The sequence below is a fragment of the Camelus bactrianus genome, chromosome 6 (genome assembly GCF_048773025.1).
Source record: "Camelus bactrianus isolate YW-2024 breed Bactrian camel chromosome 6, ASM4877302v1, whole genome shotgun sequence".
Classification (NCBI taxonomy): Eukaryota; Metazoa; Chordata; class Mammalia; order Artiodactyla; family Camelidae; genus Camelus; species Camelus bactrianus.
The window spans coordinates 109,466,153-109,538,241 of record NC_133544.1 but is presented as its reverse complement, the minus strand read 5'-3'; positions in this window follow the sequence as shown (position 1 = coordinate 109,538,241).

Below are 72,089 nucleotides of genomic sequence, written 5' to 3'. Positions count from 1 at the left end.
ACAGATCTTTCATCCACCGTACAAGGCATATTTACACCTAGAAACATTAACTCTGAGTTTGCAGTTTTTCCTAATAGCAGTTTCAAAAATCAGGCAGTTTACTAAGGAAAAATCTTTTTGAGCGTGTCTTACGCAATAGATATGTAAATTACATAGATTATCCCGCTGTTAAATTCCGTGTTTCGCCCACGCTACATGCAGATAGGATTCAACAAAAATACACTACAGAGTTGTTTGCATGTGGATTACAGGACTTTCATCACAATACAAGGCATATTGATGCTTAGAAGCATTTTCTCTGATTTCACAGAGATTTACAAACGCCAGTTTCGAAACTGAGGCAGTTTTCACGGCAAAAACCTCTTGGAGCGTGTTCAAAACAATAGACATGTACTTTACATGGATTCGCTCACCGTGAAATTCCGTGTTCCGAACATGCTTCATGCATCTCTGTTTCAAAAATTTTCACTACAGAGTTGTTAGCAAGTGGATTACAGCACTTTCATCCGCCATACATGGCTTACTGACACTTTGAAGACTTTTCTCAGATTTCACAGATTAGTTTTAATGTCAGGTTTGAAAATGAGGCAGATTTGGCAGGAAAATGTTCTTGGGGCGAGTTCTAACCAAAAGATATGTAATTTACCTAGTTTCACTCACCGTGATATTCCGTGTTCTGAACACGTTACATGCATCACGGATTCGACAAACATTCTTTAATGAGTTGTGAACATGTGTATTACCGAACTTTCATCCACCTTACAATGCATATTTATACATAGAATGTTTTTTCTGATTTAGTAGATTTCACCTAATGTCAGTTTTTAAATCATGCAGTTTTCTCAGAAAAATCCTCTTGGAGCGAGTTCTACCCAATAGATATTCAATTTACATAGAACCTGTCATCGTGAAATTCCGTGTTCCGAAAAAGCTACATGCATCACGGATTCGACAAATATTCACTACAGAGTTGTTAGCATAAGGATTAACGAACTTTCATCCACCATACAAGCCATATTGACACTTTGAATCATTTTCTCATATTTCGAAAGTTTTTCCTAATGCCAGTTTTGAAAATGAGGCAGAATTCGCAGAAAAAGCTCTTGGAGCGTGTTCTACCCAAGTGACATGCATTTTACATAGATTCGGTCACCGTGATATTCTGTGTCCCAAACACGCTTCATGTATCTCGGATTCGACAAATATTCACTACAGAGTTGTTAGCATGCGGATTACCGAACTTTCATCCACATTACAAGGCATATTTACACCGAGAATTTATTCATCTGAGTTCGCAGTGTTTTTCTAACGACAGTTTTGAAAATCAGGCAGATTTCTCAGGAAAAATCTCTTGGAGTGATTTCTAACCAAGAGAAATGTAATTTATATAAAATCCCTGGCCATGAAATTCGGTGTTCTGAACATGCTACACGCATAATGGATTGGAAAAATATTCTCTACAGATTTGTTAGCATGTGGATTACCGAACTTTCATCACAATAGTTTGAATATTGATACTTAGAAGTATTTTCTCAGATTTTGCTGTGTTTTCCAAACGCCAGTTTAAAAAATAATGCAGTTTTCACAGAAAAATTCTCTTGGAGCGTGTTCTACCCAATAGAGAAGTAATTTACATTGTTCCAGTCACCGTGAAATTCCACGTTCCAAACACAGTATATGCATCACGGATTAGAAAAAGATTCTTTAATATGTTGTGAAATTGTGGATTACGAACTTTCTTCCAACATAAAGGAATATTTACACCTAGAAGTATTTACTCTCATTTTGAAGCATTCTCCAAATTTCAGATTCGATAATCATGCAATTTTCGCAGAAAAATTCTATTCTAGCTAGTTCTACTCAATAGAATTTTAATTTAAATCGTGTCATTACGGTGAAATTCCATTTCAAAAAGCGCTACATGAATCACGGTTTGAAAAATCATTACTACACTGTTATTAACATGTGGATTACCGGACTTTTATTCACTATTTAATGCATATTGACACTTAGAGGCATTTTCTCAGATTTCACAAGGTTCTCCTAATGGCAGTTTTGAAAATGAGGCACATTTTGCAGAAAAATCCTCTTCAAGCGAGTTCTACCCAATAGACATGTAATTTACATTGTTTCCTTCAATATGACACACTGTATTCCGTACACGTTACATGCATCACGAATTCGACAAACATTCTCTAATGAGTGTGAGCATGTGGATTACCAAAGTTTCATTCACCATAAAAGTCATATTTATCCCTAGATGTAGTTATTCTGATTTCGCAGGTTTTCCCTAACATCCACTTCAGAAAATCATGAAATTTTCGCAGAAAAATTCAATTCAAGCCAGTTCTATCCAGTAGAATTGTTATTTTCCGAGTTTCACTCACCGAGACATTCCGTGTTCAAAAAACGTTACATTAATCACGGCTTTGACAAACATTATTTAATGACCGTGACCATGTGGATTACTGATGTTTCAACCACAATACAAGGCATATTCACACCTAGAAACATTTACTTAGATTTCGCAGATTTTTCCTAAATTCAGTTACGAAAATCAGGCAGTTTTCGCAGAAAAATTCTCTTGCTGCATGTTCGATCCAATAGACACCCCATTTTCATACATACCGTCACCGTAATATCCCGTGTTCCGAAAAAGTTACATGCACCATGGATTCAACAAATATTCACTGCTGAGTTGTTAGAATGTGAATTACACATCTTTAATAAACCATTGAAGACATATTGTCCCCTTAAAATTTTGCTCAGATTTTGCAGTGTTTTCATAACACCAGTTTACAAACAGAGGTAGATTTTACACAAAAATGCTCCTGGAGCGGTTTCTCACCAATAGATATGTAATTTACATAGTTTCCATCAACGTGACATTCCGTGTACTGAACACACTACAAACATTACGGATTTGAGAAACATTTTTAATGAGTTGTGTACATGTGTATTACAGAACTTTCATCCACCATACAAGGCATATTTACACCTAGAAACATTAACTCTGAGTTTGCAGCTTTTTCCTAATAGCAGTTTCAAAATCAGGCATTTTCTTAGGAAACAACTTTTGGAGCGTGTTCTACCCAATAGATATGTAAATTACATAGATTCTCCCGCTGTGAAATTCCATGTTTCGCACACGCTACATGCAGATAGGATTCGACAAATATACACTACAGAGTTGTTTGCATGTGGATTACAGGACTTTCATCACAATACAAGGCATATTGATGCTTAGAAACATTTTCTCTGATTTCACAGAGATTTAAAAACTACAGTTTCGAAACTGAGGCAGATTTCAAGGCAAAAACCTCTTGGAGCGGGTTCAAAACAATAGACATTTAATTTACATGGATTCGCACACCATGAAATTCCGTGTTCCGAACACGCTTCATGCATCTCGGATTCAAAAATTTTCACTACAGGGTTGTTAGCAAGTGGAATACATCACTTTCATTGACCATAGATTGCTTACTGAACCTTTGAATACTTTTCTCAGATTTCACAGATTAGTTTAAATGCCAGGTTTGAAAATGAGGCAGATTTGACAGGAAAATGTTCTTGGAGCGAGTTCTAACCAAAAGATATGTAATATACCTAGTTTCACTCACCTTGATATTCCGTGTTCTGAACACGTTACATGCATCACGGGTTTGACAAACATTCTTTAATGAGTTGTGAACATGTGTATTTCCAAACTTTCATCCACCTTACAATGCATATTTATACATAGAAATTACTTTCAGATTTAGTATATTTGTCCTAGTGTCAGTTTTTAAATCATGCAGTTTTCACAGAAAAATCCTCTTGGAGCGAGTTCTACCCAATAGACATGCAATTTACGTAGAACTCGTCATCGTGAAATTCCGTGATCCAAAAAAGATACATGCATCACCGTTTCGAAAAATATTCACTTCAGACTTGTTAGCATAAAGATTACCGAACTTTCATCCACCATAAAAGCCATATTGACACTTTGAAGCATTTTCTCATATTTCAAAAGATTTTCCTAATGCCAGTTTTGAAAATGAGGCAGAATTCGCAGAAAAAGTTCTTGGAACGATTTCTACCCGAGACATCTATTTTACATAGATTCGCTTACTGTGATATTCTGTGTTCCCAACACGCTTCATGTATCTCGGATTCGACAAATATTCACTACAGAGTTGTTAGCATGCGGATTAATGATCTTTCATCCACCATACAAGGCATAAATACACCGAGAATCTATTCATCTGAGTTCGCAGTGTTTCCTAATTCCAGTTTCGAAAATCAGGCAGATTTCTCAGGAAAAATCTCTTGGAGTATTTTCTAACCAAGAGAAATTTAATTTACATAAAATCCCTGACCATGAAATTCCGTGTTCCAAACATGCTACTTGCATAATGAATTCGAAAAATATTCACTACAGATTTGTTAGCATGTGGATTACCGAACTTTCATCACAATAGATTGAAAATTGATACTTAGAAGTATTTTCTCAGATTTTGCAGTGTTTTCCAAACGCCAGTTTCAAAAATGAAGCATTTACTGCAGAAAAATTCTCTTGGAGCGAGTTCTACCCAATAGAGAAGTAATTTACATTGTTTCAGTCACCGTGAAATTCCATGTTAAAAACACGGTATATGCATCACGGATTAGAAAAAGCTTCTTTAATATGTTGTGAAAATGTGGATTACCGAACTTTCTTCCAACATAAAGGCATATTTACACCTAGAAATATTTACTCTCATTTTGAAGCATTCTCCAAATTTCAGATTCGATAATCATGCAATTTTCGCAGAAAAATTCTATTCTAGCTAGTTCTATCCAATAGAATTTTAATTTAAATTGTGTCATTACGGTGAAATTCCATTTCAAAAAGCGCTACATGAATCACGGTTTGAAAAATCATTACTACACTGTTATTAACATGTGGATTACCGGACTTTCATTCACCATTCAATGCATATTGACACTTAGAAGCATTTTCTAAGATTTCACAGTGTTCTCCTTGGCAGTTTTGAAAATGAGGCACATTTCGCAGAAAAAAACTCTTCAAGCGAGTTCTACCCAATAGACATGTAATTTACATTGTTTCCTTCAATATGACACACTGTATTCCGTACACGTTACATGCATCACGAATTCGACAAACATTCTCTAATGAGTGTGAGCATGTGGATTACCAAAGTTTCATTCACCATACAAGGCATATTTATCCCTAGATGTAGTTATTCTGATTTCGCAGGTTTTCCCTAACATCCAATTCCGAAAATCATGAAATTTTTGCAGAAAAATTCAATTCAAGCGAGTTCTATCCAGTAGAATTGTTATTTTCCGAGTTTCACTCACCGAGACATTCCGTGTTCAAAAAACGTTACACTAATCACGGCTTTGACAAACATTATTAAATGACCGTGACCATGTGGATTACCGATGTTTCAACCACAATAGAAGGCATATTGACACCTAGAAACATTTACTTAGATTTCGCAGATTTTTCCTAAATTCAGTTACGAAAATCAGGCAGTTTTCGCAGAAAAATTCTCTTGCTGCATGTTCGATCCAATAGACATCCCATTTTCATAGATACCGTCACCGTAACATCCCATGTTCCGAAATACTTACATGCACCATGGATTCAACAAATATTCACTGCTGAGTTGTTAGAATGTGAATTACACATCTTTAATAAACCATTGAAGACATATTGTCAGCTTAAAATTTTGCTCAGATTTTGCAGTGTTTTCATAACACCAGTTTCCAAACAGAGGTAGATTTTACACAAAAATGCTCCTGGAGCGGTTTCTCACCAATAGATATGTAATTTACATAGTTTCCATCAACGTGACATTCCATGTACTGAATACACTACATTCATCACGGATTTGAGAAACATTTTTAATGAGTTGTGTACATGTGTATGACAGAACTTTCATCCACCATACAAGGCATATTTACACCTAGAAACATTAACTCTGAGTTTGCAGCTTTTTCCTAATAGCAGTTTCAAAATCAGGCAGTTTCCTAAGGAAAAAACTGTTGGAGCGTGTTCTTCCTAATAGATTTGTAAATTACATAGATTTTCCCGCTGTGAAATTCCGTGTTTCGCACACGCTACATGCAGATAGGATTCGACAAAAATACACTACTGAGTTGTTTGCATGTGGATTACAGGACTTTCATCACAATACAAGGCATATTGATGCTTAGAAGCATTTTCTCTGATTTCACAGAGCTTTCCAAACGACAGTTTCGAAACTGAGGCAGATTTCAAGGCAAAAACCTCTTGGAGCGGGTTCAAAACAATAGACATTTAATTTACATGGATTCGCACACCATGAAATTCCATGTTCCCAACACGCTTCATGCATCTCGGATTCAAAAATTTTCACTACAGGGTTGTTAGCAAGTGGAATACATCACTTTCATTGACCATAGATTGCTTACTGACTCTTTGAATACTTTTCTCAGATTTCACAGATTAGTTTAAATGCCAGGTTTGAAAATGAGGCAGATTTGGCAAGAAAATGCTCTTGGAGCGAGTTCTAACCAAAAGATATGTAATATACCTAGTTTCACTCACCGTGACATTCTGTGTTCTGAACAAGTTACATGCATCATGGATTCGAAAAACATTCTTTCATGAGTTGTGAACATGTGTATTACCGAACTTTCATCCACCTTACAATGCATAATTATACATAGAATGTTTTTTCTGATTTAGTAGATTTCACCTAATGTCAGTTTTTAAATCATGCAGTTTTCTCAGAAAAATCCTCTTGGAGCGAGTTCTACCCAATAGATATTCAATTTACATAGAACCTGTCATCGTGAAATTCCGTGTTCAGAAAAAGCTACATGCATCACGGATTCGACAAATATTCACTACAGAGTTGTTAGCATGTGGATTACCGAAATTTCATCACAATAGTTTCAATATTGATACTTAGAAGTATTTTCTCAGATTTTGCTGTGTTTTCCAAACGCCAGTTTAAAAAATAATGCAGTTTTCACAGAAAAATTCTCTTGGAGCGAGTTCTACCCAATAGAGAAGTAATTTACATTGTTTCAGTCACCGGGAAATTCCACGATACAAACACGGTATATGCATCACGGATTAGAAAAAGATTCTTTAATATGTTGTGAAAATGTGGATTACAGAACTTTCTTCCACATAAAGTCATATTTACACCTAGAAATATTTACTCTCATTTTGAAGCTTTCTCCAAACTTCAGATTCGATAATCATGCAATTTTCGCAGAAAAATTCTATTCTAGCTAGTTCTACCCAATAGAATTTGAATTTAAATTGTTTCATTACGGTGAAATTCCATTTCCAAAAGCGCTAAATGAATCACGGTTTGAAAAATAATTACTACCCTGTTATTAACATGTGGATTACCGGACTTTCATTCACCATTCAAGGCATATTGACACTTAGAAGCATTTTCAAAGATTTCACAGGGTTCTCCTAATGGCAGTTTTGAAAATGAGGCACATTTCGCAGAAAAATACTCTTCAAGCGAGTTCTACCCAATAGACATGTAATTTACATTGTTTCCTTCAATATGACACTCTGTATTCCGTACACGTTTCATGCATCACGAATTCGACAAACATGTTCTAATGAGTGTGAGCATCTGGATTACCGAACTTTCATCCACCATACAAGGCATATTAACACCTAGATGTAGTTATTTAGATTTCGCAGTTTTTTCCTAACATCCAGTTTTGAAAATCATGAAATTTTCGCAAAAAATTCAATTCAAGTGAGTTCTATCCAGTAGAATTGTTATTTTCCGAGTTTCACTCACCGAGACATTCCGTGTTCCGAAAACGTTACATTAATCATGGCTTCGACAAACATTATTTAATGACTGTGAGCATGTGGATTACCGAAGTTTCAACCACAATACAAGGCATATTCACACCTAGAAATATTTACTTAGATTTCACAGATTTTTCCTTACGTCAGTTACGAAAATCAGAGAGTTTTCGCAGAAAAATTCTCTTGCAGCATGTTCAATTCAATAGACATCTCATTTCCATAGATACCGTCACCGTAACATTCCGTGTTCCGATAAATTTACATGCAGCATGGATTCAACAATTATTCACTCCTGAGTTGTTAGAATGTGAATTACACATCTTTAAAAAACCATTGAATACATATTGTCACCTTAAAGCTTTTGCTCAGGTTTTGCAGTGTTTTCATAACACCAGTTTCCAAACAGAGGTAGATTTTACAGTAAAATGCTCCTGGAGCGGTTTCTCACCAATAGTTGTGTAATTTACATATTTTCCTTCAACGTGACATTCCGTGTACCGAACACAATAAAAACATCACGGATTTGAGAAACATTTTTAATGAGTTGTGTACATGTGTATTACAGATCTTTCATCCACCATACAAGGCATATTTACACCTAGAAACATTAACTCTGAGTTTGCAGCTTTTTCCTAATAGCAGTTTCAAAAATCAGGGAGATTCCTAAGGAAAAACCTTTTTGAGCGTGTCTTACGCAATACATATATAAATTACATAGATTCTCCTGCTGTGAAATTCCGTGTTTCGCACACGCTACATGCAGATAGGATTCGACAAAAATACACTACAGAGTTGTTTGCATGTGGATGACAGGACTTTCATCACAATACAAGGCATATTGATGCAAAAAACATTTTCTCTGATTTCACAGAGCTTTCCAAACGCCAGTTTCGTAACTGAGGCAGATTTCACGGCAAAAACCTCTTGGAGCGTGTTCAAAACAATAGACATGTAATTTACATGGATTCGCTCACCGTGAAATTCCGTGTTCCGAACACGCTTCATGCATCTCGGATTCAAAAATTTTCACTACAGAGTTGTTAGCAAGGGGATTACTGCACTTTCATCCACCAGACATGGCTTACTGACACTTTGAAGACTTTTCTCAGATTTCACAGAGTAGTTTTAATGTCAGGTTTGAAAATGAGGCAGATTTGGCAGGAAAATGCTCTTGGAGCGAGTTCTAACCAAAAGATATGTAATTTACCTAGTTTCACTCACCGTGATATTCCGTGTTCTGAACACGTTACATGCATCACGGGTTCGACAAACATTCTTTAATGAGTTGTGAACATGTGTATTTCCGAACTTTCATCCACCTTACAATGCATATTTATACATAGAAATTATTTTCTGATTTAGTATATTTCTCCTAGTGTCAGTTTTTAATCATGCAGTTTTCACAGAAAAATCCTCTTGGAGCGAGTTCTACCCAATAGACATGCAATTTACGTAGAACCCGTCATCGTGAAATTCCGTGTTCCAAAAAAGATACATGCATCACGGTTTCGAAAAATATTCACTTCAGACTTGTTAGCATAAAGATTACCAAAGTTTCATCCACCATAATAGCCATATTGACACTTTGAAGCATTTTCTCATATTTCAAAAGATTTTCCTAATGCCAGTTTTGAAAATGAGGCAGAATTCGCAGAAAAAGTTCTTGGAACGAGTTCTACCCGAGAGATATATTTTACATAGATTCGCTTACTGTGATATTCTGTGTTCCCAACACGCTTCATGTATCTCGGATTCGACAAATATTCACTACAGAGTTGTTAGCATGCGGATTAACGATCTTTCATCCACCATACAAGGCATAAATACACCGAGAATCTATTCATCTGAGTTCGCAGTGTTTCCTAATTCCAGTTTCGAAAATCAGGCAGATTTCTCAGGAAAAATCTCTTGGAGTATTTTCTAACCAAGAGAAATGTAATTTACATAAACTCTCTGGCCATGAAATTCCGTGTTCCGAACATGCTACTTGCATAATGAATTCGAAAAATATTCACTACAGATTTGTTAGCATGTGGATTACCGAACTTTCATCACAATAGATTGAAAATTGATACTTAGAAGTATTTTCTCAGATTTTGCAGTGTTTTCCAAAGGCCAGTCTCAAAAATGAAGCATTTACTGCAGAAAAATTCTCTTGGAGCGAGTTCTACCCAATAGAGAAGTAATTTACATTGTTTCAGTCACCGTGAAATTCCATGTTAAAAACACGGTATTTGCATCACGGATTAGAAAAAGCTTCTTTAATATGTTGTGAAAATGTGGATTACCGAACTTTCTTCCAACATAAAGGCATATTTACACCTAGAAATATTTACTCTCATTTTGAAGCATTCTCCAAATTTCAGATTCGAGAATCATGCAATTTTCGCAGAAAAATTCTATTCTAGCTAGTTCTACCCAATAGAATTTTAATTTAAATTGTGTCATTAAGGTGAAATTCCATTTCAAAAAGCGCTACATGAATCACGGTTTGAAAAATCATTACTACACTGTTATTAACATGTGGATTACCGGACTTTCATTCACCATTCAATGCATATTGACACTTAGAAGCATTTTCAAAGATTTCACAGGGTTCTCCTAATGGCAGTTTTGAAAATGAGGCACATTTCGCAGAAAAATACTCTTCAAGCGAGTTCTACCCAATAGACATGTAATTTACATTGTTTCCTTCAATATGACACACTGTACTCCGTACACGTTACATGCATCACGAATTCGACAAACATTCTCTAATGAGTGTGAGCATGTGGATTATCAAAATTTCATTCACCATACAAGGCATATTTATCCCTAGATGTAGTTATTTTGATTTCGCAGGTTTTCCCTCACATCCGCTTCCGAAAATCATGAAATTTTCGCAGAAAAATTCAATTCAAGCGAGTTCTATCCAGTAGAATTGTTATTTTCCGAGTTTCACTCACCGAGACATTCCGTGTTCAAAAAACGTTACATTAATCACGGCTTTGACAAACATTATTTAATGACCATGACCATGTGGATTACCGATGTTTCAACCACAACACAAGGTATATTCACACCTAGAAACATTTACTTAGATTTCGCAGATTTTTCCTAAATTCAGTTACGAAAATCAGGCAGTTTTCGCAGAAAAATTCTCTTGCTGCATGTTCGATCCAATAGACACCCCATTTTCATAGATACCGTCACCGTAACATCCCGTGTTCCGAAAAAGTTACATGCACCATGGATTCAACAAATATTCACTGCTGAGCTGTTAGAATGTGAATTACACATCTTTAATAAACCATTGAAGACATATTGTCACCTTAAAATTTTGCTCAGATTTTGCAGTGTTTTCATAACACCAGTTTCCAAACAGAGGTAGATTTTACAGTAAAATGCTCCTGGAGCGGTTTCTCACCAATAGATATGTAATTTACATAGTTTCCATCAACGTGACATTCCGTGTACTGAATAAACTACATTCATCACGGATTTGAGAAACATTTTTAATGAGTTGTGTACATGTGTATTACAGAACTTTCATCCACCATACAAGGCATATTTACACCTAGAAACATTAACTCTGAGTTTGCAGCTTTTTCCTAATAGCAGTTTCAAAATCAGGCAGTTTCCTAAGGAAAAAAACTGTTGGAGCGTGTTCTACCCAATAGATATGTAAATTACATAGATTCTCCCGCTGTGAAATTCCGTGTTTCGCACACGCTACATGCAGATAGGATTCGACAAAAATACACTACATAGGTGTTTGCATGTGGATGACAGGACTTTCATCACAATACAAGGCATATTGGTGCAAAAAATATTTTCTCTGATTTCACAGAGCTTTCCAAACGCCAGTTTCGTAACTGAGGCAGTTTTCACGGCAAAAACCTCTTGGAGCGTGTTCAAAACAATAGACATGTACTTTACATGGATTCGCTCACCGTGAAATTCCGTGTTCCGAACACGCTTCATGCATCTCGGATTCAAAAATTTTCACTGCAGAGTTGTTAGCAAGTGGATTACTGCACTTTCATCCACCAGACATGGCTTACTGACACTTTGAAGACTTTTCTCAGATTTCACAGAGTAGTTTTAATGTCAGGTTTGAAAATGAGGCAGATTTGGCAGGAAAATGCTCTTGGAGCGAGTTCTAACCAAAAGATATGTAATTTACATAGTTTCACTCACCGTGACATTCCGTGTTCTGAAAACGTTACATGCATCACAGATTCGACAAACATTCTTTAATGAGTTGTGAACATGTGTATTTCCGAACTTTCATCCACCTTACAATGCATATTTATACATAGAAATTATTTTCTGATTTAGTATATTTCTCCTAGTGTCAGTTTTTAATCATGCAGTTTTCACAGAATAATCCTCTTGGAGCGAGTTCTACCCAATAGACATGCAATTTACGTGGAACTCGTCATCGTGAAATTCCGTGATCCAAAAAATATACATGCATCACGGTTTCGAAAAATATTGACTTCAGACTTGTTAGCATAAAGATTACCGAAGTTTCATCCACCATAATAGCCATATTGACACTTTGAAGCATTTTCTCATATTTCAAAAGATTTTCCTAATGCCAGTTTTGAAAATGAGGCAGAATTCGCAGAAAAAGTTCTTGGAACGAGTTCTACCCGAGAGATCTATTTTACATAGATTCGCTTACTGTGATATTCTGTGTTCCCAACACGCTTCATGTATCTCGGATTCGACAAATACTCACTACAGAGTTGTTAGCATGTGGATTAACGATCTTTCATCCACCATACAAGGCATAAATACACCGAGAATCTATTCATCTGAGTTCGAAGTGTTTCCTAATTCCAGTTTCGAAAATCAGGCAGATTTCTCAGGAAAAATCTCTTGGAGTATTTTCTAACCAAGAGAAATGTAATTTACATAAAGTGTCTGGCCATGAAATTCGGTGTTCCGAACATGCTACTTGCATAATGAATACGAAAAATATTCACTACAGATTTGTTAGCATGTGGATTACCGAACTTTCATCACAATAGATTGAAAATTGATACTTAGAAGTATTTTCTCAGATTTTGCAGTGTTTTCCAAACGCCAGTTTCAAAAATGAAGCATTTACTGCAGAAAAATTCTCTTGGAGCGAGTTCTACCCAATAGAGAAGTAATTTACATTGTTTCAGTCACCGTGAAATTCCATGTTAAAAACACGGTATATGCATCACGGATTAGAAAAAGCTTCTTTAATATGTTGTGAAAATGTGGATTACCGAACTTTCTTCCAACATAAAGGCATATTTACACCTAGAAATATTTACTCTCATTTTGAAGCATTCTCCAAATTTCAGATTCGATAATCATGCAATTTTCGCAGAAAAATTCTATTCTAGCTAGTTCTACCCAATAGAATTTTAATTTAAATTGTGTCATTACGGTGAAATTCCATTTCAAAAAGCGCTACATGAATCACGGTTTGAAAAATAATTACTACACTGTTATTAACATGTGGATTACCGGACTTTCATTCACCATTCAATGCATATTGACACTTAGAAGCATTTTCTAAGATTTCACAGGGTTCTCCTAATGGCAGTTTTGAAAATGAGGCACATTTCGCTGAAAAATATTCTTCAAGCGAGTTCTACCCAATAGACATGTAATTTACATTGTTTCCTTCAATATGACACACTGTATTCCGTACACGTTACGTGCATCATGAATTCGACAAACATTCTCTAATGAGTGTGAGCATGTGGATTACCAAAATTTCATTCACCATACAAGGCATATTTATCCCTAGATGTAGTTATTCTGATTTCGCAGGTTTTCCCTAACATCCACTTCCGAAAATCATGAAATTTTCGCAGAAAAATTCAATTCAAGCGAGTTCTATCCAGTAGAATTGTTATTTTCCGAGTTTCACTCACCGAGACATTCCGTGTTCAAAAAACGTTACATTAATCACGGCTTTGACAAACATTATTTAATGACCGTGACCATGTGGATTACCGATGTTTTAACCACAACACAAGGCATATTCACACCTAGAAACATTTACTTAGATTTCGCAGACTTTTTCCTAAATTCAGTTACGAAAATCAGGCAGTTTTCGCAGAAAAATTCTCTTGCTGCATGTTCGATCCAATAGACATCCCATTTTCTTAGATACCGTCACCGTAACATCCCGTGTTCCGAAAAACTTACATGCACCATGGATTCAACAAATATTCACTGCTGAGTTGTTAGAATGTGAATTACACATCTTTAATAAACCATTGAAGACATATTGTCACCTTAAAATTTTGCTCAGATTTTGCAGTGTTTTCATAACACCAGTTTCCAAACAGAGGTAGATTTTACAGTAAAATGCTCCTGGAGCGGTTTCTCACCAATAGATATGTAATTTACATAGTTTCCATCAACGTGACATTCCGTGTACTGAACACACTACAAACATCACGGATTTGAGAAACATTTTTAATGAGTTGTGTACATGTGTATTACAGAACTTTCATCCACCATACAAGGCATATTTACACCTAGAAACATTAACGCTGAGTTTGCAGCTTTTTCCTAATAGCAGTTTCAAAATCAGGCATTTTATTAGGAAAATACTTTTGGAGCGTGTTCTACCCAATAGATATGTAAATTACATAGATTCTCCCGCTGTGAAATTCCATGTTTCGCACACGCTACATGCAGATAGGATTCGACAAATATACACTACAGAGTTGTTTGCATGTGGATTACAGGACTTTCATCACAATACAAGGCATATTGATGCTAAGAAGCATTTTCTCTGATTTCACAGAGCTTTCCAAATGACAGTTTCGAAACTGAGGCAGATTTCAAGGCAAAAACCTCTTGGAGCGTGTTCAAAACAATAGACATTTAATTTACATGGATTCGCACACCATGAAATTCCGTGTTCCGAACACGCTTCATGCATCTCGGATTCAAAAATTTTCACTACAGAGTTGTTAGCAAGTGGAATACATCACTTTCATTGACCATAGATTGCTTACTGACTCTTTGAATACTTTTCTCAGATTTCACAGATTAGTTTAAATGCCAGGTTTGAAAATGAGGCAGATTTGACAGGAAAATGCTCTTGGAGCGAGTTCTAACCAAAAGATATGTAATTTACCTAGTTTCACTCACCGTGATATTCCGTGTTCTGAACACGTTACATGCATCACGGATTCGACAAACATTCTTTAATGAGTTGTGAACATGTGTATTACCAAACTTTCATCCCCATTACAAAGCATATTAATACATAGAAATTATTTTCTGATTTAGTATATTTCTCCTAGTGTCAGTTTTTAATCATGCAGTTTTCACAGAAAAATCCTCTTGGAGCGAGTTCTGCCCAATAGAGAAGTAATTTACATTGTTTCAGTCACCGTGAAATTCCACGTTCCAAACACGGAATATGCATCACGGATTAGAAAAAGATTCTTTAATATGTTGTGAAAATGTGGATTACAGAACTTTCTTCCACATAAAGTCATATTTACACCTAGAAATATTTACTCTCATTTTGAAGCTTTCTCCAAACTTCAGATTCGATAATCATGCAATTTTCGCAGAAAAATTCTATTCTAGCTAGTTCTACCCAATAGAATTTTAATTTAAATTGTTTCATTACGGTGAAATTCCATTTCAAAAAACGCTACATGTATCACGGTTTGAAAAATAATTACTACACTGTTATTAACATGTGGATTACCGGACTTTCATTCACCATTCAAGGCATATTGATACTTAGAAGCATTTTCTCAGATTTCACAGGGTTCTCCTAATAGCAGTTTTGAAAATGAGGCACATTTCACAGAAAAATTCTCTTCAAGCGAAATCTACCCAATAGACATGTAATTTATATTGTTTCCTTCAATATGACACTCTGTATTCCGTACACGTTTCATGCATCACGAATTCGATAAACATGCTCTAATGAGTGTGAGCATCTGGATTACCGAACTTTCATCCACCATACAAGGCATATTTACACCTAGATGTAGTTATTCTGATTTCGCAGTTTTTTCCTAACATCCAGTTTTGAAAATCATGAAATTTTCGCAGAAAAATTCAATTCAAGCCAGTTCAATCCAGTAGAATTGTTATTTTCCGAGTTTCACTCACCGAGACATTGCGTGTTCCGAAAAAGTTACATTAATCACGGTTTCGACAAACATAATTTAATGACTGTGAGCATGTGGATTACCGATGTTTCAACCACAATACAAGGCATAATCACACCTAGAAATATTTACTTAGATTTCGCAGATTTTTCCTAACGTCAGTTACGAAAATCAGGCACTTTTCGCCGAAAAATTCTCTTGCTGCATGTTCGATCCAATAGACATCCCATTTACATAGATACCATCACCGTAATATTGCATGTTCCGAAAAAGTTACATGCACAATGGATTCAACAAATATTCACTCCTGAGTTGTTAGAATGTGAATTACACATCTTTAATAAACCATTGAAGACATATTGTCACCTTAAAGCTTTTGCTCTGGTTTTGCATTGTTTTCATAACACCAGTTTCCAAACAGAGGTAGATTTTACAGTAAAATACTCCGGGAGCGGTTTCTCACCAATAGATTTGTAATTTACATATTTTCTTTCAACGTGACATTCCGTGTTCCGAACACACTACATAAATCACGGATTTGAGAAACATTTTTAATGAGTTGTGTACATGTGTATTACAGACCTTTCATCCACCATACAAGGCATATTTACACGTAGAAACACTAACTCTGAGTTTGCAGCTTTTTCCTAATAGCAGTTTCAAAAATCAGGCAGTTTCCAAAGGAAAAATCTTTTTGAGCGTGTCTTACGCAATACATATGTAAATTACATAGTTTCTCCCGCTGTGAAATTCCGTGTTTCGCACAAGCTACATGCAGAAATGATTCGAAACAAATACACTACAGAGTTGTTTGCATGTGGATTACAGGACTTTCATCACAATACAAGGCATATTGATGCTTAGATGCATTTTCTCTGATTTCACAGAGCTTTCCAAACGCCAGTTTCGAAACTGAGGCAGTTTTCACGGCAAAAACCTCTTGGAGCGTGTTCAAAACAATAGACATGTAATTTACATGGATTCGCTCACCGTGAAATTCCGTGTTCCGAACACAATTCATGCATCTCGGATTCGACAAATATTCAATACAGAGTTGTTAGCAAGTAGATTACAGCACTTTCATCCACCATACATGGCTTACAGAAACTTTGAAGACTTTTCTCAGATTTCACAGATTTGTTTTAATGTCAGGTTTGAAAATGAAGCAGATTTGGCAGGAAAATTCTCTTGGAGCGAGTTCTAACCCAAAGATATGTAATTTACCTAGTTTCACTCACCGTGACATTCTGTGTTCTGAACACGTTACATGCATCACGGATTCGACAAACATTCTTTAATGAGTTGTGAACATGTATATTACTGAACTTTCATCCACTTTACAATACATATTTATACATGGAAATTATTTTCTGATTTAGTATATTTCTCCTAATGTCAGTTTTAAATCATGCAGTTTTCACATAAAAATCCTATTGGAGCGAGTTCTACCCAATAGACATGCAATTTACGTAGAACCCGTCATCGTGAAATTCCGTGATCCGAAAAAATACATGCATCACGGATTCGACAAATATTCACTTCAGACTTGTTAGCATATGGATTACCGAAGTTTCATCCACCATAAAAGCCATATTGACACTTTGAAGCATTTTCTCATATTTCGAAAGTTTTTCCTAATGCCAGTTTTGAAAATGAGGCAGAATTCGCAGAAAAAGTTCTTGCAACGATTTCTACCCGAGAGATCTATTTTACATAGATTCGCTTACTGTGATATTCTGTGTTCCGAACACGCTTCATGTATCTCGGATTCGACAAATACTCACTACAGAGTTGTTAGCATGCGGATTACCGAACTTTCATCCACCATACAAGGCATATGTACACCGAGAATCTTTTCATCTGAGTTCGCAGTGTTTCCTAATTGCAGTTTCGAAAATCAGGCAGATTTCTCAGGAAAAATCTCTTGGAGTGTTTTCTAACCAAGAGAAATGTAATTTACATAAAATCTCTGGCCATGAAATTCCATGTTCCGAACATGCTACATGCATAATGAATTCGAAAAGTATTCACTACAGATTTGTTAGCATGTGGATTACCGAAGTTTCATCACAATAGATTGAATATTGATACTTAGAAGTATTTTCTCAGATATTGCAGCATTTTCCAAATGCCAGTTTCAAAAATGAAGCATTTATTGCAGAAAAATTCTCTTGGAGCGAGTTCTACCCAATAGAGAAGTAATTTACATTGTTTCAGTCACCGTGAAATTCCAAATTCTGAACACGGTATATGCATCACGGATTAGAAAAAGATTCTTTAATATGTTGTGAAAATGTGGATTACCGAACTTTCTTCCAACATAAAGTCATATTTAAACCTAGAAATATTTACTCTCATTTTAAAGCTTTCTCCAAACTTCAGATTCGATAATCATGCAATTTTCGCAGAAAAATTGTATTCTAGCTAGTTCTACCCAATAGAATTTTAATTTAAATTGTTTCATTACGGTGAAATTCCATTTCAAAAAACGCTACATGAATCACGGTTAGAAAAATAATTACTACACTGTTATTAACATGTGGATTACCGGACTTTCATTCACCATTCAAGGCATATTGACACTTAGAAGCATTTTCTCAGATTTCACAGGGTTCTCCTAATGGCAGTTTTGAAAATGAGGCACATTTCGCAGAAAAATTCTCTTCAAGCGAGTTCTACCCAATAGACATGTAATTTACATTGTTTCCTTCAATGTGACACTCTGTATTCCGTACACGTTACATGCATCACGAATTCGACAAACATTCTCTAATGAGTGTGAGCATCTGTATTACCAAAATTTCATTCACCATACAAGGCATATTTACACCTAGTTGTTGTTATTCTGATTTCGCAGGTTTTTAGTAACATCCACTTCCGAAAATCATGAAATTTTCGCAGAAAAATTCAATTCAAGCGAGTTCTATCCAGTAGAATTGTTATTATCCGTGTTTCACTCACCGAGATATTCCGTGTTCCGAAAACGTTACATTAATCACGGCTTCGACAAACATTATTTATTAACCGTGAGCATGTGGATTCCCGATGTTTCAACCACAATACAAGGCATATTTACACCTAGAAATATTTACTTATATTTCACAGATTTTTCCTATATTCAGTTACGAAAATCAGGCAGTTTTCGCAGAAAAATTCTCTTGCTGCATGTTCGATCCAATACACATCCCATTTCCATAGATACTGTCACCGTAACATTCCGTGTTCCGAAAAAAGTACATGCACCATGGATTCAACAAATATTAACTCCTGAGTTGTTAGAATGTGAATTACACATCTTTAATAAACCATTGAAGACATATTGTCACCTTAAAACTTTTGCTCTGGTTTTGCATTGTTTTCATAACACCAGTTTCCAAACAGAGGTAGATTTTACAGTAAAATTCTCCGGGAGCGGGTTCTCACCAATAGATATGTAATTTACCTATTTTCCTTCAACGTGACATTCCGTGTACCGAACAAACTACATACATCACGGATTTGAGAAACATCTTTAATGAGTTGTTTACATGTGTATTACAGATCTTTCATCCACCATACAAGGCATATTTACACCTAGAAACATTAACTCTGAGTTTGCAGCTTTTTCCTAATAGCAGTTTCAAAAATCAGGCAGTTACCTAAGGAAAAATATTTTTGAGCGTGTCTTATGCAATAGATATGTAAATTAAATAGATTATCCCGCTGTGAAATTCCGTGTTTCGCCCACGATACATGCAGATAGGATTCGACAAAAATACACTACAGAGTTGTTTGCATGTGGATTACAGGTCTTTCATCACAATACAAGGCATATTGATGCAAAAAACATTTTCTCTGATTTCACAGAGCTTTCCAAACGCCAGTTTCGAAACTGAGGCAGTTTTCACGCAAAAACCTCTTGGAGCGTGTTCAAAACAATAGACATGTACTATACATGGATTCGCTCACCGTGAAATTCCGTGTTCCGAACACGCTTCATGCATCTCGTATTCAAAAATTTTCACTACAGAGTTGTTAGCAAGTGGATTAGTGCACTTTCATCCACCATACATGGCTTACTGACACTTTGAAGACTTTTCTCATATTTCACAGAGTAGTTTTAATGTCAGGTTTGAAAATGAGGCAGATTTGGCAGGAATATGCTGTTGGAGAGAGTTCTAACCCAAAGATATGTAATTTACCTAGTTTCACTCACCGTGATATTCCGTGTTCTGAACACGTTACATGCATCACGGATTCGACAAACATTCTTTAATGAGTTGTGAACATGTGTATTACCGAACTTTCATCCACCTTACAATGCATATTTATACATAGAAATTATTTTCTGATTTAGTATATTTCTCCTAGTGTCAGTTTTTAATCATGCAGTTTTCACAGAAAAATCCTCTTGGAGCGACTTCTACCCAATAGACATGCAATTTACGTAGAACCCGTCATCGTGAAATTCCGTGATCCGAAAAAGATACATGCATCACGGTTTCGAAAAATATTCACTTCAGACTTGTTAGCATAAAGATTACCGAAATTTCATCCACCATAAAAGCCATATTGACACTTTGAAGCATTTTCTCATATTTCAAAAGATTTTCCTAATGCCAGTTTTGAAAATGAGGCAGAATTCGCAGAAAAAGTTCTTGGAACGAGTTCTACCGGAGAGATCTATTTTACATAGATTCGCTTACTGTGATATTCTGTGTTCCGAACACGCTTCATGTATCTCGGATTCGACAAATACTCACTACAGAGTTGTTAGCATGCGGATTACCAAACTTTCATCCACCATACAAGGCATATGTACACCGAGAATCTTTTCATCTGAGTTCGCAGTGTTTCCTAATTGCAGTTTCGAAAATCAGGCAGATTTCTCAGGAAAAATCTCTTGGAGTGTTTTCTAACCAAGAGAAATGTAATTTACATAAAATCTCTGGCCATGAAATTCCATGTTCCGAACATGCTACATGCATAATGAATTCGAAAAATATTCACTACAGATTTGTTAGCATGTGGATTACCGAAGTTTCATCACAATAGATTGAATATTGATACTTAGAAGTATTTTCTCAGATATTGCAGCGTTTTCCAAACGCCAGTTTCAAAAATGAAGCATTTATTGCAGAAAAATTCTCTTGGAGCGAGTTCTACCCAATAGAGAAGTAATTTACATTGTTTCAGTCACCGTGAAATTCCAAATTCTGAACACGGTATATGCATCACGGATTAGAAAAAGATTCTTTAATATGTTGTGAAAATGTGGATTACCGAACTTTCTTCCAACATAAAGTCATATTTAAACCTAGAAATATTTACTCTCATTTTAAAGCTTTCTCCAAACTTCAGATTCGATAATCATGCAATTTTCGCAGAAAAATTCTATTCTAGCTAGTTCTACCCAATAGAATTTTAATTTAAATTGTTTCATTACGGTGAAATTCCATTTCAAAAAACGCTACATGAATCACGGTTAGAAAAATAATTACTACACTGTTATTAACATGTGGATTACCGGACTTTCATTCACCATTCAAGGCATATTGACACTTAGAAGCATTTTCTCAGATTTCACAGGGTTCTCCTAATGGCAGTTTTGAAAATGAGGCACATTTCGCAGAAAAATTCTCTTCAAGCGAGTTCTACCCAATAGACATGTAATTTACATTGTTTCCTTCAATGTGACACTCTGTATTCCATACACGTTACATGCATCACGAATTCGACAAACATTCTCTAATGAGTGTGAGCATCTGTATTACCAAAATTTCATTCACCATACAAGGCATATTTACACCTAGTTGTTGTTATTCTGATTTCGCAGGTTTTTAGTAACATCCACTTCCGAAAATCATGAAATTTTCGCAGAAAAATTCAATTCAAGCGAGTTCTATCCAGTAGAATTGTTATTATCCGTGTTTCACTCACCGAGATATTCCGTGTTCCGAAAACGTTACATTAATCACGGCTTCGACAAACATTATTTATTAACCGTGAGCATGTGGATTCCCGATGTTTCAACCACAATACAAGGCATATTTACACCTAGAAATATTTACTTATATTTCACAGATTTTTCCTATATTCAGTTACGAAAATCAGGCAGTTTTCGCAGAAAAATTCTCTTGCTGCATGTTCGATCCAATACACATCCCATTTCCATAGATACTGTCACCGTAACATTCCGTGTTCCGAAAAAAGTACATGCACCATGGATTCAACAAATATTAACTCCTGAGTTGTTAGAATGTGAATTACACATCTTTAATAAACCATTGAAGACATATTGTCACCTTAAAACTTTTGCTCTGGTTTTGCATTGTTTTCATAAAACCAGTTTCCAAACAGAGGTAGATTTTACAGTAAAATGCTCCGGGAGCGGGTTCTCACCAAGAGATATGTAATTTACCTATTTTCCTTCAACGTGACATTCCATGTACCGAACAAACTACATACATCACGGATTTGAGAAACATCTTTAATGAGTTGTTTACATGTGTATTACAGATCTTTCATCCACCATACAAGGCATATTTACACCTAGAAACATTAACTCTGAGTTTGCAGCTTTTTCCTAATAGCAGTTTCAAAAATCAGGCAGTTACCTAAGGAAAAATATTTTTGAGCGTGTCTTATGCAATAGATATGTAAATTAAATAGATTATCCCGCTGTGAAATTCCGTGTTTCGCCCACGATACATGCAGATAGGATTCGACAAAAATACACTACAGAGTTGTTTGCATGTGGATTACAGGTCTTTCATCACAATACAAGGCATATTGATGCAAAAAACATTTTCTCTGATTTCACAGAGCTTTCCAAACGCCAGTTTCGAAACTGAGGCAGTTTTCACGCAAAAACCTCTTGGAGCGTGTTCAAAACAATAGACATGTACTATACATGGATTCGCTCACCGTGAAATTCCGTGTTCCGAACACGCTTCATGCATCTCGGATTCAAAAATTTTCACTACAGAGTTGTTAGCAAGTGGATTAGTGCACTTTCATCCACCATACATGGCTTACTGACACTTTGAAGACTTTTCTCATATTTCACAGAGTAGTTTTAATGTCAGGTTTGAAAATGAGGCAGATTTGGCAGGAATATGCTGTTGGAGAGAGTTCTAACCCAAAGATATGTAATTTACCTAGTTTCACTCACCGTGATATTCCGTGTTCTGAACACGTTACATGCATCACGGATTCGACAAACATTCTTTAATGAGTTGTGAACATGTGTATTACCGAACTTTCATCCACCTTACAATGCATATTTATACATAGAAATTATTTTCTGATTTAGTATATTTCTCCTAGTGTCAGTTTTTAATCATGCAGTTTTCACAGAAAAATCCTCTTGGAGCGACTTCTACCCAATAGACATGCAATTTACGTAGAACCCGTCATCGTGAAATTCCGTGATCCGAAAAAGATACATGCATCACGGTTTCGAAAAATATTCACTTCAGACTTGTTAGCATAAAGATTACCGAAATTTCATCCACCATAAAAGCCATATTGACACTTTGAAGCATTTTCTCATATTTCAAAAGATTTTCCTAATGCCAGTTTTGAAAATGAGGCAGAATTCGCAGAAAAAGTTCTTGGAACGAGTTCTACCGGAGAGATCTATTTTACATAGATTCGCTTACTGTGATATTCTGTGTTCCGAACACGCTTCATGTATCTCGGATTCGACAAATACTCACTACAGAGTTGTTAGCATGCGGATTACCAAACTTTCATCCACCATACAAGGCATATGTACACCGAGAATCTTTTCATCTGAGTTCGCAGTGTTTCCTAATTGCAGTTTCGAAAATCAGGCAGATTTCTCAGGAAAAATCTCTTGGAGTGTTTTCTAACCAAGAGAAATGTAATTTACATAAAATCTCTGGCCATGAAATTCCATGTTCCGAACATGCTACATGCATAATGAATTCGAAAAATATTCACTACAGATTTGTTAGCATGTGGATTACCGAAGTTTCATCACAATAGATTGAATATTGATACTTAGAAGTATTTTCTCAGATATTGCAGCGTTTTCCAAACGCCAGTTTCAAAAATGAAGCATTTATTGCAGAAAAATTCTCTTGGAGCGAGTTCTACCCAATAGAGAAGTAATTTACATTGTTTCAGTCACCGTGAAATTCCAAATTCTGAACACGGTATATGCATCACGGATTAGAAAAAGATTCTTTAATATGTTGTGAAAATGTGGATTACCGAACTTTCTTCCAACATAAAGTCATATTTAAACCTAGAAATATTTACTCTCATTTTAAAGCTTTCTCCAAACTTCAGATTCGATAATCATGCAATTTTCGCAGAAAAATTCTATTCTAGCTAGTTCTACCCAATAGAATTTTAATTTAAATTGTTTCATTACGGTGAAATTCCATTTCAAAAAACGCTACATGAATCACGGTTAGAAAAATAATTACTACACTGTTATTAACATGTGGATTACCGGACTTTCATTCACCATTCAAGGCATATTGACACTTAGAAGCATTTTCTCAGATTTCACAGGGTTCTCCTAATGGCAGTTTTGAAAATGAGGCACATTTCGCAGAAAAATTCTCTTCAAGCGAGTTCTACCCAATAGACATGTAATTTACATTGTTTCCTTCAATGTGACACTCTGTATTCCATACACGTTACATGCATCACGAATTCGACAAACATTCTCTAATGAGTGTGAGCATCTGTATTACCAAAATTTCATTCACCATACAAGGCATATTTACACCTAGTTGTTGTTATTCTGATTTCGCAGGTTTTTAGTAACATCCACTTCCGAAAATCATGAAATTTTCGCAGAAAAATTCAATTCAAGCGAGTTCTATCCAGTAGAATTGTTATTATCCGTGTTTCACTCACCGAGATATTCCGTGTTCCGAAAACGTTACATTAATCACGGCTTCGACAAACATTATTTATTAACCGTGAGCATGTGGATTCCCGATGTTTCAACCACAATACAAGGCATATTTACACCTAGAAATATTTACTTATATTTCACAGATTTTTCCTATATTCAGTTACGAAAATCAGGCAGTTTTCGCAGAAAAATTCTCTTGCTGCATGTTCGATCCAATACACATCCCATTTCCATAGATACTGTCACCGTAACATTCCGTGTTCCGAAAAAAGTACATGCACCATGGATTCAACAAATATTAACTCCTGAGTTGTTAGAATGTGAATTACACATCTTTAATAAACCATTGAAGACATATTGTCACCTTAAAACTTTTGCTCTGGTTTTGCATTGTTTTCATAAAACCAGTTTCCAAACAGAGGTAGATTTTACAGTAAAATGCTCCGGGAGCGGGTTCTCACCAAGAGATATGTAATTTACCTATTTTCCTTCAACGTGACATTCCGTGTACCGAACAAACTACATACATCACGGATTTGAGAAACATCTTTAATGAGTTGTTTACATGTGTATTACAGATCTTTCATCCACCATACAAGGCATATTTACACCTAGAAACATTAACTCTGAGTTTGCAGCTTTTTCCTAATAGCAGTTTCAAAAATCAGGCAGTTACCTAAGGAAAAATATTTTTGAGCGTGTCTTATGCAATAGATATGTAAATTAAATAGATTATCCCGCTGTGAAATTCCGTGTTTCGCCCACGATACATGCAGATAGGATTCGACAAAAATACACTACAGAGTTGTTTGCATGTGGATTACAGGTCTTTCATCACAATACAAGGCATATTGATGCAAAAAACATTTTCTCTGATTTCACAGAGCTTTCCAAACGCCAGTTTCGAAACTGAGGCAGTTTTCACGCAAAAACCTCTTGGAGCGTGTTCAAAACAATAGACATGTACTATACATGGATTCGCTCACCGTGAAATTCCGTGTTCCGAACACGCTTCATGCATCTCGGATTCAAAAATTTTCACTACAGAGTTGTTAGCAAGTGGATTAGTGCACTTTCATCCACCATACATGGCTTACTGACACTTTGAAGACTTTTCTCATATTTCACAGAGTAGTTTTAATGTCAGGTTTGAAAATGAGGCAGATTTGGCAGGAATATGCTGTTGGAGAGAGTTCTAACCCAAAGATATGTAATTTACCTAGTTTCACTCACCGTGATATTCCGTGTTCTGAACACGTTACATGCATCACGGATTCGACAAACATTCTTTAATGAGTTGTGAACATGTGTATTACCGAACTTTCATCCACCTTACAATGCATATTTATACATAGAAATTATTTTCTGATTTAGTATATTTCTCCTAGTGTCAGTTTTTAATCATGCAGTTTTCACAGAAAAATCCTCTTGGAGCGACTTCTACCCAATAGACATGCAATTTACGTAGAACCCGTCATCGTGAAATTCCGTGATCCGAAAAAGATACATGCATCACGGTTTCGAAAAATATTCACTTCAGACTTGTTAGCATAAAGATTACCGAAATTTCATCCACCATAAAAGCCATATTGACACTTTGAAGCATTTTCTCATATTTCAAAAGATTTTCCTAATGCCAGTTTTGAAAATGAGGCAGAATTCGCAGAAAAAGTTCTTGGAACGAGTTCTACCGGAGAGATCTATTTTACATAGATTCGCTTACTGTGATATTCTGTGTTCCGAACACGCTTCATGTATCTCGGATTCGACAAATACTCACTACAGAGTTGTTAGCATGCGGATTACCAAACTTTCATCCACCATACAAGGCATATGTACACCGAGAATCTTTTCATCTGAGTTCGCAGTGTTTCCTAATTGCAGTTTCGAAAATCAGGCAGATTTCTCAGGAAAAATCTCTTGGAGTGTTTTCTAACCAAGAGAAATGTAATTTACATAAAATCTCTGGCCATGAAATTCCATGTTCCGAACATGCTACATGCATAATGAATTCGAAAAATATTCACTACAGATTTGTTAGCATGTGGATTACCGAAGTTTCATCACAATAGATTGAATATTGATACTTAGAAGTATTTTCTCAGATATTGCAGCGTTTTCCAAACGCCAGTTTCAAAAATGAAGCATTTATTGCAGAAAAATTCTCTTGGAGCGAGTTCTACCCAATAGAGAAGTAATTTACATTGTTTCAGTCACCGTGAAATTCCAAATTCTGAACACGGTATATGCATCACGGATTAGAAAAAGATTCTTTAATATGTTGTGAAAATGTGGATTACCGAACTTTCTTCCAACATAAAGTCATATTTAAACCTAGAAATATTTACTCTCATTTTAAAGCTTTCTCCAAACTTCAGATTCGATAATCATGCAATTTTCGCAGAAAAATTCTATTCTAGCTAGTTCTACCCAATAGAATTTTAATTTAAATTGTTTCATTACGGTGAAATTCCATTTCAAAAAACGCTACATGAATCACGGTTAGAAAAATAATTACTACACTGTTATTAACATGTGGATTACCGGACTTTCATTCACCATTCAAGGCATATTGACACTTAGAAGCATTTTCTCAGATTTCACAGGGTTCTCCTAATGGCAGTTTTGAAAATGAGGCACATTTCGCAGAAAAATTCTCTTCAAGCGAGTTCTACCCAATAGACATGTAATTTACATTGTTTCCTTCAATGTGACACTCTGTATTCCATACACGTTACATGCATCACGAATTCGACAAACATTCTCTAATGAGTGTGAGCATCTGTATTACCAAAATTTCATTCACCATACAAGGCATATTTACACCTAGTTGTTGTTATTCTGATTTCGCAGGTTTTTAGTAACATCCACTTCCGAAAATCATGAAATTTTCGCAGAAAAATTCAATTCAAGCGAGTTCTATCCAGTAGAATTGTTATTATCCGTGTTTCACTCACCGAGATATTCCGTGTTCCGAAAACGTTACATTAATCACGGCTTCGACAAACATTATTTATTAACCGTGAGCATGTGGATTCCCGATGTTTCAACCACAATACAAGGCATATTTACACCTAGAAATATTTACTTATATTTCACAGATTTTTCCTATATTCAGTTACGAAAATCAGGCAGTTTTCGCAGAAAAATTCTCTTGCTGCATGTTCGATCCAATACACATCCCATTTCCATAGATACTGTCACCGTAACATTCCGTGTTCCGAAAAAAGTACATGCACCATGGATTCAACAAATATTAACTCCTGAGTTGTTAGAATGTGAATTACACATCTTTAATAAACCATTGAAGACATATTGTCACCTTAAAACTTTTGCTCTGGTTTTGCATTGTTTTCATAAAACCAGTTTCCAAATAGAGGTAGATTTTACAGTAAAATGCTCCGGGAGCGGGTTCTCACCAAGAGATTTGTAATTTACCTATTTTCCTTCAACGTGACATTCCGTGTACCGAACAAACTACATACATCACGGATTTGAGAAACATCTTTAATGAGTTGTTTACATGTGTATTACAGATCTTTCATCCACCATACAAGGCATATTTACACCTAGAAACATTAACTCTGAGTTTGCAGCTTTTTCCTAATAGCAGTTTCAAAAATCAGGCAGTTACCTAAGGAAAAATATTTTTGAGCGTGTCTTATGCAATAGATATGTAAATTAAATAGATTATCCCGCTGTGAAAATCCGTGTTTCGCCCACGATACATGCAGATAGGATTCGACAAAAATACACTACAGAGTTGTTTGCATGTGGATTACAGGTCTTTCATCACAATACAAGGCATATTGATGCAAAAAACATTTTCTCTGATTTCACAGAGCTTTCCAAACGCCAGTTTCGAAACTGAGGCAGTTTTCACGGCAAAAACCTCTTGGAGCGTGTTCAAAACAATAGACATGTACTTTACATGGATTCGCTCACCGTGAAATTCCGTGTTCCGAACACGCTTCATGCATCTCGGATTCAAAAATTTTCACTACAGAGTTGTTAGCAAGTGGATTAGTGCACTTTCATCCACCATACATGGCTTACTGACACTTTGAAGACTTTTCTCATATTTCACAGAGTAGTTTTAATGTCAGGTTTGAAAATGAGGCAGATTTGGCAGGAATATGCTGTTGGAGAGAGTTCTAACCCAAAGATATGTAATTTACCTAGTTTCACTCACCGTGATATTCCGTGTTCTGAACACGTTACATGCATCACGGATTCGACAAACATTCTTTAATGAGTTGTGAACATGTGTATTACCAAACTTTCATCCCCATTACAAAGCATATTAATACATAGAAATTATTTTCTGATTTAGTATATTTCTCCTAGTGTCAGTTTTTAATCATGCAGTTTTCACAGAAAAATCCTCTTGGAGCGAGTTCTGCCCAATAGAGAAGTAATTTACATTGTTTCAGTCACCGTGAAATTCCACGTTCCAAACACGGAATATGCATCACGGATTAGAAAAAGATTCTTTAATATGTTGTGAAAATGTGGATTACCGAACTTTCTTCCACATAAAGTCATATTTACACCTAGAAATATTTACTCTCATTTTGAAGCTTTCTCCAAACTTCTGATTCGATAATCATGCAATTTTCGCAGAAAAATTCTATTCTAGCTAGTTCTACCCAATAGAATTTTAATTTAAATTGTTTCATTACGGTGAAATTCCATTTCAAAAAACGCTACATGTATCACGGTTTGAAAAATAATTACTACACTGTTATTAACATGTGGATTACCGGACTTTCATTCACCATTCAAGGCATATTGATACTTAGAAGCATTTTCTCAGATTTCACAGGGTTCTCCTAATAGCAGTTTTGAAAATGAGGCACATTTCACAGAAAAATTCTCTTCAAGCGAAATCTACCCAATAGACATGTAATTTACATTGTTTCCTTCAATATGACACTCTGTATTCCGTACACGTTTCATGCATCACGAATTCGATAAACATGCTCTAATGAGTGTGAGCATCTGGATTACCGAACTTTCATCCACCATACAAGGCATATTTACACCTAGATGTAGTTATTCTGATTTCGCAGTTTTTTCCTAACATCCAGTTTTGAAAATCATGAAATTTTCGCAGAAAAATTCAATTCAAGCCAGTTCTATCCAGTAGAATTGTTATTTTCCGTGTTTCACTCACCGAGACATTGCGTGTTCCGAAAAAGTTACATTAATCACGGCTTCGACAAACATAATTTAATGACTGTGAGCATGTGGATTACCGATGTTTCAACCACAATACAAGGCATAATCACACCTAGAAATATTTACTTAGATTTCGCAGATTTTTCCTAACGTCAGTTACGAAAATCAGGCAGTTTTCGCCGAAAAATTCTCTTGCTGCATGTTCGATCCAATAGACATCCCATTTACATAGATACCGTCACCGTAATATTGCATGTTCCGAAAAAGTTACATGCACAATGGATTCAACAAATATTCACTCCTGAGTTGTTAGAATGTGAATTACACATCTTTAATAAACCATTGAAGACATATTGTCACCTTAAAGCTTTTGCTCTGGTTTTGCATTGTTTTCATAACACCAGTTTCCAAACAGAGGTAGATTTTACAGTAAAATACTCCGGGAGCGGTTTCTCACCAATAGATGTGTAATTTACATATTTTCTTTCAACGTGACATTCCGTGTTCCGAACACACTACATAAATCACGGATTTGAGAAACATTTTTAATGAGTTGTGTACATGTGTATTACAGACCTTTCATCCACCATACAAGGCATATTTACACCTAGAAACACTAACTCTGAGTTTGCAGCTTTTTCCTAATAGCAGTTTCAAAAATCAGGCAGTTTCCAAAGGAAAAATCTTTTTGAGCGTGTCTTACGCAATACATATGTAAATTACATAGATTCTCCCGCTGTGAAATTCCGTGTTTCGCACAAGCTACATGCAGAAATGATTCGAAACAAATACACTACAGAGTTGTTTGCATGTGGATTACAGGACTTTCATCACAATACAAGGCATATTGATGCTTAGAAGCATTTTCTCTGATTTCACAGAGCTTTCCAAACGCCAGTTTCGAAACTGAGGCAGTTTTCACGGCAAAAACCTCTTGGAGCGTGTTCAAAACAATAGACATGTAATTTACATGGATTCGCTCACCGTGAAATTCCGTGTTCCGAACACAATTCATGCATCTCGGATTCGACAAATATTCAATACAGAGTTGTTAGCAAGTAGATTACAGCACTTTCATCCACCATACATGGCTTACAGAAACTTTGAAGACTTTTCTCAGATTTCACAGATTTGTTTTAATGTCAGGTTTGAAAATGAGGCAGATTTGGCAGGAAAATGCTCTTGGAGCGAGTTCTAACCCAAAGATATGTAATTTACCTAGTTTCACTCACCGTGACATTCCGTGTTCTGAACACGTTACATGCATCACGGATTCGACAAACATTCTTTAATGAGTTGTGAACATGTATATTACTGAACTTTCATCCACCTTACAATACATATTTATACATGGAAATTATTTTCTGATTTAGTATATTTCTCCTAATGTCAGTTTTTAAATCATGCAGTTTTCACATAAAAATCCTATTGGAGCGAGTTCTAACCAATAGACATGCAATTTACGTAGAACCCGTCATCGTGAAATTCCGTGATCCGAAAAAATACATGCATCACGGATTCGACAAATATTCACTTCAGACTTGTTAGCATAAGGATTACCGAAGTTTCATCCACCATAAAAGCCATATTGACACTTTGAAGCATTTTCTCATATTTCGAAAGTTTTTCCTAATGCCAGTTTTGAAAATGAGGCAGAATTCGCAGAAAAAGTTCTTGGAACGATTTCTACCCGAGAGATCTATTTTACATAGATTCGCTTACTGTGATATTCTGTGTTCCGAACACGCTTCATGTATCTCGGATTCGACAAATACTCACTACAGAGTTGTTAGCATGCGGATTACCGAACTTTCATCCACCATACAAGGCATATGTACACCGAGAATCTTTTCATCTGAGTTCGCAGTGTTTCCTAATTGCAGTTTCGAAAATCAGGCAGATTTCTCAGGAAAAATCTCTTGGAGTGTTTTCTAACCAAGAGAAATGTAATTTACATAAAATCTCTGGCCATGAAATTCCATGTTCCGAACATGCTACATGCATAATGAATTCGAAAAATATTCACTACAGATTTGTTAGCATGTGGATTACCGAAGTTTCATCACAATAGATTGAATATTGATACTTAGAAGTATTTTCTCAGATATTGCAGCGTTTTCCAAACGCCAGTTTCAAAAATGAAGCATTTATTGCAGAAAAATTCTCTTGGAGCGAGTTCTACCCAATAGAGAAGTAATTTACATTGTTTCAGTCACCGTGAAATTCCAAATTCTGAACACGGTATATGCATCACGGATTAGAAAAAGATTCTTTAATATGTTGTGAAAATGTGGATTACCGAACTTTCTTCCAACATAAAGTCATATTTAAACCTAGAAATATTTACTCTCATTTTAAAGCTTTCTCCAAACTTCAGATTCGATAATCATGCAATTTTCGCAGAAAAATTCTATTCTAGCTAGTTCTACCCAATAGAATTTTAATTTAAATTGTTTCATTACGGTGAAATTCCATTTCAAAAAACGCTACATGAATCACGGTTAGAAAAATAATTACTACACTGTTATTAACATGTGGATTACCGGACTTTCATTCACCATTCAAGGCATATTGACACTTAGAAGCATTTTCTCAGATTTCACAGGGTTCTCCTAATGGCAGTTTTGAAAATGAGGCACATTTCGCAGAAAAATTCTCTTCAAGCGAGTTCTACCCAATAGACATGTAATTTACATTGTTTTCATCAATGTGACACTCTGTATTCCGTACACGTTACATGCATCACGAATTCGACAAACATTCTCTAATGAGTGTGAGCATCTGTATTACCAAAATTTCATTCACCATACAAGGCATATTTACACCTAGTTGTTGTTATTCTGATTTCGCAGGTTTTTAGTAACATCCACTTCCAAAAATCATGAAATTTTCGCAGAAAAATTCAATTCAAGCGAGTTCTATCCAGTAGAATTGTTATTATCCGTGTTTCACTCACCGAGATATTCCGTGTTCCGAAAACGTTACATTAATCACGGCTTCGACAAACATTATTTATTAACCGTGAGCATGTGGATTCCCGATGTTTCAACCACAATACAAGGCATATTTACACCTAGAAATATTTACTTAGATTTCACAGATTTTTCCTATATTCAGTTACGAAAATCAGGCAGTTTTCGCAGAAAAATTCTCTTGCTGCATGTTCGATCCAATACACATCCCATTTCCATAGATACTGTCACCGTAACATTCCGTGTTCTGAAAAAAGTACATGCACCATGGATTCAACAAATATTAACTCCTGAGTTGTTAGAATGTGAATTACACATCTTTAATAAACCATTGAAGACATATTGTCACCTTAAAACTTTTGCTCTGGTTTTGCATTGTTTTCATAAAACCAGTTTCCAAACAGAGGTAGATTTTACAGTAAAATGCTCCGGGAGCGGGTTCTCACCAATAGATATGTAATTTACCTATTTTCCTTCAACGTGACATTCCGTGTACCGAACAAACTACAAACATCACGGATTTGAGAAACATCTTTAATGAGTTGTTTACATGTGTATTACAGATCTTTCATCCACCATACAAGGCATATTTACACCTAGAAACATTAACTCTGAGTTTGCAGCTTTTTCCTAATAGCAGTTTCAAAAATCAGGCAGTTACCTAAGGAAAAATCTTTTTGAGCGTGTCTTACACAATAGATATGTAAATTAAATAGATTATCCCGCTGTGAAATTCCGTGTTTCGCCCACGATACATGCAGATAGGATTCGACAAAAATACACTACAGAGTTGTTTGCATGTGGATTACAGGTCTTTCATCACAATACAAGGCATATTGATGCAAAAAACATTTTCTCTGATTTCACAGAGCTTTCCAAACGCCAGTTTCGAAACTGAGGCAGTTTTCACGGCAAAAACCTCTTGGAGCGTGTTCAAAACAATAGACATGTACTTTACATGGATTCGCTCACCGTGAAATTCCGTGTTCCGAACACGCTTCATGCATCTCGGATTCAAAAATTTTCACTACAGAGTTGTTAGCAAGTGGATTAGTGCACTTTCAGCCACCATACATGGCTTACTGACACTTTGAAGACTTTTCTCATATTTCACAGAGTAGTTTTAATGTCAGGTTTGAAAATGAGGCAGATTTGGCAGGAATATGCTGTTGGAGAGAGTTCTAACCCAAAGATATGTAATTTACCTAGTTTCACTCACCGTGATATTCCGTGTTCTGAACACGTTACATGTATCACGGATTCGACAAACATTCTTTAATGAGTTGTGAACATGTGTATTACCAAACTTTCATCCACATTACAAAGCATATTAATACATAGAAATTATTTTCTGATTTAGTATATTTCTCCTAGTGTCAGTTTTTAATCATGCAGTTTTCACAGAAAAATCCTCTTGGAGCGAGTTCTGCCCAATAGAGAAGTAATTTACATTGTTTCAGTCACCGTGAAATTCCACGTTCCAAACACGGAATATGCATCACGGATTAGAAAAAGATTCTTTAATATGTTGTGAAAATGTGGATTACAGAACTTTCTTCCACATAAAGTCATATTTACACCTAGAAATATTTACTCTCATTTTGAAGCTTTCTCCAAACTTCAGATTCGATAATCATGCAATTTTCGCAGAAAAATTCTATTCTAGCTAGTTCTACCCAATAGAATTTTAATTTAAATTGTTTCATTACGGTGAAATTCCATTTCAAAAAACGCTACATGTATCACGGTTTGAAAAATAATTACTACACTGTTATTAACATGTGGATTACCGGACTTTCATTCACCATTCAAGGCATATTGATACTTAGAAGCATTTTCTCAGATTTCACAGGGTTCTCCTAATAGCAGTTTTGAAAATGAGGCACATTTCACAGAAAAATTCTCTTCAAGCGAAATCTACCCAATAGACATGTAATTTACATTGTTTCCTTCAATATGACACTCTGTATTCCGTACACGTTTCATGCATCACGAATTCGATAAACATGCTCTAATGAGTGTGAGCATCTGGATTACCGAACTTTCATCCACCATACAAGGCATATTTACACCTAGATGTAGTTATTCTGATTTCGCAGTTTTTTCCTAACATCCAGTTTTGAAAATCATGAAATTTTCGCAGAAAAATTCAATTCAAGCCAGTTCTATCCAGTAGAATTGTTATTTTCCGAGTTTCACTCACCGAGACATTGCGTGTTCCGAAAAAGTTACATTAATCACGGCTTCGACAAACATAATTTAATGACTGTGAGCATGTGGATTACCGATGTTTCAACCACAATACAAGGCATAATCACACCTAGAAATATTTACTTAGATTTCGCAGATTTTTCCTAACGTCAGTTACGAAAATCAGGCACTTTTCGCCGAAAAATTCTCTTGCTGCATGTTCGATCCAATAGACATCCCATTTACATAGATACCGTCACCGTAATATTGCATGTTCCGAAAAAGTTACATGCACAATGGATTCAACAAATATTCACTCCTGAGTTGTTAGAATGTGAATTACACATCTTTAATAAACCATTGAAGACATATTGTCACCTTAAAGCTTTTGCTCTGGTTTTGCATTGTTTTCATAACACCAGTTTCCAAACAGAGGTAGATTTTACAGTAAAATACTCCGGGAGCGGTTTCTCACCAATAGATGTGTAATTTACATATTTTCTTTCAACGTGACATTCCGTGTTCCGAACACACTACATAAATCACGGATTTGAGAAACATTTTTAATGAGTTGTGTACATGTGTATTACAGACCTTTCATCCACCATACAAGGCATATTTACACCTAGAAACACTAACTCTGAGTTTGCAGCTTTTTCCTAATAGCAGTTTCAAAAATCAGGCAGTTTCCAAAGGAAAAATCTTTTTGAGCGTGTCTTACGCAATACATATGTAAATTACATAGTTTCTCCCGCTGTGAAATTCCGTGTTTCGCACAAGCTACATGCAGAAATGATTCGAAACAAATACACTACAGAGTTGTTTGCATGTGGATTACAGGACTTTCATCACAATACAAGGCATATTGATGCTTAGAAGCATTTTCTCTGATTTCACAGAGCTTTCCAAACGCCAGTTTCGAAACTGAGGCAGTTTTCACGGCAAAAACCTCTTGGAGCGTGTTCAAAACAATAGACATGTAATTTACATGGATTCGCTCACCGTGAAATTCCGTGTTCCGAACACAATTCATGCATCTCGGATTCGACAAATATTCAATACAGAGTTGTTAGCAAGTAGATTACAGCACTTTCATCCACCATACATGGCTTACAGAAACTTTGAAGACTTTTCTCAGATTTCACAGATTTGTTTTAATGTCAGGTTTGAAAATGAGGCAGATTTGGCAGGAAAATGCTCTTGGAGCGAGTTCTAACCCAAAGATATGTAATTTACCTAGTTTCACTCACCGTGACATTCCGTGTTCTGAACACGTTACATGCATCACGGATTCGACAAACATTCTTTAATGAGTTGTGAACATGTATATTACTGAACTTTCATCCACCTTACAATACATATTTATACATGGAAATTATTTTCTGATTTAGTATATTTCTCCTAATGTCAGTTTTTAAATCATGCAGTTTTCACATAAAAATCCTATTGGAGCGAGTTCTACCCAATAGACATGCAATTTACGTAGAACCCGTCATCGTGAAATTCCGTGATCCGAAAAAATACATGCATCACGGATTCGACAAATATTCACTTCAGACTTGTTAGCATAAGGATTACCGAAGTTTAATCCACCATAAAAGCCATATTGACACTTTGAAGCATTTTCTCATATTTCGAAAGTTTTTCCTAATGCCAGTTTTGAAAATGAGGCAGAATTCGCAGAAAAAGTTCTTGGAACGATTTCTACCCGAGAGATCTATTTTACATAGATTCGCTTACTGTGATATTCTGTGTTCCGAACACGCTTCATGTATCTCGGATTCGACAAATACTCACTACAGAGTTGTTAGCATGCGGATTACCGAACTTTCATCCACCATACAAGGCATATGTACACCGAGAATCTTTTCATCTGAGTTCGCAGTGTTTCCTAATTGCAGTTTCGAAAATCAGGCAGATTTCTCAGGAAAAATCTCTTGGAGTGTTTTCTAACCAAGAGAAATGTAATTTACATAAAATCTCTGGCCATGAAATTCCATGTTCCGAACATGCTACATGCATAATGAATTCGAAAAGTATTCACTACAGATTTGTTAGCATGTGGATTACCGAAGTTTCATCACAATAGATTGAATATTGATACTTAGAAGTATTTTCTCAGATATTGCAGCGTTTTCCAAACGCCAGTTTCAAAAATGAAGCATTTATTGCAGAAAAATTCTCTTGGAGCGAGTTCTACCCAATAGAGAAGTAATTTACATTGTTTCAGTCACCGTGAAATTCCAAATTCTGAACACGGTATATGCATCACGGATTAGAAAAAGATTCTTTAATATGTTGTGAAAATGTGGATTACCGAACTTTCTTCCAACATAAAGTCTTATTTAAACCTAGAAATATTTACTCTCATTTTAAAGCTTTCTCCAAACTTCAGATTCGATAATCATGCAATTTTCGCAGAAAAATTCTATTCTAGCTAGTTCTACCCAATAGAATTTTAATTTAAATTGTTTCATTACGGTGAAATTCCATTTCAAAAAACGCTACATGAATCACGGTTAGAAAAATAATTACTACACTGTTATTAACATGTGGATTACCGGACTTTCATTCACCATTCAAGGCATATTGACACTTAGAAGCATTTTCTCAGATTTCACAGGGTTCTCCTAATGGCAGTTTTGAAAATGAGGCACATTTCGCAGAAAAATTCTCTTCAAGCGAGTTCTACCCAATAGACATGTAATTTACATTGTTTCCTTCAATGTGACACTCTGTATTCCGTACACGTTACATGCATCACGAATTCGACAAACATTCTCTAATGAGTGTGAGCATCTGTATTACCAAAATTTCATTCACCATACAAGGCATATTTACACCTAGTTGTTGTTATTCTGATTTCGCAGGTTTTTAGTAACATCCACTTCCGAAAATCATGAAATTTTCGCAGAAAAATTCAATTCAAGCGAGTTCTATCCAGTAGAATTGTTATTATCCGTGTTTCACTCACCGAGATATTCCGTGTTCCGAAAACGTTACATTAATCACGGCTTCGACAAACATTATTTATTAACCGTGAGCATGTGGATTCCTGATGTTTCAACAACAATACAAGGCATATTTACACCTAGAAATATTTACTTAGATTTCACAGATTTTTCCTATATTCAGTTACGAAAATCAGGCAGTTTTCGCAGAAAAATTCTCTTGCTGCATGTTCGATCCAATACACATCCCATTTCCATAGATACTGTCACCGTAACATTCCGTGTTCCGAAAAAAGTACATGCACCATGGATTCAACAAATATTAACTCCTGAGATGTTAGAATGTGAATTACACATCTTTAATAAACCATTGAAGACATATTGTCACCTTAAAACTTTTGCTCTTGTTTTGCATTGTTTTCATAAAACCAGTTTCCAAACAGAGGTAGATTTTACAGTAAAATGCTCCGGGAGCGGGTTCTCACCAATAGATATGTAATTTACCTATTTTCCTTCAACGTGACATTCCGTGTACCGAACAAACTACATACATCACGGATTTGAGAAACATCTTTAATGAGTTGTTTACATGTGTATTACAGATCTTTCATCCACCATACAAGGCATATTTACACCTAGAAACATTAACTCTGAGTTTGCAGCTTTTTCCTAATAGCAGTTTCAAAAATCAGGCAGTTACCTAAGGAAAAATCTTTTTGAGCGTGTCTTACACAATAGATATGTAAATTAAATAGATTATCCCGCTGTGAAATTCCGTGTTTCGCCCACGATACATGCAGATAGGATTCGACAAAAATACACTACAGAGTTGTTTGCATGTGGATTACAGGTCTTTCATCACAATACAAGGCATATTGATGCAAAAAACATTTTCTCTGATTTCACAGAGCTTTCCAAACGCCAGTTTCGAAACTGAGGCAGTTTTCACGGCAAAAACCTCTTGGAGCGTGTTCAAAACAATAGACATGTAATTTACATGGATTCGCTCACCATGAAATTCCGTGTTCCGAACACGCTTCATGCATCTCGGATTCAAAAATTTTCACTACAGAGTTGTTAGCAAGTGGATTAGTGCACTTTCATCCACCATACATGGCTTACTGACACTTTGAAGACTTTTCTCATATTTCACAGAGTAGTTTTAATGTCAGGTTTGAAAATGAGGCAGATTTGGCAGGAATATGCTGTTGGAGAGAGTTCTAACCCAAAGATATGTAATTTACCTAGTTTCACTCACCGTGATATTCCGTGTTCTGAACACGTTACATGCATCACGGATTCGACAAACATTCTTTAATGAGTTGTGAACATGTGTATTACCAAACTTTCATCCACATTACAAAGCATATTAATACGTAGAAATTATTTTCTGATTTAGTATATTTCTCCTAGTGTCAGTTTTTAATCATGCAGTTTTCACAGAAAAATCCTCTTGGAGCGAGTTCTGCCCAATAGAGAAGTAATTTACATTGTTTCAGTCACCGTGAAATTCCACGTTCCAAACACGGAATATGCATCACGGATTAGAAAAAGATTCTTTAATATGTTGTGAAATTGTGGATTACAGAACTTTCTTCCACATAAACTCATATTTACACCTAGAAATATTTACTCTCATTTTGAAGCTTTCTCCAAACTTCAGATTCGATAATCATGCAATTTTCGCAGAAAAATTCTATTCTAGCTAGTTCTACCCAATAGAATTTTAATTTAAATTGTTTCATTACGGTGAAATTCCATTTCAAAAAACGCTACATGTATCACGGTTTGAAAAATAATTACTACACTGTTATTAACATGTGGATTACCGGACTTTCATTCACCATTCAAGGCATATTGATACTTAGAAGCATTTTCTCAGATTTCACAGGGTTCTCCTAATAGCAGTTTTGAAAATGAGGCACATTTCACAGAAAAATTCTCTTCAAGCGAAATCTACCCAATAGACATGTAATTTACATTGTTTCCTTCAATATGACACTCTGTATTCCGTACACGTTTCATGCATCACGAATTCGATAAACATGCTCTAATGAGTGTGAGCATCTGGATTACCGAACTTTCATCCACCATACAAGGCATATTTACACCTAGATGTAGTTATTCTGATTTCGCAGTTTTTTCCTAACATCCAGTTTTGAAAATCATGAAATTTTCGCAGAAAAATTCAATTCAAGCCAGTTCTATCCAGTAGAATTGTTATTTTCCGAGTTTCACTCACCGAGACATTGCGTGTTCCGAAAAAGTTACATTAATCACGGCTTCGACAAACATAATTTAATGACTGTGAGCATGTGGATTACCGATGTTTCAACCACAATACAAGGCATAATCACACCTAGAAATATTTACTTAGATTTCGCAGATTTTTCCTAACGTCAGTTACGAAAATCAGGCACTTTTCGCCGAAAAATTCTCTTGCTGCATGTTCGATCCAATAGACATCCCATTTACATAGATACCGTCACCGTAATATTGCATGTTCCGAAAAAGTTACATGCACAATGGATTCAACAAATATTCACTCCTGAGTTGTTAGAATGTGAATTACACATCTTTAATAAACCATTGAAGACATATTGTCACCTTAAAGCTTTTGCTCTGGTTTTGCATTGTTTTCATAACACCAGTTTCCAAACAGAGGTAGATTTTACAGTAAAATACTCCGGGAGCGGTTTCTCACCAATAGATGTGTAATTTACATATTTTCTTTCAACGTGACATTCCGTGTTCCGAACACACTACATAAATCACGGATTTGAGAAACATTTTTAATGAGTTGTGTACATGTGTATTACAGACCTTTCATCCACCATACAAGGCATATTTACACCTAGAAACACTAACTCTGAGTTTGCAGCTTTTTCCTAATAGCAGTTTCAAAAATCAGGCAGTTTCCAAAGGAAAAATCTTTTTGAGCGTGTCTTACGCAATACATATGTAAATTACATAGTTTCTCCCGCTGTGAAATTCCGTGTTTCGCACAAGCTACATGCAGAAATGATTCGAAACAAATACACTACAGAGTTGTTTGCATGTGGATTACAGGACTTTCATCACAATACAAGGCATATTGATGCTTAGAAGCATTTTCTCTGATTTCACAGAGCTTTCCAAACGCCAGTTTCGAAACTGAGGCAGTTTTCACGGCAAAAACCTCTTGGAGCGTGTTCAAAACAATAGACATGTAATTTACATGGATTCGCTCACCGTGAAATTCCGTGTTCCGAACACAATTCATGCATCTCGGATTCGACAAATATTCAATACAGAGTTGTTAGCAAGTAGATTACAGCACTTTCATCCACCATACATGGCTTACAGAAACTTTGAAGACTTTTCTCAGATTTCACAGATTTGTTTTAATGTCAGGTTTGAAAATGAGGCAGATTTGGCAGGAAAATGCTCTTGGAGCGAGTTCTAACCCAAAGATATGTAATTTACCTAGTTTCACTCACCGTGACATTCCGTGTTCTGAACACGTTACATGCATCACGGATTCGACAAACATTCTTTAATGAGTTGTGAACATGTATATTACTGAACTTTCATCCACCTTACAATACATATTTATACATGGAAATTATTTTCTGATTTAGTATATTTCTCCTAATGTCAGTTTTTAAATCATGCAGTTTTCACATAAAAATCCTATTGGAGCGAGTTCTACCCAATAGACATGCAATTTACGTAGAACCCGTCATCGTGAAATTCCGTGATCCGAAAAAATACATGCATCACGGATTCGACAAATATTCACTTCAGACTTGTTAGCATAAGGATTACCGAAGTTTCATCCACCATAAAAGCCATATTGACACTTTGATGCATTTTCTCATATTTCGAAAGTTTTTCCTAATGCCAGTTTTGAAAATGAGGCAGAATTCGCAGAAAAAGTTCTTGGAACGATTTCTACCCGAGAGATCTATTTTACATAGATTCGCTTACTGTGATATTCTGTGTTCCGAACACGCTTCATGTATCTCGGATTCGACAAATACTCACTACAGAGTTGTTAGCATGCGGATTACCGAACTTTCATCCACCATACAAGGCATATGTACACCGAGAATCTTTTCATCTGAGTTCGCAGTGTTTCCTAATTGCAGTTTCGAAAATCAGGCAGATTTCTCAGGAAAAATCTCTTGGAGTGTTTTCTAACCAAGAGAAATGTAATTTACATAAAATCTCTGGCCATGAAATTCCATGTTCCGAACATGCTACATGCATAATGAATTCGAAAAGTATTCACTACAGATTTGTTAGCATGTGGATTACCGAAGTTTCATCACAATAGATTGAATATTGATACTTAGAAGTATTTTCTCAGATATTGCAGCGTTTTCCAAACGCCAGTTTCAAAAATGAAGCATTTATTGCAGAAAAATTCTCTTGGAGCGAGTTCTACCCAATAGAGAAGTAATTTACATTGTTTCAGTCACCGTGAAATTCCAAATTCTGAACACGGTATATGCATCACGGATTAGAAAAAGATTCTTTAATATGTTGTGAAAATGTGGATTACCGAACTTTCTTCCAACATAAAGTCATATTTAAACCTAGAAATATTTACTCTCATTTTAAAGCTTTCTCCAAACTTCAGATTCGATAATCATGCAATTTTCGCAGAAAAATTCTATTCTAGCTAGTTCTACCCAATAGAATTTTAATTTAAATTGTTTCATTACGGTGAAATTCCATTTCAAAAAACGCTACATGAATCACGGTTAGAAAAATAATTACTACACTGTTATTAACATGTGGATTACCGGACTTTCATTCACCATTCAAGGCATATTGACACTTAGAAGCATTTTCTCAGATTTCACAGGGTTCTCCTAATGGCAGTTTTGAAAATGAGGCACATTTCGCAGAAAAATTCTCTTCAAGCGAGTTCTACCCAATAGACATGTAATTTACATTGTTTCCTTCAATGTGACACTCTGTATTCCGTACACGTTACATGCATCACGAATTCGACAAACATTCTCTAATGAGTGTGAGCATCTGTATTACCAAAATTTCATTCACCATACAAGGCATATTTACACCTAGTTGTTGTTATTCTGATTTCGCAGGTTTTTAGTAACATCCACTTCCGAAAATCATGAAATTTTCGCAGAAAAATTCAATTCAAGCGAGTTCTATCCAGTAGAATTGTTATTATCCGTGTTTCACTCACCGAGATATTCCGTGTTCCGAAAACGTTACATTAATCACGGCTTCGACAAACATTATTTATTAACCGTGAGCATGTGGATTCCCGATGTTTCAACAACAATACAAGGCATATTTACACCTAGAAATATTTACTTAGATTTCACAGATTTTTCCTATATTCAGTTACGAAAATCAGGCAGTTTTCGCAGAAAAATTCTCTTGCTGCATGTTCGATCCAATACACATCCCATTTCCATAGATACTGTCACCGTAACATTCCGTGTTCCGAAAAAAGTACATGCACCATGGATTCAACAAATATTAACTCCTGAGATGTTAGAATGTGAATTACACATCTTTAATAAACCATTGAAGACATATTGTCACCTTAAAACTTTTGCTCTGGTTTTGCATTGTTTTCATAAAACCAGTTTCCAAACAGAGGTAGATTTTACAGTAAAATGCTCCGGGAGCGGGTTCTCACCAATAGATATGTAATTTACCTATTTTCCTTCAACGTGACATTCCGTGTACCGAACAAACTACATACATCACGGATTTGAGAAACATCTTTAATGAGTTGTTTACATGTGTATTACAGATCTTTCATCCACCATACAAGGCATATTTACACCTAGAAACATTAACTCTGAGTTTGCAGCTTTTTCCTAATAGCAGTTTCAAAAATCAGGCAGTTACCTAAGGAAAAATCTTTTTGAGCGTGTCTTACACAATAGATATGTAAATTAAATAGATTATCCCGCTGTGAAATTCCGTGTTTCGCCCACGATACATGCAGATAGGATTCGACAAAAATACACTACAGAGTTGTTTGCATGTGGATTACAGGTCTTTCATCACAATACAAGGCATATTGATGCAAAAAACATTTTCTCTGATTTCACAGAGCTTTCCAAACGCCAGTTTCGAAACTGAGGCAGTTTTCACGGCAAAAACCTCTTGGAGCGTGTTCAAAACAATAGACATGTAATTTACATGGATTCGCTCACCGTGAAATTCCGTGTTCCGAACACGCTTCATGCATCTCGGATTCAAAAATTTTCACTACAGAGTTGTTAGCAAGTGGATTACTGCACTTTCATCCACCATACATGGCTTACTGACACTTTGAAGACTTTTCTCAGATTTCACAGAGTAGTTTTAATGTCAGGTTTGAAAATGAGGCAGATTTGGCAGGAATATGCTGTTGGAGAGAGTTCTAACCCAAAGATATGTAATTTACCTAGTTTCACTCACCGTGATATTCCGTGTTCTGAACACGTTACATGCATCACGGATTCGACAAACATTCTTTAATGAGTTGTGAACATGTGTATTACCAAACTTTCATCCACATTACAAAGCATATTAATACATAGAAATTATTTTCTGATTTAGTATATTTCTCCTAGTGTCAGTTTTTAATCATGCAGTTTTCACAGAAAAATCCTCTTGGAGCGAGTTCTGCCCAATAGAGAAGTAATTTACATTGTTTCAGTCACCGTGAAATTCCACGTTCCAAACACGGAATATGCATCACGGATTAGAAAAAGATTCTTTAATATGTTGTGAAATTGTGGATTACAGAACTTTCTTCCACATAAACTCATATTTACACCTAGAAATATTTACTCTCATTTTGAAGCTTTCTCCAAACTTCAGATTCGATAATCATGCAATTTTCGCAGAAAAATTCTATTCTAGCTAGTTCTACCCAATAGAATTTTAATTTAAATTGTCATTACGGTGAAATTCCATTTCAAAAAACGCTACATGTATCACGGTTTGAAAAATAATTACTACACTGTTATTAACATGTGGATTACCGGACTTTCATTCACCATTCAAGGCATATTGATACTTAGAAGCATTTTCTCAGATTTCACAGGGTTCTCCTAATAGCAGTTTTGAAAATGAGGCACATTTCACAGAAAAATTCTCTTCAAGCGAAATCTACCCAATAGACATGTAATTTACATTGTTTCCTTCAATATGACACTCTGTATTCCGTACACGTTTCATGCATCACGAATTCGATAAACATGCTCTAATGAGTGTGAGCATCTGGATTACCGAACTTTCATCCACCATACAAGGCATATTTACACCTAGATGTAGTTATTCTGATTTCGCAGTTTTTTCCTAACATCCAGTTTTGAAAATCATGAAATTTTCGCAGAAAAATTCAATTCAAGCCAGTTCTATCCAGTAGAATTGTTATTTTCCGAGTTTCACTCACCGAGACATTGCGTGTTCCGAAAAAGTTACATTAATCACGGCTTCGACAAACATAATTTAATGACTGTGAGCATGTGGATTACCGATGTTTCAACCACAATACAAGGCATAATCACACCTAGAAATATTTACTTAGATTTCGCAGATTTTTCCTAACGTCAGTTACGAAAATCAGGCACTTTTCGCCGAAAAATTCTCTTGCTGCATGTTCGATCCAATAGACATCCCATTTACATAGATACCGTCACCGTAATATTGCATGTTCCGAAAAAGTTACATGCACAATGGATTCAACAAATATTCACTCCTGAGTTGTTATAATGTGAATTACACATCTTTAATAAACCATTGAAGACATATTGTCACCTTAAAGCTTTTGCTCTGGTTTTGCATTGTTTTCATAACACCAGTTTCCAAACAGAGGTAGATTTTACAGTAAAATACTCCGGGAGCGGTTTCTCACCAATAGATGTGTAATTTACATATTTTCTTTCAACGTGACATTCCGTGTTCCGAACACACTACATAAATCACGGATTTGAGAAACATTTTTAATGAGTTGTGTACATGTGTATTACAGACCTTTCATCCACCATACAAGGCATATTTACACGTAGAAACACTAACTCTGAGTTTGCAGCTTTTTCCTAATAGCAGTTTCAAAAATCAGGCAGTTTCCAAAGGAAAAATCTTTTTGAGCGTGTCTTACGCAATACCTATGTAAATTACATAGTTTCTCCCGCTGTGAAATTCCGTGTTTCGCACAAGCTACATGCAGAAATGATTCGAAACAAATACACTACAGAGTTGTTTGCATGTGGATTACAGGACTTTCATCACAATACAAGGCATATTGATGCTTAGAAGCATTTTCTCTGATTTCACAGAGCTTTCCAAACGCCAGTTTCGAAACTGAGGCAGTTTTCACGGCAAAAACCTCTTGGAGCGTGTTCAAAACAATAGACATGTAATTTACATGGATTCGCTCACCGTGAAATTCCGTGTTCCGAACACAATTCATGCATCTCGGATTCGACAAATATTCAATACAGAGTTGTTAGCAAGTAGATTACAGCACTTTCATCCACCATACATGGCTTACTGACACTTTGAAGACTTTTCTCAGATTTCACAGATTTGTTTTAATGTCAGGTTTGAAAATGAGGCAGATTTGGCAGGAATATGCTGTTGGAGAGAGTTCTAACCCAAAGATATGTAATTTACCTAGTTTCACTCACCGTGATATTCCGTGTTCTGAACACGTTACATGCATCACGGATTCGACAAACATTCTTTAATGAGTTGTGAACATGTGTATTACCGAACTTTCATCCACCTTACAATGCATATTTATACATAGAAATTATTTTCTGATTTAGTATATTTCTCCTAGTGTCAGTTTTTAATCATGCAGTTTTCACAGAAAAATCCTCTTGGAGCGACTTCTACCCAATAGACATGCAATTTACGTAGAACCCGTCATCGTGAAATTCCGTGATCCGAAAAAGATACATGCATCACGGTTTCGAAAAATATTCACTTCAGACTTGTTAGCATAAAGATTACCGAAATTTCATCCACCATAAAAGCCATATTGACACTTTGAAGCATTTTCTCATATTTCAAAAGATTTTCCTAATGCCAGTTTTGAAAATGAGGCAGAATTCGCAGAAAAAGTTCTTGGAACGAGTTCTACCTGAGAGATCTATTTTACATAGATTCGCTTACTGTGAAATTCTGTGTTCCGAACACGCTTCATGTGTCTCGGATTCGACAAATATTCACTACAGAGTTGTTAGCATGTGGATTAACGATCTTTCATCCACCATACTAGGCATAAATACACCGAAATTCTATTCAACTGAGTTCGCAGTGTTTCCTAATTACAGTGTCGAAAATCAGGCAGATTTCTCAGGAAAAATCTCTTGGAGTGTTTTCTAACCAAGAGAAATGTAATTTACATAAACTCTCTGGCCATGAAATTCCATGTTCCGAACATGCTACATGCATAATGAATTCGAAAAATATTCACTACAGATTTGTTAGCATGTGGATTACCGAACTTTCATCACAATAGATTGAAAATTGATACTTAGAAGTATTTTCTCAGATTTTGCAGTGTTTTCCAAACGCCAGTTTCAAAAATGAAACATTTATTGCAGAAAAATTCTCTTGGAGCGAGTTCTACCCAATAGAGTAGTAATTTACATTGTTTCAGTCACCGTGAAATTCCACGTTCCAAACACGGTATATGCATCACGGATTAGAAAAAGATCGTTTAATATGTTGTGAAAATGTGGATTACCGAACTTTCTTCCAACATAAAGTCATATTTACACCTAGAAATATTTACTCTCATTTTGAAGCTTTCTCCAAACTTCAGATTCGATAATCATGCAATTTTCGCAGAAAAATTCTATTGTAGCTAGTTCTACATAATAGAATTTTAATTTAAATTGCTTCAATACCGTGAAATTCCATTTCAAAAAACGCTACATGAATCGCGGTTAGAAAAATAATTACTGCACTGTTATTAACATGTGGCTTACCGGACTTTCATTCACCATTTAAGGCATATTGACACTTAGAAGCATTTTCTCAGATTTCACAGGGTTCTCCTAATGGCAGTTTTGAAAATGAGGCACATTTCGCAGAAAAATTCTCTTCAAGCGAGATCTACCCAATAGACATGTAATTTACATTGTTTCCTTCAATATGACACTCTGTATTCCGTACACGTTTCATGCATCATGAATTCGACAAACATGCTCTAATGAGTGTGAGCATCTGGATTACCGAACTTTCATCCACCATACAAGGCATATTTACACCTAGATGTAGTTATTCTGATTTCGCATTTTTTTCCTAACATCCAGTTTTGAAAATCATGAAATTTTCGCAGAAAAATTCAATTCAAGCCAGTTCTATCCAGTAGAATTGTTATTTCCCGAGTTTCACTCACTGAAACATTGCGTGTTCTGAAAAAGTTTCATTAATCACGGCTTCGACAAACATTATTTAATGACTGTGAGCACGTGGATTATCGATGTTTCAACCACAATACAAGGCATAATCACACCTAGAAATATTTACTTAGATTTCACCGATTTTTCCTAACGTCAGTTACGAAAATCAGGCAGTTTTCGCAGAAAAATTCTCTTGCTGCATGTTCGATCCAATAGACATCCCATTTACATAGATACCGTCACCGTAATATTGCATGTTCCGAAAAAGTTACATGCACAATGGATTCAACAAATATTCACTCCTGAGTTGTTAGAATGTGAATTACACATCTTTAATAAACCATTGAAGACATATTGTCACCTTAAAGCTTTTGCTCTGGTTTTGCATTGTTTTCATAACACCAGTTTCCAAACAGAGGTAGATTTTACAGTAAAATACTCCGGGAGCGGTTTCTCACCAATAGATGTGTAATTTACATATTTTCTTTCAACGTGACATTCCGTGTTCCGAACACACTACATAAATCACGGATTTGAGAAACATTTTTAATGAGTTGTGTACATGTGTATTACAGACCTTTCATCCACCATACAAGGCATATTTACACCTAGAAACACTAACTCTGAGTTTGCAGCTTTTTCCTAATAGCAGTTTCAAAAATCAGGCAGTTTCCAAAGGAAAAATCTTTTTGAGCGTGTCTTACGCAATACATATGTAAATTACATAGATTCTCCCGCTGTGAAATTCCGTGTTTCGCACAAGCTACATGCAGAAATGATTCGAAACAAATACACTACAGAGTTGTTTGCATGTGGATTACAGGACTTTCATCACAATACAAGGCATATTGATGCTTAGAAGCATTTTCTCTGATTTCACAGAGCTTTCCAAACGCCAGTTTCGAAACTGAGGCAGTTTTCACGGCAAAAACCTCTTGGAGCGTGTTCAAAACAATAGACATGTAATTTACATGGATTCGCTCACCGTGAAATTCCGTGTTCCGAACACAATTCATGCATCTCGGATTCGACAAATATTCAATACAGAGTTGTTAGCAAGTAGATTACAGCACTTTCATCCACCATACATGGCTTACAGAAACTTTGAAGACTTTTCTCAGATTTCACAGATTTGTTTTAATGTCAGGTTTGAAAATGAGGCAGATTTGGCAGGAAAATGCTCTTGGAGCGAGTTCTAACCCAAAGATATGTAATTTACCTAGTTTCACTCACCGTGACATTCCGTGTTCTGAACACGTTACATGCATCACGGATTCGACAAACATTCTTTAATGAGTTGTGAACATGTATATTACTGAACTTTCATCCACCTTACAATACATATTTATACATGGAAATTATTTTCTGATTTAGTATATTTCTCCTAATGTCAGTTTTTAAATCATGCAGTTTTCACATAAAAATCCTATTGGAGCGAGTTCTACCCAATAGACATGCAATTTACGTAGAACCCATCATCGTGAAATTCCGTGATCCGAAAAAATACATGCATCACGGATTCGACAAATATTCACTTCAGACTTGTTAGCATAAGGATTACCGAAGTTTCATCCACCATAAAAGCCATATTGACACTTTGAAGCATTTTCTCATATTTCGAAAGTTTTTCCTAATGCCAGTTTTGAAAATGAGGCAGAATTCGCAGAAAAAGTTCTTGGAACGATTTCTACCCGAGAGATCTATTTTACATAGATTCGCTTACTGTGATATTCTGTGTTCCCAACACGCTTCATGTATCTCGGATTCGACAAATACTCACTACAGAGTTGTTAGCATGCGGATTACCGAACTTTCATCCACCATACAAGGCATATGTACACCGAGAATCTTTTCATCTGAGTTCGCAGTGTTTCCTAATTGCAGTTTCGAAAATCAGGCAGATTTCTCAGGAAAAATCTCTTGGAGTGTTTTCTAACCAAGAGAAATGTAATTTACATAAAATCTCTGGCCATGAAATTCCATGTTCCGAACATGCTACATGCATAATGAATTCGAAAAATATTCACTACAGATTTGTTAGCATGTGGATTACCGAAGTTTCATCACAATAGATTGAATATTGATACTTAGAAGTATTTTCTCAGATATTGCAGCGTTTTCCAAACGCCAGTTTCAAAAATGAAGCATTTATTGCAGAAAAATTCTCTTGGAGCGAGTTCTACCCAATAGAGAAGTAATTTACATTGTTTCAGTCACCGTGAAATTCCAAATTCTGAACACGGTATATGCATCACGGATTAGAAAAAGATTCTTTAATATGTTGTGAAAATGTGGATTACCGAACTTTCTTCCAACATAAAGTCATATTTAAACCTAGAAATATTTACTATCATTTTAAAGCTTTCTCCAAACTTCAGATTCGATAATCATGCAATTTTCGCAGAAAAATTCTATTCTAGCTAGTTCTACCCAATAGAATTTTAATTTAAATTGTTTCATTACGGTGAAATTCCATTTCAAAAAACGCTACATGAATCACGGTTAGAAAAATAATTACTACACTGTTATTAACATGTGGATTACCGGACTTTCATTCACCATTCAAGGCATATTGACACTTAGAAGCATTTTCTCAGATTTCACAGGGTTCTCCTAATGGCAGTTTTGAAAATGAGGCACATTTCGCAGAAAAATTCTCTTCAAGCGAGTTCTACCCAATAGACATGTAATTTACATTGTTTCCTTCAATGTGACACTCTGTATTCCGTACACGTTACATGCATCACGAATTCGACAAACATTCTCTAATGAGTGTGAGCATCTGTATTACCAAAATTTCATTCACCATACAAGGCATATTTACACCTAGTTGTTGTTATTCTGATTTCGCAGGTTTTTAGTAACATCCACTTCCGAAAATCATGAAATTTTCGCAGAAAAATTCAATTCAAGCGAGTTCTATCCAGTAGAATTGTTATTATCCGTGTTTCACTCACCGAGATATTCCGTGTTCCGAAAACGTTACATTAATCACGGCTTCGACAAACATTATTTATTAACCATGAGCATGTGGATTCCCGATGTTTCAACCACAATACAAGGCATATTTACACCTAGAAATATTTACTTAGATTTCACAGATTTTTCCTATATTCAGTTACGAAAATCAGGCAGTTTTCGCAGAAAAATTCTCTTGCTGCATGTTCGATCCAATACACATCCCATTTCCATAGATACTGTCACCGTAACATTCCGTGTTCCGAAAAAAGTACATGCACCATGGATTCAACAAATATTCACTCCTGAGTTGTTAGAATGTGAATTACACATCTTTAATAAACCATTGAAGACATATTGTCACCTTAAAGCTTTTGCTCTGGTTTTGCATTGTTTTCATAAAACCAGTTTCCAAACAGAGGTAGATTTTACAGTAAAATGCTCCGGGAGCGGGTTCTCACCAATAGATATGTAATTTACCTATTTTCCTTCAACGTGACATTCCGTGTACCGAACAAACTACATACATCACGGATTTGAGAAACATCTTTAATGAGTTGTTTACATGTGTATTACAGATCTTTCATCCACCATACAAGGCATATTTACACCTAGAAACATTAACTCTGAGTTTGCAGCTTTTTCCTAATAGCAGTTTCAAAAATCAGGCAGTTACCTAAGGAAAAATATTTTTGAGCGTGTCTTATGCAATAGATATGTAAATTAAATAGATTATCCCGCTGTGAAATTCCGTGTTTTGCCCACGATACATGCAGATAGGATTCGACAAAAATACACTACAGAGTTGTTTGCATGTGGATTACAGGTCTTTCATCACAATACAAGGCATATTGATGCAAAAAACATTTTCTCTGATTTCACAGAGCTTTCCAAACGCCAGTTTCGAAACTGAGGCAGTTTTCACGGCAAAAACCTCTTGGAGCGTGTTCAAAACAATAGACATGTACTTTACATGGATTCGCTCACCGTGAAATTCCGTGTTCCGAACACGCTTCATGCATCTCGGATTCAAAAATTTTCACTACAGAGTTGTTAGCAAGTGGATTAGTGCACTTTCATCCACCATACATGGCTTACTGACACTTTGAAGACTTTTCTCATATTTCACAGAGTAGTTTTAATGTCAGGTTTGAAAATGAGGCAGATTTGGCAGGAATATGCTGTTGGAGAGAGTTCTAACCCAAAGATATGTAATTTACCTAGTTTCACTCACCGTGATATTCCGTGTTCTGAACACGTTACATGCATCACGGATTCGACAAACATTCTTTAATGAGTTGTGAACATGTGTATTACCGAACTTTCATCCACCTTACAATGCATATTTATACATAGAAATTATTTTCTGATTTAGTATATTTCTCCTAGTGTCAGTTTTTAATCATGCAGTTTTCACAGAAAAATCCTCTTGGAGCGACTTCTACCCAATAGACATGCAATTTACGTAGAACCCGTCATCGTGAAATTCCGTGATCCGAAAAAGATACATGCATCACGGTTTCGAAAAATATTCACTTCAGACTTGTTAGCATAAAGATTACCGAAATTTCATCCACCATAAAAGCCATATTGACACTTTGAAGCATTTTCTCATATTTCAAAAGATTTTCCTAATGCCAGTTTTGAAAATGAGGCAGAATTCGCAGAAAAATTTCTTGGAACGAGTTCTACCCGAGAGATGTATTTTACATAGTTTCGCTTACTGTGATATTCTGTGTTCCGAACACGCTTCATGTATCTCGGATTCGACAAATATTTACTACAGAGTTGTTAGCATGCGGATTACCGAACTTTCATCCACCATACAAGGCATATGTACACCGAGAATCTTTTCATCTGAGTTCGCAGTGTTTCCTAATTCCAGTGTCAAAAATCAGGCAGATTTCACAGGAAAAATCTCTTGGAGTGTTTTCTAACCAAGGGAAATGTAATTTACATAAAATCTCTGGCCATGAAATTCCATGTTCCGAACATGCTACATGCATAATGAATTCGAAAAATATTCACTACAGATTTGTTAGCATGTGGATTACCGAACTTTCATCACAATAGATTGAATATTGATACTTAGAAGTATTTTCTCAGATTTTGCAGCGTTTTCCAAACGCCAGTTTCAAAAATGAAGCATTTATAGCAGAAAAATTCTCTTGGAGCGAGTTCTACCCAATAGAGAAGTAATTTACATTGTTTCAGTCACCGTGAAATTCCAAATTCTGAACACGGTATATGCATCACGGATTAGAAAAAGATTCTTTAATATGTTGTGAAAATGTGGATTACCGAACTTTCTTCCAACATAAAGTCATATTTACACCTAGAAATATTTACTCTCATTTTGAAGCTTTCTCCAAACTTCAGATTCGATAATCATGCAATTTTCGCAGAAAAATTCTATTCTAGCTAGTTCTACCCAATAGAATTTTAATTTAAATTGTTTCAATACGGTGAATTTCCATTTCAAAAAACGCTACATGAATCGCGGTTACAAAAAAAATTACTACACTGTTATTAACATGTGGATTACCGGACTTTCATTCACCATTCAAGGCATATTGACACTTAGAAGCATTTTCTCAGATTTCACAGTGTTCTCCTAATGGCAGTTTTGAAAATGAGGCACATTTCGCAGAAAAATTCTCTTCAAGCGAGTTCTACCCAATAGACATGTAATTTACATTGTTTCCTTCAATATGACACTCTGTATTCCGTACATGTTTCATGAATCACGAATTCGACAAACATGCTCTAATGAGTGTGAGCATCTGGATTACTGAACTTTCATCCACCATACAAGGCATATTTACACCTAGATGTAGTTATTCTGATTTCGCAGTGTTTTCCTAACATCCAGTTTTGAAAATCATGAAATTTTCGCAGAAAAATCCAATTCAAGCCAGTTCTATCCAGTAGAATTGTTATTTCCCGAGTTTCACTCACTGAAACATTGCATGTTGTGAAAAAGTTTCATTAATCACGGCTTCGACAAACATTATTTAATGACTGTGAGCATGTGGATTACCGATGTTTCAACCACAATACAAGGCATATTCACACCTAGAAATATTTACTTAGATGTCGCAGATTTTTCCTAACGTCAGTTACGAAAATCAGGCAGTTTTCGCAGAAAAATTCTCTTGCTGCATGTTCGATCCAATAGACATCCCATTTACATAGATACCGTCACCGTAATATTCCGTGTTCCGAAAAAGTTACATGCACCATGGATTCAACAAATATTCACTCCTGAGTTGTTAGAATGTGAATTACACATCTTTAATAAACCATTGAAAACATATTGTCACCTTAAAGCTTTTGCTCAGGTTTTGCATTGTTTTCATAACACCAGTTTCCAAACAGAGGTAGATTTTATAGTAAAATGCTCCTGGAGTGGTTTCTCACCAATAGATGTGTAATTTACATATTTTCCTTCAACGTGACATTCCGTGTACCGAACACACTAGAAACATCACGGATTTGAGAAACACTTTTAATGAGTTGTGTACATGTGTTTTACAGATCTTTCATCCACCATACAAGGCATATTTACACCTAGAAACATTAACTCTGAGTTTGCAGCTTTTTCCTAATAGCAGTTTCAAAAATCAGGCAGTTTCCTAAGGAAAAATCTTTTTGAGCGTGTCTTACGCAATACATATGTAAATTACATAGATTCTCCCGCTGTGAAATTCCGTGTTTTGCACACGCTACATGCAGATAGGATTCGAAACAAATACACTACAGAGTTGTTTGCATGTGGATTACAGGACTTTCATCACAATACAAGGCATACTGATGTTTAGAAGCATTTTCTCTGATTTCACAGAGCTTTCCAAACACCAGTTTCGAAACTGAGGCAGATTTCACGGCAAAAACCTCTTGGAGCGGGTTCAAAACAATAGACATGTAATTTACATGGATTCGCTCACCGTGAAATTCCATGTTCCGAACACGCTACATGCATCTCGGGTTCGAAAAATATTCAATACAGAGTTGTTAGCAAGTGGATTACAGCACTTTCATCCACCATACATGGCTTACAGAAACTTTGAAGACTTTTCTCAGATTTCAGAGTTTAGTTTTAATGTCAGGTTTGAAAATGAGGCAGATTTGGCAGGAAAATGCTCTTGGAGCGAGTTCTAACCCAAAGATATGTAATTTACTTAGTTTCACTCACCGTGACATTCTGTGTTCTGAACACGTTACATGCATCACGGATTCGACAAACATTCTTTAATGAGTTTTGAACATGTATATTACCGAACTTTCATCCACCTTACAATGCATATTTATACATGGAAATTACTTTCTAATTTAGTATATTTCTCCTAATGTCAGTTTTTAAATCATGCAGTTTTCACATAAAAATCCTCTTGGAGCGATTTCTACTCAATAGACATGCAATTTATGTAGAACCCATCATCGTGAAATTCCGTGATCCGAAAAAATACATGTATCACTGATTCGACAAATATTCATTTCAGACTAGTTAGCATAAGTATTACCGAAGTTTCATCCACCATAAAAGCCATATTGTCACTTTGAAGCATTTTCTCATATTTCAAAAGATTTTCCTAATGCCAGTTTTGAAAATGAGGCAGAATTCGCAGAAAAAGTTCTTGGAACGAGTTCTACCCGAGAGATGTATTTTACATAGTTTCGCTTACTGTGATATTCTGTGTTCCGAACACGCTTCATGTATCTCGGATTCGACAAATATTTACTACAGAGTTGTTAGCATGCGGATTACCGAACTTTCATCCACCATACAAGGCATATGTACACCGAGAATCTTTTCATCTGAGTTCGCAGTGTTTCCTAATTCCAGTTTCAAAAATCAGGCAGATTTCTCAGGAAAAATCTCTTGGAGTGTTTTCTAACCAAGGGAAATGTAATTTACGTAAAATCTCTGGCCATGAAATTCTATGTTCCGAACATGCTACATGCATAATGAATTCGAAAAATATTCACTACAGATTTGTTAGCATGTGGATTACCGAACTTTCATCACAATAAATTGAATATTGATACTTAGAAGTATTTTCTCAGATTTTGCATCGTTTTCCAAACGCCAGTTTCAAAAATGAAGCATTTATTGCAGAAAAGTACTCTTGGAGCGAGATCTACCCAATAGAGAAGTAATTTACATTGTTTCAGTCACCGTGAAATTCCAAATTCTGAACACGGTATATGCATCACGGATTAGAAAAAGATTCTTTAATATGTTGTGAAAATGTGGATTACCGAACTTTCTTCCAACATAAAGTCATATTTACACCTAGAAATATTTACTCTCATTTTGAAGCATTCTCCAAACTTCAGATTCGATAATTATGCAATTTTCGCAGAAAAATTCTATTCTAGCTAGTTCTACCCAAAAGAATTTTAATTTAAATTGTGTCATTACGGTGAAATTCCATTTCAAAAAGCGCTACATGAATCACGGTTTGAAAAATCATTACTACACTGTTATTAACATGTGGATTACCGGACTTTCATTCACCATTCAATGCATATTGACACTTAGAAGCATTTTCTAAGATTTCACAGGGTTCTCCTAATGGCAGTTTTGAAAATGAGGCACATTTCTCAGAAAAATTCTCTTCAAGCGAGTTCTACCCAATAGACATGTAATTTACATTGTTTCCTTCAATATGACACTCTGTATTCCGTACACGTTACATGCATCACGAATTCGACAAACATTCTCTAATGAGTGTGAGCATCTGAATTACCAAAGTTTCACTCACCATACAAGGCCTATTTACACCTAGTTGTTGTTATTCTGATTTCGCAGGTTTTTCCTAACATCCACTTCCGAATATCATGTAATTTTCACAGTAAAATTCAATTCAAGCGAGTTCTATCCAGTAGAATTATTATTTTCCTAGTTTCACTCACCGAGACATTCCGTGTTCAAAAAACGTTACATTAATCACGGCTTTGACAAACATTATTTAATGACTGTGAGCATGTGGATTACCGATATTTCAACGGCAATACAAGGCATATTTACACCTAGAAATATTTACTTAGATTTCACAGATTTTTCCTAAATTCAGTTACGAAAATCAGGCAGTTTTCGCAGAAAAATTCTCTTGCTGCATGTTCGATCCAATACACATCCCATTCCCATAGATACCGTCACCGTAACATTCCGTGTTCCGAAAAAGTTACATGCACCATGGATTCAACAAATATTCACTCCTGAGTTGTTAGAATGTGAATTACACATCTTTAATAAACCATTGAAGACATATTGTCACCTTAAAGCTTTTGCTCAGGTTTTGCAGTGTTTTCATAACACCAGTTTCCTAACAGAGGTAGATTTTACAGTAAAATGCTCCTGGAGCGGGTTCTCACCAATAGATATGTAATTTACCTATTTTCCTTCAACGTGATATTCCGTGTACCGAACACACTAGAAACATCACGGATTTGAGAAACATTTTTAATGAGTTGTGCTCATGTGTATTACAGAACTTTCATCCACCATACAAGGCATATTTACGCCTAGAAACATTAACTCTGAGTTTGCAGCATTTTCCTAATAGCAGTTTCAAAAATCAGGCAGTTTCCAAAGGAAAAATCTTTTTGAGCGTGTCTTATGCAATAGATATGTAAATTACATAGATTCTCCCGCTGTGAATTTCCGTGTTTCGCACACGCTACATGCAGATAGGATTCGACAAAAATACACTACAGAGTTGTTTGCATGTGGATTACAGGACTTTCATCACAATACGAGGCATATTGATGCTTAGAAACATTTTCTCTGATTTCACAGAGCTTTCCAAACGCCAGTTTCGAAACTGAGGCAGTTTTCACGGCAAAAACCTCTTGGAGCGTGTTCAAAACAATAGACATGTAATTTACATGGATTCGCTCACCGTGAAATTCCGTGTTCCGAACACGCTTCATGCATCTCGGATTCAAAAATTTTCACTACAGAGTTGTTAGCAAGTGGATTACTGCACTTTCATCCACCATACATGGCTTACTGACACTTTGAAGACTTTTCTCAGATTTCACAGAGTAGTTTTAATGTCAGGTTTGAAAATGAGGCAGATTTGGCAGGAAAATGCTCTTGGAGCGAGTTCTAACCCAAAGATATGTAATTTACCTAGTTTCACTCACCGTGACATTCCCTGTTCTGAACACGTTACATGCATCACGGATTCGACAAACATTCTTTAATGAGTTGTGAACATGTGTATTACCGAACTTTCATCCACCTTACAATGCATATTTATACATAGATAGTTTTTTCTGATTTAGTAGATTTCACCTAATGTCAGTTTTTAAATCATGCAGTTTTCGCAGAAAAATCCTCTTGGAGCGAGTTCTACCCAATAGACATGCAATTTACGTAGAACCCGTCATCGTGAAATTCCGTGATCCAAAAAATATACATGCATCACGGTTTCGAAAAATATTCACTTCACACTTGTTAGCATAAAGATTACTGAACTTTCATCCACCATAAAGCCATATTGACACTTTGAATCATTTTCTCATATTTCAAAAGATTTTCCTAATGCCAGTTTTGAAAATGAGGCAGAATTCGCAGAAAAAGTTCTTGGAACGAGTTCTACCTGAGAGATCTATTTTACATAGATTCGCTTACTGTGAAATTCTGTGTTCCGAACACGCTTCATGTGTCTCGGATTCGACAAATATTCACTACAGAGTTGTTAGCATGTGGATTAACGATCTTTCATCCACCATACAAGGCATAAATACACCGAGAATGTATTCATCTGAGTTCGCAGAGTTTCCTAATTCCAGTTTCGAAAATCAGGCAGATTTCTCAGGAAAAATCTCTTGGAGTGTTTTCTAACCAAGAGAAATGTAATTTACATAAAATCTCTGGCCATGAAATTCCGTGTTCCGAACATGCTACTTGCATAATGAATTCGAAAAATATTCACTACAGATTTGTTAGCATGTGGATTACCGAACTTTCATCACAATAGATTGAAAATTGATACTTAGAAGTATTTTCTCAGATTTTGCAGTGTTTTCCAAACGCCAGTTTCAAAAATGAAGCATTTACTGCAGAAAAATTCTCTTGGAGAGAGTTCTACCCAATAGAGAAGTAATTTACATTGTTTCAGTCACCGTGAAATTCCATGTTAAAAACACGGTATATGCATCACGGATTAGAAAATGCTTCTTTAATATGTTGAGAAAATGTGGATTACCGAACTTTCTTCCAACATAAAGGCATATTTACACCTAGAAATATTTACTCTCATTTTGAAGCATTCTCCAAATTTCAGATTCGATAATCATGCATTTTTCGCAGAAAAATTCTATTCTAGCTAGTTCTACCCAATAGAATTTTAATTTAAATTGTTTCATTACGGTGAAATTCCATTTCAAAAAACGCTACATGAATCACGGTTAGAAAAATAATTACTACACTGTTATTAACATGTGGATTACCGGACTTTCATTCACCATTCAAGGCATATTGACACTTAGAAGCATTTTCTCAGATTTCACAGGGTTCTCCTAATGGCAGTTTTGAAAATGAGGCACATTTCGCAGAAAAATTCTCTTCAAGCGAGTTCTACCCAATAGACATGTAATTTACATTGTTTCCTTCAATGTGACACTCTGTATTCCGTACACGTTACATGCATCACGAATTCGACAAACATTCTCTAATTAGTGTGAGCATCTGTATTACCAAAATTTCATTCACCATACAAGGCATATTTACACCTAGTTGTTGTTATTCTGATTTCGCAGGTTTTTAGTAACATCCACTTCCGAAAATCATGAAATTTTCGCAGAAAAATTCAATTCAAGCGAGTTCTATCCAGTAGAATTGTTATTATCCGTGTTTCACTCACCGAGATATTCCGTGTTCCGAAAACGTTACATTAATCACGGCTTCGACAAACATTATTTATTAACCGTGAGCATGTGGATTCCCGATGTTTCAACCACAATACAAGGCATATTTACACCTAGAAATATTTACTTAGATTTCACAGATTTTTCCTATATTCAGTTACGAAAATCAGGCAGTTTTCGCAGAAAAATTCTCTTGCTGCATGTTCGATCCAATACACATCCCATTTCCATAGATACTGTCACCGTAACATTCCGTGTTCCGAAAAAAGTACATGCACCATGGATTCAACAAATATTCACTCCTGAGTTGTTAGAATGTGAATTACACATCTTTAATAAACCATTGAAGACATATTGTCACCTTAAAGCTTTTGTTCTGGTTTTGCATTGTGTTCATAAATCCAGTTTCCAAACAGAGGTAGATTTTACAGTAAAATGCTCCGGGAGCGGGTTCTCACCAATAGATATGTAATTTACCTATTTTCCTTCAACGTGACATTCCGTGTACCGAACAAACTACATACATCACGGATTTGAGAAACATCTTTAATGAGTTGTTTACATGTGTATTACAGATCTTTCATCCACCATACAAGGCATATTTACACCTAGAAACATTAACTCTGAGTTTGCAGCTTTTTCCTAATAGCAGTTTCAAAAATCAGGCAGTTACCTAAGGAAAAATCTTTTTGAGCGTGTCTTACACAATAGATATGTAAATTAAATAGATTATCCCGCTGTGAAATTCCGTGTTTTGCCCACGATACATGCAGATAGGATTCGACAAAAATACACTACAGAGTTGTTTGCATGTGGATTACAGGTCTTTCATCACAATACAAGGCATATTGATGCAAAAAACATTTTCTCTGATTTCACAGAGCTTTCCAAACGCCAGTTTCGAAACTGAGGCAGTTTTCACGGCAAAAACCTCTTGGAGCGTGTTCAAAACAATAGACATGTAATTTACATGGATTCGCTCACCGTGAAATTCCGTGTTCCGAACAAGCTTCATGCATCTCGGATTCAAAAATTTTAACTACAGAGTTGTTAGCAAGGGGATTAGTGCACTTTCATCCACCATACATGGCTTACTGACACTTTGAAGACTTTTCTCATATTTCACAGAGTAGTTTTAATGTCAGGTTTGAAAATGAGGCAGATTTGGCAGGAATATGCTGTTGGAGAGAGTTCTAACCCAAAGATATGTAATTTACCTAGTTTCACTCACCGTGATATTCCGTGTTCTGAACACGTTACATGCATCACGGATTCGACAAACATTCTTTAATGAGTTGTGAACATGTGTATTACCGAACTTTCATCCACCTTACAATGCATATTTATACATAGAAATTATTTTCTGATTTAGTATATTTCTCCTAGTGTCAGTTTTTAATCATGCAGTTTTCACAGAAAAATCCTCTTGGAGCGACTTCTACCCAATAGACATGCAATTTACGTAGAACCCGTCATCGTGAAATTCCGTGATCCGAAAAAGATACATGCATCACGGTTTCGAAAAATATTCACTTCAGACTTGTTAGCATAAAGATTACCGAAATTTCATCCACCATAAAAGCCATATTGACACTTTGAAGCATTTTCTCATATTTCAAAAGATTTTCCTAATGCCAGTTTTGAAAATGAGGCAGAATTCGCAGAAAAAGTTCTTGGAACGAGTTCTACCCGAGAGATGTATTTTACATAGTTTCGCTTACTGTGATATTCTGTGTTCCGAACACGCTTCATGTATCTCGGATTCGACAAATATTTACTACAGAGTTGTTAGCATGCGGATTACCGAACTTTCATCCACCATACAAGGCATATGTACACCGAGAATCTTTTCATCTGAGTTCGCAGTGTTTCCTAATTCCAGTGTCAAAAATCAGGCAGATTTCACAGGAAAAATCTCTTGGAGTGTTTTCTAACCAAGGGAAATGTAATTTACATAAAATCTCTGGCCATGAAATTCCATGTTCCGAACATGCTACATGCATAATGAATTCGAAAAATATTCACTACAGATTTGTTAGCATGTGGATTACCGAACTTTCATCACAATAGATTGAATATTGATACTTAGAAGTATTTTCTCAGATTTTGCAGCGTTTTCCAAACGCCAGTTTCAAAAATGAAGAATTTATAGCAGAAAAATTCTCTTGGAGCGAGTTCTACCCAATAGAGAAGTAATTTACATTGTTTCAGTCACCGTGAAATTCCAAATTTTGAACACGGTATATGCATCACGGATTAGAAAAAGATTCTTTAATATGTTGTGAAAATGTGGATTACCGAACTTTCTTCCAACATAAAGGCATATTTAAACCTAGAAATATTTACTCTCATTTTGAAGCTTTCTCCAAACTTCAGATTCGATAATCATGCAATTTTCGCAGAAAAATTCTATTCTAGCTAGTTCTACCCAATAGAATTTTAATTTAAATTGTTTCATTACGGTGAAATTCCATTTCAAAAAACGCTACATGAATCGCGGTTAGAAAAATAATTACTACACTGTTATTAACATGTGGATTACCGGACTTTCATTCACCATTCAAGGCATATTGACACTTAGAAGCATTTTCTCAGATTTCACAGGGTTCTCCTAATGGCAGTTTTGAAAATGAGGCACATTTCGCAGAAAAATTCTCTTCAAGCGAGATCTACCCAATAGACATGTAATTTACATTGTTTCCTTCAATATGACACTCTGTATTCCGTACATGTTTCATGAATCACGAATTCGACAAACATGCTCTAATGAGTGTGAGCATCTGGATTACTGAACTTTCATCCACCATACAAGGCATATTTACACCTAGATGTAGTTATTCTGATTTCGCAGTGTTTTCCTAACATCCAGTTTTGAAAATCATGAAATTTTCGCAGAAAAATCCAATTCAAGCCAGTTCTATCCAGTAGAATTGTTATTTCCCGAGTTTCACTCACTGAAACATTGCATGTTGTGAAAAAGTTTCATTAATCACGGCTTCGACAAACATTATTTAATGACTGTGAGCATGTGGATTACCGATGTTTCAACCACAATACAAGGCATATTCACACCTAGAAATATTTACTTAGATGTCGCAGATTTTTCCTAACGTCAGTTACGAAAATCAGGCAGTTTTCGCAGAAAAATTCTCTTGCTGCATGTTCGATCCAATAGACATCCCATTTACATAGATACCGTCACCGTAATATTCCGTGTTCCGAAAAAGTTACATGCACCATGGATTCAACAAATATTCACTCCTGAGTTGTTAGAATGTGAATTACACATCTTTAATAAACCATTGAAAACATATTGTCACCTTAAAGCTTTTGCTCAGGTTTTGCATTGTTTTCATAACACCAGTTTCCAAACAGAGGTAGATTTTATAGTAAAATGCTCCTGGAGTGGTTTCTCACCAATAGATGTGTAATTTACATATTTTCCTTCAACGTGACATTCCGTGTACCGAACACACTAGAAACATCACGGATTTGAGAAACACTTTTAATGAGTTGTGTACATGTGTTTTACAGATCTTTCATCCACCATACAAGGCATATTTACACCTAGAAACATTAACTCTGAGTTTGCAGCTTTTTCCTAATAGCAGTTTCAAAAATCAGGCAGTTTCCTAAGGAAAAATCTTTTTGAGCGTGTCTTACGCAATACATATGTAAATTACATAGATTCTCCCGCTGTGAAATTCCGTGTTTTGCACACGCTACATGCAGATAGGATTCGAAACAAATACACTACAGAGTTGTTTGCATGTGGATTACAGGACTTTCATCACAATACAAGGCATACTGATGTTTAGAAGCATTTTCTCTGATTTCACAGAGCTTTCCAAACACCAGTTTCGAAACTGAGGCAGATTTCACGGCAAAAACCTCTTGGAGCGGGTTCAAAACAATAGACATGTAATTTACATGGATTCGCTCACCGTGAAATTCCATGTTCCGAACACGCTACATGCATCTCGGGTTCGAAAAATATTCAATACAGAGTTGTTAGCAAGTGGATTACAGCACTTTCATCCACCATACATGGCTTACAGAAACTTTGAAGACTTTTCTCAGATTTCAGAGTTTAGTTTTAATGTCAGGTTTGAAAATGAGGCAGATTTGGCAGGAAAATGCTCTTGGAGCGAGTTCTAACCCAAAGATATGTAATTTACTTAGTTTCACTCACCGTGACATTCTGTGTTCAGAACACGTTACATGCATCACGGATTCGACAAACATTCTTTAATGAGTTTTGAACATGTATATTACCGAACTTTCATCCACCTTACAATGCATATTTATACATGGAAATTACTTTCTAATTTAGTATATTTCTCCTAATGTCAGTTTTTAAATCATGCAGTTTTCACATAAAAATCCTCTTGGAGCGATTTCTACCCAATAGACATGCAATTTATGTAGAACCCATCATCGTGAAATTCCGTGATCCGAAAAAATACATGTATCACTGATTCGACAAATATTCATTTCAGACTAGTTAGCATAAGTATTACCGAAGTTTCATCCACCATAAAAGCCATATTGTCACTTTGAAGCATTTTCTCATATTTCAAAAGATTTTCCTAATGCCAGTTTTGAAAATGAGGCAGAATTCGCAGAAAAAGTTCTTGGAACGAGTTCTACCCGAGAGATGTATTTTACATAGTTTCGCTTACTGTGATATTCTGTGTTCCGAACACGCTTCATGTATCTCGGATTCGACAAATATTTACTACAGAGTTGTTAGCATGCGGATTACCGAACTTTCATCCACCATACAAGGCATATGTACACCGAGAATCTTTTCATCTGAGTTCGCAGTGTTTCCTAAATCCAGTTTCAAAAATCAGGCAGATTTCTCAGGAAAAATCTCTTGGAGTGTTTTCTAACCAAGGGAAATGTAATTTACGTAAAATCTCTGGCCATGAAATTCCATGTTCCGAACATGCTACTTGCATAATGAATTCGAAAAATATTCACTACAGATTTGTTAGCATGTGGATTACCGAACTTTCATCACAATAGATTGAATATTGATACTTAGAAGTATTTTCTCAGATTTTGCATCGTTTTCCAAACGCCAGTTTCAAAAATGAAGCATTTATTGCAGAAAAATACTCTTGGAGTGAGATCTACCCAATAGAGAAGTAATTTACATTGTTTCAGTCACCGTGAAATTCCAAATTCTGAACACGGTATATGCATCACGGATTAGAAAAAGATTCTTTAATATGTTGTGAAAATGTGGATTACCGAACTTTCTTCCAACATAAAGTCATATTTACACCTAGAAATATTTACTCTCATTTTGAAGCATTCTCCAAACTTCAGATTCGATAATTATGCAATTTTCGCAGAAAAATTCTATTCTAGCTAGTTCTACCCAATAGAATTTTAATTTAAATTGTGTCATTACGGTGAAATTCCATTTCAAAAAGCGCTACATGAATCACGGTTTGAAAAATCATTACTACACTGTTATTAACATGTGGATTACCGGACTTTCATTCACCATTCAAGGCATATTGACACTTAGAAGCATTTTCTCAGATTTCACAGGGTTCTCCTAATGGCAGTTTTGAAAATGAGGCACATTTCTCAGAAAAATTCTCTTCAAGCGAGTTCTACCCAATAGACATGTAATTTACATTGTTTCCTTCAATATGACACTCTGTATTCCGTACACGTTACATGCATCACGAATTCGACAAACATTCTCTAATGAGTGTGAGCATCTGAATTACCAAAGTTTCATTCACCATACAAGGCATATTTACACCTAGTTGTTGTTATTCTGATTTCGCAGGTTTTTCCTAACATCCACTTCCGAATATCATGTAATTTTCACAGTAAAATTCAATTCAAGCGAGTTCTATCCAGTAGAATTGTTATTTTCCGAGTTTCACTCACTGAGACATTCCGTGTTCAAAAAACGTTACATTAATCACGGCTTCGACAAACATTATTTAATGACTGTGAGCATGTGGATTACCGATATTTCAACGGCAATACAAGGCATATTTACACCTAGAAATATTTACTTAGATTTCACAGATTTTTCCTAAATTCAGTTACGAAAATCAGGCAGTTTTCGCAGAAAAATTCTCTTGCTGCATGTTCGATCCAATACACATCCCATTCCCATAGATACCGTCACCGTAACATTCCGTGTTCCAAAAAAGTTACATGCACCATGGATTCAACAAATATTCACTCCTGAGTTGTTAGAATGTGAATTACACATCTTTAATAAACCATTGAAGACATATTGTCACCTTAAAGCTTTTGCTCAGGTTTTGCAGTGTTTTCATAACACCAGTTTCCTAACAGAGGTAGATTTTACAGTAAAATGCTCCTGGAGCGGGTTCTCACCAATAGATATGTAATTTACCTATTTTCCTTCAACGTGACATTCCGTGTACCGAACAAACTACATACATCACGGATTTGAGAAACATTTTTAATGAGTTGTGCTCATGTGTATTACAGAACTTTCATCCACCATACAAGGCATATTTACGCCTAGAAACATTAACTCTGAGTTTGCAGCATTTTCCTAATAGCAGTTTCAAAAATCAGGCAGTTTCCAAAGGAAAAATCTTTTTGAGCGTGTCTTATGCAATAGATATGTAAATTACATAGATTCTCCCGCTGTGAATTTCCGTGTTTCGCACACGCTACATGCAGATAGGATTCGAGAAAAATACACTACAGAGTTGTTTGCATGTGGATTACAGGACTTTCATCACAATACGAGGCATATTGATGCTTAGAAACATTTTCTCTGATTTCACAGAGCTTTCCAAACGCCAGTTTCGAAACTGAGGCAGTTTTCACGGCAAAAACCTCTTGGAGCGTGTTCAAAACAATAGACATGTAATTTACATGGATTCGCTCACCGTGAAATTCCGAGTTCCGAACACGCTTCATGCATCTCGGATTCAAAAATTTTCACTACAGGGTTGTTAGCAAGTGGATTACTGCACTTTCATCCACCATACATGGCTTACTGACACTTTGAAGACTTTTCTCAGATTTCACAGAGTAGTTTTAATGTCAGGTTTGAAAATGAGGCAGATTTGGCAGGAAAATGCTCTTGGAGCGAGTTCTAACCCAAAGATATGTAATTTACCTAGTTTCACTCACCGTGACATTCCCTGTTCTGAACACGTTACATGCATCACGGATTCGACAAACATTCTTTAATGAGTTGTGAACATGTGTATTACCGAACTTTCATCCACCTTACAATGCATATTTATACATAGATAGTTTTTTCTGATTTAGTAGATTTCACCTAATGTCAGTTTTTAAATCATGCAGTTTTCGCAGAAAAATCCTCTTGGAGCGAGTTCTACCCAATAGACATGCAATTTACGTAGAACCCGTCATCGTGAAATTCCGTGATCCAAAAAATATACATGCATCACGGTTTCGAAAAATATTCACTTCACACTTGTTAGCATAAAGATTACTGAACTTTCATCCACCATAAAGCCATATTGACACTTTGAATCATTTTCTCATATTTCAAAAGATTTTCCTAATGCCAGTTTTGAAAATGAGGCAGAATTCGCAGAAAAAGTTCTTGGAACGAGTTCTACCTGAGAGATCTATTTTACATAGATTCGCTTACTGTGAAATTCTGTGTTCCGAACACGCTTCATGTGTCTCGGATTCGACAAATATTCACTACAGAGTTGTTAGCATGTGGATTAACGATCTTTCATCCACCATACAAGGCATAAATACACCGAGAATGTATTCATCTGAGTTCGCAGAGTTTCCTAATTCCAGTTTCGAAAATCAGGCAGATTTCTCAGGAAAAATCTCTTGGAGTGTTTTCTAACCAAGAGAAATGTAATTTACATAAAATCTCTGGCCATGAAATTCCGTGTTCCGAACATGCTACTTGCATAATGAATTCGAAAAATATTCACTACAGATTTGTTAGCATGTGGATTACCGAACTTTCATCACAATAGATTGAAAATTGATACTTAGAAGTATTTTCTCAGATTTTGCAGTGTTTTCCAAACGCCAGTTTCAAAAATGAAGCATTTACTGCAGAAAAATTCTCTTGGAGAGAGTTCTACCCAATAGAGAAGTAATTTACATTGTTTCAGTCACCGTGAAATTCCATGTTAAAAACACGGTATATGCATCACGGATTAGAAAATGCTTCTTTAATATGTTGAGAAAATGTGGATTACCGAACTTTCTTCCAACATAAAGGCATATTTACACCTAGAAATATTTACTCTCATTTTGAAGCATTCTCCAAATTTCAGATTCGATAATCATGCATTTTTCGCAGAAAAATTCTATTCTAGCTAGTTCTACCCAATAGAATTTTAATTTAAATTGTTTCATTACGGTGAAATTCCATTTCAAAAAACGCTACATGAATCACGGTTAGAAAAATAATTACTACACTGTTATTAACATGTGGATTACCGGACTTTCATTCACCATTCAAGGCATATTGACACTTAGAAGCATTTTCTCAGATTTCACAGGGTTCTCCTAATGGCAGTTTTGAAAATGAGGCACATTTCGCAGAAAAATTCTCTTCAAGCGAGTTCTACCCAATAGACATGTAATTTACATTGTTTCCTTCAATGTGACACTCTGTATTCCGTACACGTTACATGCATCACGAATTCGACAAACATTCTCTAATTAGTGTGAGCATCTGTATTACCAAAATTTCATTCACCATACAAGGCATATTTACACCTAGTTGTTGTTATTCTGATTTCGCAGGTTTTTAGTAACATCCACTTCCGAAAATCATGAAATTTTCGCAGAAAAATTCAATTCAAGCGAGTTCTATCCAGTAGAATTGTTATTATCCGTGTTTCACTCACCGAGATATTCCGTGTTCCGAAAACGTTACATTAATCACGGCTTCGACAAACATTATTTATTAACCGTGAGCATGTGGATTCCCGATGTTTCAACCACAATACAAGGCATATTTACACCTAGAAATATTTACTTAGATTTCACAGATTTTTCCTATATTCAGTTACGAAAATCAGGCAGTTTTCGCAGAAAAATTCTCTTGCTGCATGTTCGATCCAATACACATCCCATTTCCATAGATACTGTCACCGTAACATTCCGTGTTCCGAAAAAAGTACATGCACCATGGATTCAACAAATATTCACTCCTGAGTTGTTAGAATGTGAATTACACATCTTTAATAAACCATTGAAGACATATTGTCACCTTAAAGCTTTTGTTCTGGTTTTGCATTGTGTTCATAAATCCAGTTTCCAAACAGAGGTAGATTTTACAGTAAAATGCTCCGGGAGCGGGTTCTCACCAATAGATATGTAATTTACCTATTTTCCTTCAACGTGACATTCCGTGTACCGAACAAACTACATACATCACGGATTTGAGAAACATCTTTAATGAGTTGTTTACATGTGTATTACAGATCTTTCATCCACCATACAAGGCATATTTACACCTAGAAACATTAACTCTGAGTTTGCAGCTTTTTCCTAATAGCAGTTTCAAAAATCAGGCAGTTACCTAAGGAAAAATCTTTTTGAGCGTGTCTTACACAATAGATATGTAAATTAAATAGATTATCCCGCTGTGAAATTCCGTGTTTTGCCCACGATACATGCAGATAGGATTCGACAAAAATACACTACAGAGTTGTTTGCATGTGGATTACAGGTCTTTCATCACAATACAAGGCATATTGATGCAAAAAACATTTTCTCTGATTTCACAGAGCTTTCCAAACGCCAGTTTCGAAACTGAGGCAGTTTTCACGGCAAAAACCTCTTGGAGCGTGTTCAAAACAATAGACATGTAATTTACATGGATTCGCTCACCGTGAAATTCCGTGTTCCGAACAAGCTTCATGCATCTCGGATTCAAAAATTTTAACTACAGAGTTGTTAGCAAGGGGATTAGTGCACTTTCATCCACCATACATGGCTTACTGACACTTTGAAGACTTTTCTCATATTTCACAGAGTAGTTTTAATGTCAGGTTTGAAAATGAGGCAGATTTGGCAGGAATATGCTGTTGGAGAGAGTTCTAACCCAAAGATATGTAATTTACCTAGTTTCACTCACCGTGATATTCCGTGTTCTGAACACGTTACATGCATCACGGATTCGACAAACATTCTTTAATGAGTTGTGAACATGTGTATTACCGAACTTTCATCCACCTTACAATGCATATTTATACATAGAAATTATTTTCTGATTTAGTATATTTCTCCTAGTGTCAGTTTTTAATCATGCAGTTTTCACAGAAAAATCCTCTTGGAGCGACTTCTACCCAATAGACATGCAATTTACGTAGAACCCGTCATCGTGAAATTCCGTGATCCGAAAAAGATACATGCATCACGGTTTCGAAAAATATTCACTTCAGACTTGTTAGCATAAAGATTACCGAAATTTCATCCACCATAAAAGCCATATTGACACTTTGAAGCATTTTCTCATATTTCAAAAGATTTTCCTAATGCCAGTTTTGAAAATGAGGCAGAATTCGCAGAAAAAGTTCTTGGAACGAGTTCTACCCGAGAGATGTATTTTACATAGTTTCGCTTACTGTGATATTCTGTGTTCCGAACACGCTTCATGTATCTCGGATTCGACAAATATTTACTACAGAGTTGTTAGCATGCGGATTACCGAACTTTCATCCACCATACAAGGCATATGTACACCGAGAATCTTTTCATCTGAGTTCGCAGTGTTTCCTAATTCCAGTGTCAAAAATCAGGCAGATTTCACAGGAAAAATCTCTTGGAGTGTTTTCTAACCAAGGGAAATGTAATTTACATAAAATCTCTGGCCATGAAATTCCATGTTCCGAACATGCTACATGCATAATGAATTCGAAAAATATTCACTACAGATTTGTTAGCATGTGGATTACCGAACTTTCATCACAATAGATTGAATATTGATACTTAGAAGTATTTTCTCAGATTTTGCAGCGTTTTCCAAACGCCAGTTTCAAAAATGAAGAATTTATAGCAGAAAAATTCTCTTGGAGCGAGTTCTACCCAATAGAGAAGTAATTTACATTGTTTCAGTCACCGTGAAATTCCAAATTTTGAACACGGTATATGCATCACGGATTAGAAAAAGATTCTTTAATATGTTGTGAAAATGTGGATTACCGAACTTTCTTCCAACATAAAGGCATATTTAAACCTAGAAATATTTACTCTCATTTTGAAGCTTTCTCCAAACTTCAGATTCGATAATCATGCAATTTTCGCAGAAAAATTCTATTCTAGCTAGTTCTACCCAATAGAATTTTAATTTAAATTGTTTCATTACGGTGAAATTCCATTTCAAAAAACGCTACATGAATCGCGGTTAGAAAAATAATTACTACACTGTTATTAACATGTGGATTACCGGACTTTCATTCACCATTCAAGGCATATTGACACTTAGAAGCATTTTCTCAGATTTCACAGGGTTCTCCTAATGGCAGTTTTGAAAATGAGGCACATTTCGCAGAAAAATTCTCTTCAAGCGAGATCTACCCAATAGACATGTAATTTACATTGTTTCCTTCAATATGACACTCTGTATTCCGTACATGTTTCATGAATCACTAATTCGACAAACATGCTCTAATGAGTGTGAGCATCTGGATTACTGAACTTTCATCCACCATACAAGGCATATTTACACCTAGATGTAGTTATTCTGATTTCGCAGTGTTTTCCTAACATCCAG